Raw genomic sequence first — 64390 nt, forward strand, 5'->3', positions numbered from 1 at the left:
CTTTGCCTTTTCCGGTCGCCTTATCCGTCTGAACACGCACTGATGAGATCTTGCCTGTAACATCAGAAGAGCATGGTGCAAGAGAGGTCGTTTTAGTAATGAGACGTGGCAACGTATGCGCCATGTCATCCATTCCTGGAAATCAGCGACAATATTTACCGCAGCTCTCGAAATGCTTCTCCAGTTGTTCCTTGGTAATGTTAAATGGCAGGTTTCCTAGATAAATTGTGTAAAAGATATTTTTGTTTTTTAGTATCGTGGACTACTACTTCTTGTAAGTAATTGAAAGTCTAGCATGGATCGAGCGGTTGATCCAGAACACATACCGACAAAGACAATAAACTTCTGATTCTTGGGTGCTGTCTTTACAGCAGTCTTAGCCTCCTTTTCCTTATCCCCTTCACTGGTCTCCTTGGCAGACCCATCCTTGGCCTCCTCTTTGCTGGTTCCCTTGCCTCGTTTGCGCTTCTTCTTGTGCTCTAACGATGCCGTTTCCTCAGAATTGGACTCGCCCTTCGATTCCTTTTTGCTTTTGTCCTTGGTATCCTTCTTTGACGTTGATGACTTTTTATCCTTCGTCTCCTTGCTGTTATCGTTGCTAGTCTCAGGGGTGTCCTCCTCGGGCACGTCGGCGATGCTGTCGTCGAGCTTTCTCTTCTTGCCTCTAAATTCACTCGTCTTCTTTTGCTTCTTTGTCAGTTTTTCCCCCATGGTCGGTGTGGGATACGTGTGAATATGATTACAAGAGGGGGAGAGGTTGAGTGTAAAGGTCAAAGGAAAGGCAGACAAAAGGCCTTTGTTTATTTTTACTTTTTTCTTTTTTCTTTTGGTGACTGCCCAAAATAAAGCACGGTGTTATATGCTGCTCACAACGCGTAACAGTGCTCGTGGGCACATTCATTCAATTAGGCCTGCTTTAGTCTTTGAACAAAAAAACATAGCACAGTTCAGTAAGACAGCAACATGGCAATGCAAGAACGTTAAGAGAAGAACTCGTAATATGTTTATTGTTATGAGCGAGTGGGCTTGGATGTTTACTCGTCATCCTCCTCCTCAGCACCGTCGCCCTTGTTGGCGGCAGCAGCGGCGCGCTTTCTCTTGACACGGCCAGCACGTCCACCACCATAGGGAGAGGTAAGGGAGAAGTCAATGTGCTTCTGGGAGTCAAGACGGACGACGAACGAGGGAATGTCGACGACCTGCTTGCCGACGCGGATGTGGCGCTGACGGATCAGGACACGGGCGTGGTGGATGGACTTGGCAAGACCGAGCTTGAAGACCTGGGTCTGGAGGCGACGCTCCAAGAAGTCCTCAATCTTCAAGGCCAAGACGTAATCCAACTTCATCTTGTCCTCGTCCAAGACACCAATACGGACCAGGCGACGAATCAAGGCGTTACCCTCGAAGAGGCGGCGGGGATCCTTGTCCTCCAAAGTCAAGAGCTCACGGGCAGCACGACGGATGTTAGACAGGGTGTAACCAATGCGCCAGATCTCACGCTTGTTGCGGAGACCGTACTCTCCAACGAGCTTCAACTCCTGGTCGAGACGAGCGGCCTCGAAGGGACGACGGGGGACCTTGTAGGTCTTTGAGCAGTTCTTGGGAGCTCCGGAAGGCACTGGAGGCAAAAGATGAAAGAGGCAAGAAGGAACAGCAGCATGTTTAGTGATACTGCGGGAGACCCAGTTGACCCTGATTATTCAAGTTCACTGCGTCCTTCCAGTTCGGCTGAGTTGTCGCTGTTACTTATGGCCTCTGTGCTGGGTCAGTCCAGTGATGGTCTGCGACAGAGATGCATAGTAACCAGGTAGGATACTCCTGCTCGAACGATTCAGTGACAGCGAAAGCTGAAGTTGATGTCGATGATTGGTCGAAGTGGTGATGTTGATCCCCTTTGACTTACTGGCTAAAAACTGAGAGAAAGAGAAGGATCTCGCTTGGGATGCAACAGGGCAAGATCTCTTATGGTTTTGCGCCAGACTAAATGAATAATAAACAAGGCATTTCCTAATATGGTATAAATACCCGGTTTAAGCCAGGTATAACTGGCGAATCATTAACAAGGGCGTGGACTGGTAAGGTTCCACGTACGCAGTGACAGGAATAGGCCAATCAGAAGAGTCGAAGATTTTTTACGTGGTCCTCACAGCAAAAGAACACCCCGGTCGGGTTTGTTTTGATTCCCTCCTTTCTTTCTTGACCTCTTAGGGTATGGCCTAAAGATCTGGGTTATCTGCAATGGAGAGGGCAATCGAGCTGGAGCGGCGCCAGGAATCTGCTACACAGAATCAACTTCGCGCTTCCCAGCACCATCAGGATCTCATGCATCAACAGACATCAGCTATACCGAGATCCTGATTTACAAAAAAGACATGGCGAACTTATGCCCATTTTCTTACATCTCGGTTTTTTTCTTCCGTCAACAGAATTGATTCATCATGCCTCACTCCTATGGTATTCGCGCTCGCACCCGCCACATGTTCGCCCGTAACTTCAGGGAGCATGGTATGCCCATCAAGCTTACCACCTACCTGAAGACCTACAAGGTTGGCGACATTGTTGACATCAAGGCTAACGGTGCGATCCACAAGGGTATGCCCCACAAGTTCTACCATGGGTACGTCTCTCTTCAAGGCCCGGTTTTTGTTGGCTCAATTGGACAGGAAACAACCGGAAGGAAGCACATACAGAAAAAAACAACGCTGGCAGGATCAAGGAATCTCGACTTTTGTGACGAGGGTGCGCCAGTTTTACAGGAGGATCCCTTGATCTCCGATTCAGGATCGTGGGATCTGCTTGCAACCGATTCCAGGAGATGGTCGTCTGGTCCTGCGGAAACGGTTTTGGGGCATGAGGGGACTTTCACTTTGATTTCAACATTTGGGATTCAGGAGTGAATCAGCAGCTTTTTTTCCGCTTTCATGTACAGGACCTTCAAATCGACCACTGTGCTACCTATTCAGAGCTGTACAAGACCACACTTGTCTAGCATCCTACAGACTTCAAAACTCTCCAGCATTGACTCTTATCATGGACACCAACGGCACTTATATGGGATTGAGCACAGTATAAAAGTCGTAATTTTTCAGCTACCATATGCTTTTATGCACCAGCTCTTACGCCCCCGCCTTTCGCCACACCACAGGATCATGGACTGAGCAACTGGTTGCCAGGGGAAAAAAATAAGAACCTTATGAGCTTACGAAATGAACAATCATTAACTCATACTTTGCGCTTTTCTTTTTTTCTTTTCCCCTACTTCTACAGTCGCACTGGCATCATCTACAACGTGACCAAGTCCGCTGTTGGTATCATTATCAACAAGAAGGTCGGCAACCGTTACCTCGAGAAGCGTGTCAACATCCGCATCGAGCACATCAAGCACTCCAAGTGCCGTGACGACTTCTTGCGCCGCGTCAAGGAGAACGCCGCTGCCAAGTTGCAGGCCAAGACTGATGGCGTCAAGGTCAACTTGAAGAGACAGCCCGCCCAGCCCCGTGAGGCCCGCTTCGTCTCCGTTAAGTTCAACACCCCCACCACCTTGAACCCCATCCCCTACGACAGTAAGTTTTTTTTTTTTTTTTTTTGTTGTTATTGAACTTAATGGGATTTTCATGTGCCTGCTACTATTGATTGTGAAACAATTACGCTGAAAACTGATTTTAACACTGCATTCCTTTTGTTCTTCCCCTGTAGCCCTTGTCTAAATGTTGAACGGGATCGATTCTATCTGTGTGCGGAAGCGATGCGAAATAAAAATCAAGCAGACATGTTTCCATCATTTGAGCTGGGATTCAAATCATTGTGATATTGTTATGATGGTGTTGAATATGCTGGGTGGCTACCAAATACCTGTAGTTTGCTATGCATTCAAGTGAGCGTGTCATTTGGGGAGAGAGAGAGAGTGTGTGTGTGTGTGGTGTGTGGTTGGAGACACTTATATTCGTCCAGGAGTGGAGATCATCACAGTGTTGGGGAGTGAGGGACTGCAGACTTGGGCAATTCTTTCTCCAATCGAACCGAAAGGGGAGAGTGAAGAACTACTCTTACGCCATGGCTCAAGCTGAAAAGAGTATAACCAAAAAGAACGTAGCCTCACCTCTTGGTGGCGAAACATTCCTTTTCCGCTTTGCTGCCTCCTCTCTCGACCACATCTCTCTCTCTCTCTCTCTCTCTTTCCTTTCAGTCCTTCTCTTTTTTATTGAATTCATCCCAGACCTTTTCGCCTCTTGAACTAGCCCCCTAGCATCGGTAAGAGAGAAAGGAAGATCACATACATACTATAACAATGAAGCAGGCTTCCTTGAAGAGGAGCAAGCTTTTCTACGCTAAAGCCCCGCGACCATAGCAACTGCACTTGATAAACCAGCACCAGTCATCATAACCATTAAACCTCTCCCCCCTCCCTCCCCACGCCAGTATCACCAGAATCTAGATCCCGAACCGCATTTCAGAAGATAGCAGCAAGGTTGCAGTTCTTAGAGCAAAGGAACATGCGCCTGTAAAAAAAAGCATCAGCCGCGTGGTTGGGCTACATATTTGAGCCTCGGAACTGGCCCCGTGCTTGGGTTACTGACGCTCGCGGCACGGCCCAAAGATATCCTGGGGCATTTGCTTCTATTTGATTTGTTAGCAGTGTAAGTCTTTTTTTTTTTTTTTTTTTTTTTTTTTTTTTCATCGAAGGAGTAGCGCCTACGGATGGATGAGATATTTATGACACCGTTGCAGAGACGCTTCGTAATTGTGGGGTGTACATGAGCAACGTGGGGATCCAAATTCATACCAACCACAGCAGTTATATGCGGTGATGCAGACGATGAAGAAGAATAAACAGAAGAAAAAAAAGAGGAGGACAATGCGATATATGATGAGGAACGCGTCGAAACCGTGACGATCGAGAAATGAGTGAACTTGTATATACATCGGACTACTTTACATGCAAGAAGAAAAAAAAAAGAAAAAAAAAAGGAAAAGATATCATGAGATACAACCAATAAAACCCAAGATTACTACTGCTTGTCCTCGATCGTTAGTCTACTGGGCATCCTTCCCCTGTTGCTGTCGCTCTCTGACTATTGGTCAAGGCCGTGCCACCTCGCAGAAATAACATTGCCAGCCAGTTGATTATTTTGGGTGTCATTTGCAAGAACGCATGTTCTTCCAAAAGAAAGAAAGAAAGAGAGAGAAAAAAAAAGCTCTGTCAACTATCCTAAGCAAGCAAACAGTTTGCGGATCAAACTCCATTTAGAGTAAGGTATAGACTACATCGTATACTTTATTTCTTTTATCACCAAACGAATGACAATTGTATAGACATTGCTGGGTGTGCGGCAAAAGAAAGAGAGAGTTGGAATTTGAAAGCACGATCCAGGGATGCAGAGGGTTTTATTAGTAGAGGAGAAAGTAAATTATAATAGTATAGTTGGCAAAAACAAAAACAAAAATCAACACGTTCAAAAGACGTGCAAGAAAAGAAGCATATGGTACAATGGTAGGCATAGAGTATAAATCGCATTCTTAAATTGCCAAGAAAAAAAAATAAAAAAAAATAAAAAAAAATAGAACATTCGTCAAGTCATGCAACTGAACGCGCTCTGTCAAGGAAACAATATTAAAGTGTAGTAACTCGTTGTTCTTGGCAATAACAACAACAATCCTCCGACCCTCCTTCATTAGGCTGGTTTCGCCTAACTCAACTCAGCACAGGCACAAGCACGACTCCATTCAATGCTTTCGAAGTCTTGCAACTTCCTGTCGCAGCATGTCGATCTCCTTGGTCAAGTCGTCCTGATTCGCCTTCATGCTCGAGATGTAGTCAACAGCTACAAAAAAGACATGCAAAAAAGCACAAAAGAGAACACAAATCAACATTATACTTCCTCTGCCTTTGCACCCAAAACAACAACAACAGCAAAAACGACAAGGTCACGCCGTCTGCCTTACCTTTACTCAAGATCTCCCATTTGCTTGTCTTGAGACTACGGTCGACCGGCAAAGAATCGCGCAGCTCATCAAACAGCTCCTTCATCTCCTTTCTTCGCTTCCGCTCCGCCAGTTTATGTGATACCCGGAGCTCCGGCGATCGAGAATACGGCGTGTCGCCCTTGGCCCCACCCTCTGGCGGATATCCAGGGTACAGATGTCCTTGGCCCGGTGCTGGGGGTGCACCTCCTCCTCCAGAATACGACTGTTGCGAATCCGACCCATGGCCCGACAAATGCATCCGCTCCATATCTGCATTCATATTGTGGTCATAGTCTTGAGAACCATGGTGCTGTTGCTGCTGTTGAAAGTGGGAGGGATAATGATGTGCATCTGCAACCGATGACCGTCTAGAAAGACTCGCCTCCGAGAGGAGTGAGGGCCGACGCGGTTGGTGAAGCGGGAAAAGCGGTCGACCATGATCCGTCATTGACGGCCCATTCTGCAGCTTGATCTCTGCTGCCGGCTGAAGATTCAATGTTGGCACATGCCCGTGCGAAGCAATCGAGCCCCTCCTTGGCGGACTCGAGGGCGCCGAGAGCGAGCTGCGTGCATAGGGGTGATGTGAATATGGATGAGCAGCGTCCGGGATCGAATCTCTGCGTTTAGCTGGATGATCCATGTCGACAGAGTGCACCTGCGATAGAGGTGTCGAAGACGTCTTTCGCTTGACCGGTCCCATGTGATCTCCGTGAGCAATCGAGTGCCGTCTCTGGGGCTCTTGCGCAAGCAGCTGACCCAATGGTCCGGCACTGCTGTGAATCGATGGAAGGGACTCGCGTCTGCCCAGGCTGTGCTGCTCAGATTGTCGGAGTTGCATCGGCGAGGTCGAGGGGTGGGGATATGGCGAGTAATGGGGCTCTGCTGAGGGTGGCGGTGGTGGTGTGGTTGCATAGTGTCGAGTCTCGGGCCCTCCTCCGGGGGCTGTTCCGTTGTTGTAGCCATTGGAGGCGTCGATTGTAGTTGCGGAGGGTCTTCTGTGGGGGTTAGCGCCACCTCCTAGGGCCATTGAATGGTACTCGGGATCGGCGAGGGAACCTCGGCGGGAGTTGCTCATGTAGGAGTGGAGAGGGTGAGAGGGCTCGATAGGGGGCAAGGGTCTACCCTGGAAGCCATCGGGGGTTGGGAGTGGAGGTGAAGGAGTTGTTTGCGAAGATTGATGGGCAGGATGGTGGGGGTGTTTAGGATGATGGTGGTTGTAGTGCTGGTCGGGTGAGGCCAGGTGATGGTGGTCATGGTGGTGCTGAGAATAGGGACCAGGATGGTTCCCGTTGGTGTAGCGCGGATGGTGGTGTTCGGGAGGGTAGTCCACGGAGGACCGGGCGTGTGGACTGGGAGTGGGTGTCAGGGTTGCGGAGGAGCTATCGAGCGCCATGGACATGGACATGGATACGGATGCTCGTCTGCTGCTGCTGCTGTTGACGTTGTTGTCCGAGTGCTCACGGTCTGGTCCCTCGTGGACGGAGACAGCAGTAGCAGTGGCAGTGGCAGTACTCATGTCTGTGTCTATTATCAGTTGGAATGGATTCAATTGAGACCGAGTAAAGGGGACGTTGCAGGCACGAGTAAGTAAACAGGTAAGCAAGTAAGCGAGTAAGCAAGTAAGCAAGTCAGTAAGTGGGATGAAGAAAAAGGGGGATGGAATGCAAACGGAGTAATGGGATGAGAGAGGAACGGATGGAAGGGAAGAGGGATCCGTGATGGAAGAAGGAGGAACACGAGGGGCAGTGGGAGTGACAAGAAACGTGGTGAGAAAAAAGAAGGGGGGAAGAAGGGGACTCGGCCACCTTCATACTCTCACTTCCCCTCTCCCACTCTTTTTCCTTCTCTTTTCAGGCGCAAGAGATCTGATGCCCGTGTCCGAGGATTATCACCTCTTTCACACACCCACACACACTCTCTCTCTCTTACTCTCGCTTACACCCGCTTACTCGTCCTCTTTTCCTTCTTCCTCGCTCTCTACAAAGTATGATACGATATACGTGTGTTCGTGGTGCTCCCCTGCTCCCTTTCTTTGTTCAGTCTGCTCAACTGCAGGACCGCCTCCTGCACGGCGAATGACAATCTTCTAAAGCAAGTGCACGATGGGGAACGTGGTTGGGCACATTGTCTGTCTGGTTTGTGCGTAACGCCTCCCCCCATTGCTCTCTTTCTCGTCCTCTCTTTGTGGTCCTAACTCGGTCGCACCCACATGCATTACACAAACACACACGCGCACACACGGGAGTGAATGCATCCTCTACTCCAATGACACAACCACATTCACAGCACCCAGTCCAACCTAGCCTGCTCAGCGCCCTACATGTGTTGTTGTATACGTGTAACTGTACACTTCCTATCACCTAATGGCGCCACCCTATCCATACGATAGGATAAGATAGGCAAAATAAAATCTATTACTCACCTTCATGCGGGGAAGACCTGCCTGATGGAAGCGACGATCCGCCCTGAGAACACTCGCCCGGAACAGTATTGGTGTTGCCTTGACTATGGCGACCTTTTTGTTGAGTGCTGTGAGTGCTGTAATTCTGATAGCGGCCGATGTTACCCTTTTCTGCCGCTACATTTTCAGTCTCGCCTTGGTAGTCTGTTCGCCTGTCCTTATGCACCGTGGAAGATGACATCGCCGCGGCTGCTTCTGAGAGATAGGCCAGTGGTGGAATTGGTTCTCTGGAGATGTCTGTTGATCCAGTGCTGAAGGGGTGATGCAGATGGAAGGACTCCTGGATAGGATGTTGGTGTGGATAGGTCGGGCGAATGCTGTGGTGGTGCTCCATCCTTGAGGACGTGGTCATTTTGTGCAATCAACAGCACTAGGAAGCAAAAATGAAAACGGCGCGTTTTTTTTTCTTTTCTTTTTTCTATGAGGTAGGAGGAATGAAGACGACGCTGTAGAACCAGAATAGAAAAGAAGCAGTTGTTCAGTCAGCGAATTCAGGGGCAAGGGCTCTTACGATATGCATCATGAGTGCAGTTGACAGCTGAGCAGGGTATGCAGTAGATACCCATAATATCCGTCTATTCAAAAATACAGACGGGGCAAAGTAGGGCATGGCTCTCCATTATGCAAGCACACATGGAACACGCTAGCTCCCCTAATACAGTAGCTTGTCCCTTTACCAACCTTCTTTTGAGTTCTCCATGGTCTTAGCCATGCGACAAATTGAGAGCGCAAACAGAACCACCGCTCCCCCCTCAGTAGACCACCACACCAAACAGAACATCGAAGAGGAGACCACAAGGAACGTGGACGGGGAACAGACATAGTACAGTGGTAAACAAATTACAGAAGAATTGTCGCGGGCCTGTCGCGAATGGACAGCGGAAGGGGTGTTCAAAAGAAAGTAAAAAAGGGGAAAGGAAAGAGAAAGTGACAGGGGACATTGTGTGGTGTGTGTACATACACGGGTGGGTTGGAAAAAAAAAGACCCATTGCACTCGCCACTCGTCTATTTCTCCTACTTCTGTCGAGTGAAAGTTCCTGAACCAGCTAGTGGCGACATTGAAAACAACCACTCTAAAAGAACCAATCCAACAACTAGTCTACCGCTGCAGTCGCGCCTGTCCGCCGCGATTTTCGATGGCTCGCCCGTATGGGGTGACTAAAATTCGTTCCATGCCGATGATCCCACGAGGAGAAGAACAACAACATGTTCGAGGACAGCAACATCCAACCAAACAACACAAAGCCGACCGGAAAAAAAGGACGCCAAACAAGGGGGGGAAGTACACAGAAGGAGACTTTGGCTGGGGGAGGGAGGGGGGGGGGGGGGGAAACGGAAAACCGGGAAAATAAATGGGTATTGGACACGTAGCACAAAGCAAGAATGCAAGGGCTTTTTTTTTTCTGCTTGCTCGTGCACAAATAACAAACACGCATCGTGGTGTATACAGTTCAAGTTTGTTGCTTGCTCACCCTTCTCCATTCTTGTCACCCGTGTGGGCATTGCCACTAGCCACTTGTCACTCTTACTCGCTGAATCTTGAGTCATGTAAACATGTAAAAAAAAAACTCTTTGCTCTATCACCCCGTGGCTGTTACTTCTTGTTGTTAGGTACGATCTTTTTTGTCCTTGTTTATGTAGATCTTCAAGATAGACGCCATGTGGCACTATTGCATCCCAAAAGGGGGAGGGGAAAGGGAAGATACTAGTTAACTCATTACCTTTTCGTTGCGGTGTATTAGATGACGCGGAGAAAATACTCGTGTCCTGTTGGATAGATGGTCGATGCGAAGCGAAGAAAAAAAAGCAAGCCAAGGCGAAACGACGTTGTTGATGGTCGTTCGAATGGTTGTTGGTCGAGGAGGGACGAAGGACGAAGTCAAGGATGCAGTAGGATAGGAACCAAAAAAAAAAGAAAAGGCAAAAAAAGTATATTTAGAGGTGAGAAAGGAGGATTACAAGAGATGGGGCAAGAGGAAGAAGAGGCGGAATGGGATGAAGATGAAAGAGGGAAGAAAAGGAAGAAAGGGAGAAAAATGGTGGGGGAAAGAAAAAAAAAAAAAAGCAGAAGGGGGGGAAGAGATGGTGGCGGGAGAGTCTTTGGGTACGCACACATCCACATTCACTGTCCTCAAATCATTCCTTATTCGCCCACTTAAACAATTCTTTGCAGGCACAAGCAAGAAAGTATACTTCAGACCCTGCCATGGTATCTGTAGTCGTGTTTTCTATCATCCTTCTATTGTGCGACGATCCCCTGCAAAGCAGGGTTGACTAAACTATGTAATGTAATGGTCCCTTGCTTTTGCACCTTTCTCTCTCTCTCTCTCTCTGTTCCTCTCTCTCTTTTTCCCTCTCTCTCTTAGCATGCCTCGACGCTCGCTACCATGATCCCTGCATGCATAACAATACATCAGTACTCCTTCCCTTTCCCTGCTCTACTGCATCCTCCCAGTGGATCACGATTGTGCATCCCTCCCACACCGCCCGCACAATGATGTACATAAACAACAACAATAACACATGCATGCACCAATTACGCGACAGACTGGATGTAAGGATGCAGAATTCACATGCACCACATGTACATACAGCAGCAGACCTTACTGTACCTGTCCTTATACAGGTGTCTTCACTCTTTTCCCCCTCCCTCAAGGCATGTTTTTAACGCTAGGCTACTGTGCTAGGGATCATCGGATTGTTACACAGGTGCGCCATCGAAAGATCTTTAGGAACTGGTCCAGAAAGCACGGACAGATGTCAGTCAAGACCGCGGACAAAAATACCAAACGGTCTAGGACATTTATCGTTATGTTATGTGTGTGTGTGTGTAGGTTCGTTGTTACTATGTATTCTCTCCCCTTCATCCTCCCCCTAAATGTCCTCCGACAAAAGTTCGTCCTTATCGCGTCGCTTCGCGCTGCTCCTTTTAGCGACTCGATTGCTCGCATTGTCAATCGAAAATAGTTAACGACTCTGTCGAAAAGGAGCAAGACACATGTTCCTTCCCCCTACCCCGATTCGTTTGCTCAAACCTGCATACACATATTGGCATTCTTCCGACTCTCCCCCCTTCTCGGTGTTTCTTCTTGTCTCCTACGTTTTTGACAGTGTCAAAAAGAGTCCCCTTTGTCCCTTTGTTTTTTATTTCTTATTTTTTTTTGTTACGTTATTTACTCTTGAGAGCAGTTGAGTTCTAACGCGTTGTCCAGGAACACTTGAGGTATGTAGTCAACCAGCGATGATAATGCAGGTTGTCGGCCCGGGTTTGAACAATAAGGATCATCTCTTCTTGGGCCAACCTCCTCTATTCCCCTAGTCTATTTCATTCTACCTTCTCTGGATCCATCTGGCACAGGCTCCTTTATCCTCGAGCGGGGAAGGGTTGTTAAGCAGATGGCAAGGGACGTGATATACGAACTCCTGTCATTCTGTGGACAATGCACCGAATTACAAAAAGAAGAAGAAAGGGTATTTAAAAAGGAGGCAAAGTTGAGAAGGAAGGAGGGAGGTGGGTGAACTTCTGCGCGTTGGCAGAACAGGTAAACAGACATTTGAACGCGCGCCTTGAATTGTATAAAGACGTGCATTTTGGTCAACATACCACAGTGTGGATTGTCTTTTCATCCATTTATGCGCATTTTTGAGCTCTTTTATTCTCTCTCCATCATCAGATGAGTGAAGCATGCAAGACAAGAACGACTTCGCCATCTCATAAATATCTAACCGAATATGGATGAACAGTGACACTCGACCATGGCGTAGCATGGCATGGTGTGGAATAGAATTCGCAGTAGCAGGCGAATATAAGGGTAGAGTTGAGGAGCAGGGGGTGAAGGAAGGGAGATAGGGGAGGAGCGCGACTAAGTCAATGGGTCTATGGCCCATTGGATCACCGCTCAAACCATCGCCACGCGTCTGTGTATTCAGCACAGACGTGCGCTCTTAAGAACTATGGACGCGTTCGCTGTAGCCAATGGAGATCATTGGCGATATTTCTACTTGAGAGCGTTCATTCCTCAGCGCATTCTTTTCGCTGCAACCAGCGGCAATCTCGCTTTTTCACAAAGGGTCCGTTTTGTGAACTAGTTACATTTACCATCTACTCCCCTCCCTACTCTTCTAGACTCTTGATTTTCATGTGTTTGTAAGCTATCCTTCTGGATGGACATGGACCTCACCGCGTGGAGTCTATTGACATGTAGACCAGAATGTTCGACGGGTGAACAGGCGAGGCAGACAATGTGTGTCAGTCAGATCTTTGGCGCTGCTACACTTCCCGAGGATGTCAGAACCCTATTTTATGCTTCTACTGACGCATTGTTGACTGTCGGGATGCGCGGGAGTGGCCAAAAAGGAGGTATGGAGTAGATGGACCATTGGTGGCGGTGATGATGGTGGTGGTGGTTGCTGCTGTTTGCAATGGAGGCGCCGTTCGGTCTTTCCCGTCAGATCGAAATCTTTTGTGTCGCTGCATACAGATCCCCCCTCTTTTGCTGTGTCTCTTTGCAGAAGAAAGAATGCGCCTCGAAGGAGGTCAGGCGATGACTTTTTTTGGGTGATGACCAGCTGGAGAATGCAGCAATGACAACACATTCACATTCGCACATACACCCACCCACCCACCCACACAAACACACACACACAGCAGCAGCAGCAGCAGCAACAGTAGTCTAGCAGTAGCAACAAGATCAACAATAACAACAACAACAACAACAAGATCAGCAAACAGAATCAGCTTGCATCGACCACACCCTCCTTCATTCGTAGCATAACCTCTTTCCCTTTTAGACTACGTACTTGTACATAGACACAGCTACTTCCCCCGCAGCAGCAGCAGCACATTCACACTCCTTCTCCACACCCACCCACCACAGGCGACAGCTCTTCTTCCTTTCTTTCTTCCTTCTATTGAACATCCCCTCTTTCCCCCCTCCCTTCACGTTTCATTTCCTCTGACTTTCCCTTCTCCCCTCCTATCCTCCTGTGCTCCTGCAACCGCACGCATCAGTCGCCTCTGCTGCGTATTCACATCCGCATCCAGTGCTATCCTGGCTTCAGCACCACTACTCTGTCCCAGCACATCCGCACATCCGCATCTCTCTCTTCTCTCTTCTCTCTTCTCTCTTCCCACAGCAGCACACCCTTGAACGCACCGCACGCACCTGCTTCCAACCAGAACATACCCCCTCACGTCTTACTCTCTTTCACTCTACACATACACACCTACCTACCCCCCACCCCACTTTAAGGCACCTTACCGGCTGACAGGTCTCGCCGATCCAATCGCTACAGCCGTTGACATCATGGACCATCCCACCACCGCAGTCGGCGACGAGGATGCAGGACCGGGCGCAGAACTCCCTCCGTGGGCAATCTGGTCCGCAGGTGTCTTTGCCTTCAGTGCCACCTTGATCTCCTTGGTCGCTATATGGATGCAGCTCAAGAACTATAGGAAGCCGGTAAAGTCTTTAGCAGAACACACCCCTATGTGTCTTGCTTGCTTACTTGCTGCTGTTGTTGTTATTGTTATTTTTGCTTTTGCTTTTGCTTGATATATACATCATCGGAACACAAGATCAGCCTGGACAGATCTGCTCACGCGAACACTCTTGGTTCCCCCCTCTCTTTCTGTCTTGTCATCCCACCTTACATCTGTTGAATGACTGATTTATAGCTGCTGCAACGCTTTGTAGTCCGGATCCTGTGGATGTAAGTATTTTCCTCGCTCTGCGGATATCATCTGCTATTTTTTTTTTTCGAAAGCAAATGGTAACCAAATACGGCCATTTGGTGTCTGTCCTGTGAACGATTTAGGGTCCCGATTTTTGCAATCTCGTCCTGGATCTCACTGGTGTCTCATGACATTGCGTTCTATGTCGATGCCTTCCGCGATATCTACGAGGTAGGCATTTGTATATACCACCCCTAACTGTCTCTACCCATGCGCGCGTGTGCTACTGCTACTGCTACTGCTCTCCCATGCTTATGTTCTAACCACGCAGCATGTTTGTTCATTACTTTGTTGGTTTCCTTGAAAGGCGTTCGTGATCTACTGTTTCTTCAGTCTACTGGTCTGTTACCTCGGTGGTGAGCGCGCGTTGCTGGTAATGCTGCATGGACGACCCTATACGAGGCATCTCTGGCCTGTCAGTATGTGGTCCAAAGAAGTCGATGTAAGTTGTTGTTCACTCTCAATCTCACTCTCACTCTCACTCTCTTTTTCGTACGAGCGGTATTTATTTGATTCAGACCAGGATATCCTATCCCATGGAGTTATAGCTAACAGGGGTGTCTTTTTTTATTTCTTTTAGGTCGGTGATCCGTACACGTTCTTGTTCATCAAGCGCGGGATTCTACAATATGTCTATGTGAAGCCCGTGCTAGCGGCGGTGACGATGCTGCTGAAATCAAATGGGGCCTATAATGATGGATCGATCTCATTGACCTCGGGATACTTTTGGGTGTCGTTCGTGTACAACTTGAGCGTCTGTCTGAGTCTTTACTGTCTCGGCATGTTCTTTATGGCAACACAGGATGACCTCGAGGAGTTCAGGTATGGCAATGGAGCCGATGACTACGTCGCGGATGGGAAAAATAATAATAATTGACAAATAATTCTCATTTGCGACAGGATAATAGTGTTGGACATGAAGGAAAAAAGAAAAACCGGGGCTGTTACTAACCGCCTGAACGACTTTGGTGATGATGATTATGTTTTATTTCTTGTATAGACCTATCCCAAAGTTCTTGTGCGTCAAGGCGGTGATTTTCTTTTCGTTCTGGCAAGGATTTGCAATCTCGGTACTGATCTCCATGGGCGTCATGAGCAACAGTATGTTTTCTTTTTCTTTTTCTTTTTCTGTCGACACCTTTTAATCCGTTGTAGGATTGTACCGAGTTTGTATCTTTTATTTTAACCGCTCCTTTTACTTTCTGTAGCCACTCCGGACACTGCTGTTGCTATACAGGATTTCTTGATCTGCTTCGAGATGGTCTTTGCGTCTGTCGGACACTGGTATGTATAATCTTTTCCAAAAAAAAACAAATGACAGCTATCAAGCTGAGTCTGCTCAAATCTTCAACTCACCCATACTTTTTCCTCTTCTCCTTTCGTCGTCCACTTTGCGAAAAAAAATAAAAAAATAAATCTAGGTACGCGTTTTCACACAAGGACTATACAGAACTCGACATCCTTTCTGCACGGATGCCGATCTACTACGCCGTGCGTGACGCCAGCGGGATCAAGGACATTATCCAAGACTCACTCGAGACTCTCAAAGGCACGCGATTCAACTACCGGACTTTTGAACCCTCGGAAGGTGTGGCGACACAGGGCATGAGTCGTTCGGGACGGATCATGGCTGGACTTCGGTATACAGGTGGAGGAACCGCCAAATACTGGTTGCCGGATACGAATAAGATCGGAATCGGACGGACGACGAGTGATTTTTTTGTGTCGCCGCCGTCGCCGACGTCGACCACCGCAGCATCAGCATCAGCATCGGCGGCAACAGCAACAATCAATATACCAGGAGAGCAACCCCACTATTTGAATCGACCAGAGCCTCCCAGGAACCCGAATTCGTACAGTCAACAGGTCCTTGCATCGAGCTACGATGACTATGCACCGAGTCTGTATTTCAGAGATGTGGATGAGCAGGATGAGGACGGGATGGAGGAGTTGTATGATCAGTCGAAGCAGCTGAAATTTGGAGATTATAATTTCCCGGCAATTGATGTGATTGATCCAAAGAGGTCCAAGGAGAGCGATCGGAGGAAGATGGAGAGGAAGAATCGGAACAAGTCAAAGAAGGCTGCACGGAGGGAGGAGTTTGGTGAGAGGACTAGCTTGTTGGGTGCGGACGAGACAAGGCCGTTGATGACAGAGTCCGGAAGTACGGCGTTTGGGAAGTCTGGATGGTCAAAGTCCTTCGTACCAGTAGCAGCAACAACTGCAGCAACATCTGAAACAGCAACAGCATCGGCAACAACACCAGCAACAGCAACAACAGAATCAACAAAAGCTCTGACAGTCCAGGCAGGTACAGGACGCAGTAAGGAACTACGGAGTGGAGGAAAGACGACGGCGCCACGGGATGGTTGTGTCGATAATGTGAACGGATATGTCCCCGAAGGCAAGACCAAGAAAAAGAAAGGACCATCGTACCCTTCCTCCTCCTTCTCTTCACCACCAACGACAACAACAACGACGACGAATAGACCTTCATCCGCAGCAGTATGGTCTGGACAATCTCATCAGAACAGTAATCCATACAACACGAGCGAGAATAGTGATGGGTATGATACGTACGGTTATGGATACGGATACGGATACCAGTCGTATCAGCAGCCGGATAGTAGTGCGCATTATCTCGGTCACCAATATTATCCACAACAGCAGCAGAGAGGGGCATCGGACGATGACGAAGAGCGTCGTGGACCTATGTTTTTCTTTTTGTAACATCATCATCTTTAAATAAAAGGACCATGCATTATTATTTTATGGTTATCATCGTCATCATCATCATCATCACCATCATCATAGTTGTTCATCAAAATACCACTGCAATTCCAGTCCGCAATTGGGTGAAGCACAAAGCTAAAGAAGTACTGCACATCGTTCTTGACACATTGAACTGATCAGGCGAAACGAAGGGGGCCCCATTTATTATCGTTTAGAGGTCAATTTACGTGCCTGGGACTCGGTTTCAAAGATCAGCATCCTCCAGACCTTCATCACCAGGACTCCCGCATCATCATCCAACGCCTTGGTCAAATCATCCACCAGCTCCTGCGGCGGTTTCCTCTGCCGCACATGCTCCATCACAAACCCCGTCAGCTCCTCATCTTCCTCACCCAGCAGCTCCACCACCTTCTTTGACGCAAACGGCCGGATCTTCTCCTTCAAAATCAGTTCATTGTCCTCAAAGACATACTGCCACTGAATCGGCCAGTTCCACAGTCCCTGTGCATCCGCGGGAATCGACTGGAACAACGCCTTGATCTCCTGTTCCCGTTTCGCTTTCTCCACAGGGTCCAATCCACTGTTCACTTGCTGATTCTTCTCATCCGCCTCTCCCTCATCGTCGCTGTACTTCAGTGGCACGAGCACTCGACGCTTCTTCACCTCCTTTTCTTCATCGTCATCCCGCCCAAACTCAGACGCGACTACAAATCCTGAACCACTTGTTCCCGAAGTCGGTGTACCGCTCCCGCTGCTCGCCTCAGACCCACGCTTCAGTCCCCCGGCCGTTGTCGCAAGACTGAGCTTGAGTTTCGTAGGTTGATTGGGCAGTATTGTTGACGCCAATGCTGTCTCGGATGGGTTGGGCGTCGTCGATGAAGTTGGGGTCGACACAGATGTCTCCTCTACGGTAGCACTGCTTGACGCATCCTTCATTGCACTGTCACCGTCATGATCGACTGTTGGTATTTCTGAATTTGCAGCAGCGGCAGCAGCGGCATTGGCTTCTTGCGCTTTCTTGGCAGCCTGTTCCAGTTCCTCCTTCTCTTCTTCGCGATCCAAAGCATCATACCGCTCTTCTTTCTGCAGGAACGCTTGTCTCCTCTGCCACCACCGTGATCTATAACAGCAAAAAAAAAAAAAAAAAGTTGAAAAAGTTAGGTCAATCGCAAATAATACAACTTAAAAATTCCAAGGCAATACAGAGAGGAGCAAAGCATACCTGTCGCGGTAGTAGTCGTCATGCCGCTTCTCACGCTCAACATCATCATTCCATTGTGCGTATCGGTAGGCCATCGCCTCTTTAGCTGCTGCCTGCTCTGCCGCATAGTCCTCATCCCGCTGCTTATCCTTCTCGTAAAGCCGTGCTCTTTCAGCCTCACGCTGCTCCCACCGACGTTCACGCTCCTTATAACTGTGCTCCAATTCCCGATCCTTTCGCTCCTGCCGTGCCTTTTCTTCAGCATCAGAATCGACGCTGGTATCGTGCTCCGCTGCGGTTGCTGCAATAGTGGATGGTGCACTAGATGATCCTCCAGATCCAACTTCGATATGATTTGACCCACTGGCAGGGACAAAATCCATCAACCGTGTGCTGCCACTACTACTGCCACTGTTACCGCCCCATGCACGCTCTCGACCCATCCTGTGAGAAGACGACGTTGTTGATTGTGGAGCAGCCTCCTTATCACGGTTTTGCTGCTGTTGCTGCCTGTGCTGCTGATTTGCCCGTTGCCGTTCAGCCTTCTCCTCCTCCTCCCGCTTCTCCTTCTCCTTCAAGGCCGCTCGTTCTCTGAAAAAGTTCAGCTCACGAGCGATGAGTTCCTTTTGCTCCTCCGAGACTTCGGCTTCTGTTGATTCGCTATCTGGTTTGGATGTGGCTGCGTCCTCGGTCGTCGTGTCCTCCTTGACTTCAGATCCCTGCTCTGGTTCAGAGGTGTCAAGCGTGCCGTCCTTCATTTTCTGGATGATCTTCATTGCATTACCCAACGCTACCTTGTCCTTTTCTGTGTCATGCTACAGACAAGACAAAACATTAAGGAACAGTGTCAACAGCAAGGTCCTCTGCATTCCGATATTGTGCCAGGAAAGAAGAAAAAAGCATGAGCAGCGCCACTTACAATAGTTCGGGGCCGAGTCTCCTCGTATTGGTCAAGGAACTGTCGTGTCTTTTCGTCCGCCTTGACTAGAAGCGCCTTCACGACCCCGGACCCATCCATGGCAGTCAACTCAAGCCCGACAGGTTTTTCCCCTTTGGGTTGCTGACCATCCTGTCCCAAGACCCGAAGAGTCCTCAGTAAGCTGTCCGCGTCTGCGTACTCTGCGAATCCAAATGCCTTCCACTGCTGACTCGTCGGATCCTGCACACGCTTCCATTTCACAAGATTGCCCGTAGTCTATAGTGGTTAGTTAGATAGAGAAGATAGAGAGGATATAGAAGATATATAAGATATAGGAGGTATAGAAGATACAGAAGAACCAGCATTGTGAGACCAATGGCTCAAAGCGATTCCTGATCCAATTTTCGATGCAGCAGTATAAAACCCTCTTAGTATGCCTCTTAGTTACCTTGAGTAGCTTCTCCATGGCGACATTGTTGATTCCAGGTGCGATCGATCCAATAAAGAGCGTATTCATCTTGTCTGGGAGCGCTCCACCCACAACAAACGCACTAGCTGGGATAGCATTTCCACCACTCATGCCATTAGGCGGTCCAGTCATGAATCCCGGCCCAGAAGATGGTGGGGGAGCGTTGACAAATCCAGGTGGACCTCCCATACCCATTGGTGCCGATCCAGGCGGCGCCCCTAGTGCTGCTGGTGGTAATGATCCTGAACCATAAGGTGGCCTTGGCATACGATGGTGGTGTTGAGAGTGTGGAGGTGCGAGTCCTGGTGGCGGTCCATTGGGCGGTACAGCTCCGTAAGGTCCTCCGGGTCCTGGAGGAGGTGGACCCTGATGTTGCAGTGACGGATGTTGAGGTGGATAATGCTGATTGGGAGGAGGGCCGCCTACGCCGAGAGGTGGTCTTTGCGAGGGCATCGGTCCTCTTCCTTGAAAGGGTGGTGGCGGTCCTTGCATATGGGGAGGGGGGTATTGCTGCTGGAGATGGGATGGTGGTGGTGCTCCTTGATACATGGGGGGAGGTTGCATATGAGGCGGTCGCCCTTGCATATGCGGTGGAGGCGGTCCATAATGCGATCCTGGAGGAGGTGCACCATGTCGCAGGTGCGGTGGTGGTTGCTGTGGTGGTTGTCCTGAGTACGGTGCTAAAAGCAAGGGAGGGCAAAGGAGCGTTTGGTTAGATTAGACACAAGACAGACGCGTCTTGGTTGATCTGCCATGGAGACACACATACGGTATTGTTGGCGGTATGGATCCATGGCAAGCAGCCGGTAGCTTTTGTTACACTCCTGTCGGTCGGTATGGTTGAGTCCGGAGTTGTTGTTTGGTCCACAGTCGCGTCCAGTCCAGTGGCACAAGAAAAGGAGACAGGTCAGTAATGAAGAGAGGGAGGTGAAGAGGTGAATGTGATGAGGGGGATAGCAAAAAAATAATAAAGGGACCGATCCCACGTACGAAATCCGTTTTAGTGGACGTGGACGTGAAGAAATTGGGGTGGGGGCTAGTGATTGGGTGCAGACTACAGAGGAGGCGAGACGAGACGGGCTTTGCTTGATCGCCCGTTCTCCATCGTTCCATCTTTCCCTCCCTCCGCTCGAGACACCAACGTCTTTACTCCCATCCAGGACAACGGTTTTACAGGAACCACCGACGACGACCGAACGACAGCTGGACGACAACTGGACGACAACTGGACGACAACTGAGCGACAACTGAGCGACAAAGGATAAGACAGACAGACAGTAGGCACAGAACAGAACGATAACAGAGTCAACTTCACCTTCGAATCCTCATCACACAAATGCAACTTGCCATTGGAGTGCTGGCGGTGGTCCTGCTCACGGAGCTGATCAACCTTATCGGGAAGACCTACTTCACAGCCATGGTATGAATATGAATGAGCAAATCGTCTGTCTGCTTCTTCCTACCGTTGCGCGGTCCGGCCACGTTAAGCACCTTCTACTGAAATATACATACAAAAAAAATTGCGTATGATGGAATCATTTGCTTATTCGCCACAGACCTTATGGAAGGGCTCAAATTGCGCGATTCGATCGGCTCAATTGCTCGTGACAAAATACTGTTTCTAACGCACCGCTCTTAACGCACTGTTCACCTTTGTTCACTTCCCATGCCTACTCCTATCATCTCACTTCATTCATATTAAAAAATCACAAGGCATACGATGTCTACCTCAAAGTCATCAACAAGGACAAAGTCTTCAAGCAACGCCAGCTCAAACGAGAAGTCCTCACCCTCAAGAACGATCTCTCTCGGACATCCTCCCAAGACGAATTCGCCAAATGGGCCAAGCTCCGCCGTAAGATGGACTCCAAGATCGCAGAGCTCGAGAAGCTTACCTCCGAACTCCATGTCACCAAGGCCTCCTTCGAGATCAAGTTTAAGTCCTTCCTTTGGTTCATCACCAACGGACTCCAGTTCCTAATGGTCGCCTGGTTCAGGCGTGTGCCCGTCTTTTACCTTCCCTTCGGATGGTTTGGTCCCGCAGAACGCATTCTTTCTTTACCCTTTGCGGAGCGCGGAACCGTCAGCATCGCAATTTGGTTCTACGTTTGCAGAAAGTTCACTCTTCTCTTTGCCACCAACCTTGCGGAATTCGTCCCTGCGGTCAAGAAACTGAAGCCCGAACAGGCCGCGGAATCGTCGAGCAATCCCTTTGCAGCCTTTGCGAACATGGCGAGCATGGCCAGTGCTGCTGCAGGAAGTGCAGGATCCCCAGGTGGTATGGGCGGAAACCCCTTTGCGGCTGCTATGGGTGGCATGGGCAACGATTTTAGTGCCAACGGAATGGAGGGTATGGATACTGCCAATATGTTTGGACCTGGAAGTCCGTTTGCGGCCATGTTTGGACAGGCGCTTAACCCGGATACGATGGCAGGATCCGCTGGCGCCTCTTCGTCCTCGACACCTACAGCATCCAGATCTTCGTCCGTACGTGGAGCAGGGAACTTGGGTCGCGGAGAAGAGAGGAGGAGAAAAGTATAGAGATCAGGATCCACTGGGATCGACAACTCACAACATAATTGCATGGGATAATGGGCAAATAATGTAATAAAAAACTCGGTGATGCACATGAACAACCTTGGGTAGAGCAAATGGTGATTTTTGAATTGTGCTTACAGTAGCAAGCGCGTTGGGGAAGCGTTTAAGCATAGTATCTCTATGTAGGTAGTTATAACGCTGCTTTCACGTTGATCATGCTCGAGGGGTATAGCAACTATTTATGAGCCTCATAGTCTGTTAAACGTTTCTCTTAGAATTTTCCTCTGTCTCTCTGTCCTCGCAGCTGAGTCATAGGGGGGTGAAGCTTCAGTGGGATGCATTGCTAAAATAACATGCATGCCACGATGATTCACAACAAAGGCGCAGAGGGTATATGCACAGCAAACCCCCCCCCCCCCCCTTCTTGAGTAGGTGGTATAGTTGTAAATGGCGCACTTGCAGATAATATACATCCAAGGCTGAGATCGCTACACTCACTATGGCTAATCCTACTCATTTAAAAGCGGCGTGGCGGGAACAATCCGAACTCGACTCATTCTGTTCACAAGCGATGGGAGGTTTTTTTTATTTATTTTTTTATTCTTAATTATTGTTAGCAAGAGATAGCGCTGAAAGTATATCAGATATTTGATTTGGGCGAATAATTGAACAATATGAAAAACAAGGATGCAAAAGAAACAGTGCGTAAAAAAATGTATGCGGAGCCAATACGTTCGGTATGACTTAAGCGCTTCCAGCTCTCCTGATGCGGCGCTGGCGGACACCCTCACGAAGGTTGTTGAGCAATTCGACCGTGTTCTCCCAGGAGATGCACGCATCTGTGACAGATTGACCATAGACCAAACCCTGGGGACCACTTTCAGGGATATCCTGACGACCCTCCTTCAAATGCGACTCAATCATGACTCCTGTGATGGCGTCTCCAGAGATATCTGATGTTGCCAGCTGTTTAGCGATATCCTCGGCCACAATCATCTGTCTTGAGAAGACCTTGGAACTGTTACCGTGACTGCAGTCGATCATGATACGGGCTGACAACTTGGCAGCGACCAACTTATCAGCGACAGCCTTGACGTCGGCCTCCTCGTAATTGGGACCCTTGACGCCTCCACGCAAGATGACGTGGCAAGAGTCGTTGCCCTCTGTCGAGACAATGGCCGAAAGACCCTGCTTGGTGACGGAGAGGAAGTGGTGTCCAGAGGAAGCAGACTTGATGGCGTCGATGGCGACGCCAACGTTGCCGTCGGTGCCGTTCTTGAAACCTACTGGCACAGACAGACCTGAGGCCAACTCACGATGGATCTGAGACTCGGTGGTGCGTGCACCAATAGCTCCCCAGGAGACGAGATCTCCGACGTACTGAGGCGAGATGGTGTCGAGGAACTCGCATCCTGCAGGCACACCCATCTCGTTCTACATTTAATCAAAGGGAATGCAAGGCAAGGCAAAAAAAAAAAGAGTAAGTCAGTGAAAGTTCAGGTTCCTAAATGTCTCCCTCAGGCGTGGATGTATCCAGTCCTCTGAAAGACGAGAAAGGTTGCAGGATGTCGCAATGTTGCACACCGTGCCAGGTTGGTCAGTCCTTAGCATCGGTGCGGCGCGCATGAAAATGTTTGCGCGCCGTGTCATTTCCTGCGTATCTGACCCAGTTATATATTAGGCGCAATCGATCCATGTGCCTCCTTTCCATTCTCCGAGCAATGCCGTTCTTTCATTGTATTCCATCCGTTGCCGCTGTATTCGTTTCTTAACCTGGACAAAGCAACTCCCCGCCAGGATGAATTCCAGTTAAAGTTTGGCTCATGTTTCTGTCTCCTATACTTTTGTCTACAGCTGCTTGGGCGATTGATAAGATCGATCTCTGTGCTTTCATCGACTGCTCATTCATCCCTCGGCCTTGATTTCCGCTATTGCCGTTTGAGTCACCTCTCTCAGATAGCGAATCCGACTCCTCCTGAAGCGGTTTCCCTTGTGCAAAAAATACACCATAACGAGATAGAGGACCTACCAAATCGAGAAGAAGTGTGCGTGCAACACGGAGACCCTTGTTGATCTGGAAAGAGTTGTTGAGCTGAGGATCGTTGATCAGACCCTTCCAGCCAACAGTCGTCCTTGGCTTCTCAAAGTACACTCGCATGATAATGGCCAGATCCTCTTTAGCCTCGGCAGAGTAAGCCTTCAGCTTGTGGGCTAAGAGAAAGAAAAGGAAAATAAGATAAGCATACAAACTTTGTCTTTGTCTTTGTCTGTCTTTTTGTCTTTGTCTTTTCTTTTTTTTTTTTTTTTTTTAGATGAAAACTAAACGTACCGTATTCGATGGCGGCCTTGGTGTCGTGGATGGAGCAAGGTCCGACAATGACCAGGAGACGGTCATCTCTGCCCTTGATGATCTCCTCTGCAGCATGGCGTCCGACGATAATGGTCTGGGCGGCAGCGAGGGAGAGAGGCAAGTCCTCCATGAGGATCTGAGGAGGGATCAAGGGCTTGATCTCCTTGATGCGCTTGTCATCGAGCTCGTTGAGGGCTGTGGCGGGTAGGGAATTAGTGCGGGAGGGAGGGGTGGGTTTGAAAGATGCAGGGACAAAGGAGAGTGAGGTTTTGTCTACTGCTACTGGAGGCATCAAAGGGCATTGTTGTTCGTTTGCACAAATCAGTCTTCAAGAGGCGAGAGATACGCCATATCATGCCAATGCCAATGCCAATGCCAGTGCCATTGTCATTTGAAGAAAAAGAAAGCGAGGTAATTAGACTCACCGGACTTGAAGCCGATCTTTTGTTCGGAAGGCATCTTTGGTATATATGATGTATATGTAGATGAAGAGGGAGGTGTGTGGAGAAAAGACCGAGGTCGAAGTGAAGGTGGAGATAAAGAGGAAAAGGAAGTGAGAGGAGAGGCCGAGTAGCATGCTGAAACTGTTTATTTATGCACACCGCCTCGGACATGGAGCCAACAACAATAATGACTCCACTCAATTCCTCTTTTCCGCCCTGAGATACGATGATTCACATCATTTGCCGCTCCACGATTCAACGGCGGGGAGTGACTGTTGCTCAGATAACCCGCTGCCTATTGGCATCCACTCATTTCACATGTGGGTTGCACATACACACATGCACACACAGACACACATAGTCTATTTCCTATTCGCGACGCGCTTTTATTTTATTCAATGGTGTGCGCCTGAATCTATCACATTATTCCTCCATGGTGAATAAAAAACAAAAAGGAAGAAAGCGCCGTGCTACACTGGCGGGAACTGGTTAAACTCTCCTTGCTCCTCTATCGTTCGTCCCTCCACCGTGTACGACACATGGTAACGGATCCGCACGGGCTGTTGTTTGGTCGGGTTCTTGATACTCATCGACTGAGTCACCCCTCGCTTAGCAAACGCCGCAACCACCTGTGATGACTGAGGGTTTAATTGCAGCTGCAGACTCTTTGGCACTGCCACTCTGAACGTCAAATTCGACATCGGACTGTTCAACGAGTTCGAAAAGTGTGCCACAGCCTGGATCGAGCCCGCATCGTGCTCGGGATACTCCACATCCAGCTCAGCCAGCAGGCCATTCTTATTCAGCAACACCACTACAGTGATAAGGAAAGAACCATTAGATATTATGCACTTGCAAAGACATATCTTCATAAAACCTTACACGACCATACTGTAGTACCTGTTGTCGGCCCCGAAGGCGCTGTTCCTGTATTAGATACAAAATCAAAGTCGCCAAATGGAGGGTCCACTGTAGAGGAAGATAGTTGCTGCGATTGTGGCTGGTATCCTGGTGTTGTGGGACGAGAAGACGAGAGCAATGCATTCTGGTTCATCATTAGTGGACTGTTGGAGAAGGCTGGCGATCCCGCGCCCGAGCCAGATGAAGGACCTCCCATGGGCATAAATGCACTGTAACCTGGGGGTGCGGAGCTGAAGGACTGGTTAAAGTTGTTCCCTGATCCAATAGATGGAGTACTCTGGCCAAGACTGATACTTCCAGCAGCACCCCAAGCAGGTGGTGGACCGTCGTTGAAGCTGAGGTTCATGAGATCGTCCATCAAGTTTCCTATGTCCGAGGCAGCAACGAACGGAAAAATTCGTCAGCACACATATATTTCATGAAAGACAGAACCAAAAACAAAAAAAAAAAAAAAAAAAGCAAAGGGTTAATTTACCAGTAGTTGGTGGTGCAGGAGTCGTAGCTGTAGCTGGCTGAGAACTGCTGCTGTCTGATCCAAAGTCCACCAAGTCAATCAATGAAGATCCGGGCTGCACAGGTTCCGTGGTAGATCCATTGTTATTCTCGCCCTCGAGCGTAGGGATCGTCGACTTGACCAAGTTGCCACCCTTGACCTGACTGTATTGCTCGATGACATTGTTGATGATATCGTTGATCTGAAGAAGTTTCTCCATATTGTCGCCGTCCTCGTCCTCGCTAATGAACTTCTGAACCTTTGGTTGCGCCGTCTTGCACGTGCTGAGTAGCTCCTCAAAGATATCGCCCCGGCCAATGATCTCTCCTGGCTTGACATCGTTCAGCATTTCCGTCAGCAACACCGCTTTTTGCAAAATCTTGTCCAGCTCTGACGATGCCTCTTCAGCGTAGTCCGGTTTCTCTTCTTGTTCCTACATTTATAAAAATGCAACATCGCAGAAGGGTGAGAAATTGTGCTTCGATGACTTTTCTCTCCGCGCTGATGGCCGAGTGCCTTTCAGTACTAGGAGCAGACTTACATATCCTGTCATTTTCTTCACCAGCTCGTTGGCAGCAATCACATCCTCAGGTCTCCCTCGGCGGATAAGCTCTTGAAGTTTCTAATCAAGAGACATCAATATGAGGTCGGATTAGTTGGGTCCTCATCTGACGATCTGTCGAGCCATTGAAATCGAGTGCAACATAAACTCGACATACTGCTGCCTGTGCTGCTCGATCTTCTTCTTCCAGTTCGGCCGGTGATTTGAGAGACTATATGGAAATAAGACACACCAGCCTGTTAGAAGATAGGGCCACTGTATAATAACGAGGTATTCTTGATCGGCCTTAAAGTAAAACTCTTACGGCAACAGGATTCAGAACTGAGGCTGAATCGCCCTTGACCTGTGGGAACCTGTAGCCCTTGAAGGAGAGAAGCCGATGCATGTCCTTGATATGAACCAGATCCTCTTTGTACCGCGAGGATTTGCAGAGTGTCTGGAACCATTCCTGGATCATCTCCAGAATCCTGTTCTGAACAGGCGTGAGCACTGCCAAGGGTCGCTCTGGGAATTTGCGCACCAGTTCATTAAGAAACTCCTTTGTCGCGATCTGAAGGTGGAAGGGATATCCGCAGTTTTTGACGCAATTGTCCAGTAGCTATCAATGCCGTTCATTCGTTGGAAGAGGGTTAGGATGAGGAATGCATGACTAAGGTACGGTGTAATGCTGCTTTTTTTCTTGATAGTGCCTCTATATCCATTCGTATTCATTGGTATTCATTCTTACCGCCAAAGCCAACATGGCGACATGCATGTTTCGGTTGTTCACTAGGCGAACAATATACACTGCTGCCTCCCGTGGCCTATTATCCAAAAAAAAAAAAAAAAAAAAAAAAAAAAAAAAAGGGGAGGGACCGGAAAGGTACAGAAGGCCCAAGGGTCAGTCAAACATCCATCCTGATTCAAGATGAACAGGCAGGGGTAATCTGTCGACCTAGATTCACCTACGTGTTCTTTTGCTTCTCTTTGATGACATCGCAAATCTCGAGGTTGAGTGCTAAGTCGGGTTCAAAGCGTGATGGGTCGCAGGCGCGTTCTAGTTGCAAAAAATGAAAAACAGAAAAGTAAAAGGAGAAGAAAGGACGATGGGGAAACGGATGTCAGTAGGCGCTGTCGAGAAGTGTGGACTAGCAGTCGTAGCAGGTTTGCGTGATGAGGGATGCGTGCTTTTACCGATGTAGGTCTCGAGGACAGACTTTGGTTGGCCGTAGTTCATGTGGAATGCGGTGGGTGTGGTCTGCACTATGTTGCTGATGCGGGTGTGTTGTATTGGCGCTGGCGGTGGTTCCTGTGGGGCCGATGGCGCTGGGGCGAATGCGTTCGAGGAGGGAGGAGTAAATATGAAAGTATGAAGTGTGCACATCAATCGGCCACGTACCCTACTCTGTGATACACCCAGGCACACACAGCCCTGTCACAAACTTTATTAACTTTATTGCGGAAACGCGTACAAGCAACCAGTGCTGACTTCCACTTCTCGGCCTACTCCCGTTCCTGCCGTTGCGAGGCCCTCGCCATCTTTTTGATTACGAAACTAGCCACGGAAAACCCGTCCACGAACTGCCTGGGAGACAAGCATGGATCAGATGGACGGCATCTGTCCGAAGCCTGAAGCAGGAGTGCAGCAATACAAGTACAAGATCAGGACGAATTCTCCTTAGAGATATTACCGGCACATAGTCGCAGCATCTGTATCGCATTGTCCTTCCTATCCCAGCAACCCTTTCTTGTGTTATCTTTCTTTGTTTTCAATAGGAAAGGGCTGCTGGAGTTGGATAATGCATATGACTTCTTTTGTCGTCTTCATTAACCACACTTCAGCCAATAGCCGCAAAGTCCTTCCTCTTTCCTTCTCCATATGACCGATCTCTCCCTCCAACCCCAAACGCACGCAACCAAGACTAGCTCACCAAGAACATGGCGCTTTATTTGTCAACCATATTCACATGGCCTGGTTTCGCGCGCCAATCCATATACTTGGCCTGCACAGAAAGACAGAAAGAAGCGCATACAACTTCCTCATCAGTCATGGTGCACGTATACAAGTCAAGCCAGTCTTATGTATGGTCTGACTAAGACGAGGTTCCTACAGTTTAAATGTCGATTGCTGATGGAGAACCTGCCTCTGACGATAGTCAGCTGGTAGCTCGAGGTCCCGGTGGATCCGTTAATCCGAGCATCTTTATAGCAAAGATGACACAACAATCGGTGTCAATAGTATATCAGCAGACTGTATCGCCTGGAGGATGACTTTCACATGGCTAGGTTCTTACAATAAAAGTGGCCTTACTCTTTGCTGCAATTAAGTGCAAGCACGATGGCGATGGTTTCTCGCAGTATCAGCCGGTATATGATCGACCGAGATCTTTAATCACGACTGTGTTGGCCGCGTGTATGCTAGTGGGATGCTCGAGATTGGCGCCATCAATATGGGCCCAAGTACTCACACTTTGGCAGGCAAAGAGAATATGCATGAATCTGGTCTAATGTCATGAGTTCCCGTTCACTCTGGTATTCAAGCACCCCCATGGATCCAGCATTGACGGTACACCTGCATGTTTCCAGGTTTCTAATCGCGTTGGGCCTTACTTACTCTAGATCTTGGGTTTCAGCTTGAGCGCATTGTTAATCGAGATGGGCTTCCTTGGCAGTGCTGGTGAGGGTTCTGTTGGCGTTGGGGACAGGTTGTTAAGCTCAGATGCTTGGCGTTGTGGTTTGCAGTCAATGCGCCAAGTATTAGTTCATACCTTTACACGCTCTCAGGCTGAGCAACAATCGAGAAAGATTGCGTAAGGTTCTATTTGTAATCCGCCTCCTCAATGCTGAGAACCAATACTTGATGCTGGACGTTTTTGCCTTAATCAGAAATCAACCTCACAGAATGTCGGCTGTGGTACGAGCAGGCCACGCTTGACGGCTGCATACGTTAATAGATGCTGTCGAATGTTGAAAACAACAACGAGCTCATTCGCTCTGTGATGTCCTTGAAATAACCCACTATAACAGACAGGCGTCTGCATACAACTCTTCTGTCGGGCGGAGCTGTTTGGCTCTTTCAAAGCGGCTTCTATTTGGATTGATATGTTGTACCATTGAGGGTATATCGCTGTCTCCTTGCTGCGTCCTTGCAACAGTTCCTCTAAAGACTACTGATTCGCTTTTAAAGTGAACTCTATGCTCTTGAGGTACCGAATACCGTGTCGCGTGCTTTTCTCGATTTGTTATTCAGATGGCGAGATAAATAGGGAAAAATGATGATTAGGAAAATAGGCAAAGCAAAACCCAATTCTGTCAGTCCAAGAACGAAGGCCCGAAAAAAGTCGATCGGAAGGGTAAAGCCTCCAATTCAGTGTGCTGAGCACAGCAAACGATGCGGCACAGCCAGGGTATTTCTGTAGAGCATCTCTTGTGGCGCAAGGACGCCAGGACGCGGCCTACTATGCGGCTTTGGAGCCTAAAGGTCTAGGCGGTCTGCACTAGACCTACATAGCAGTTTATAGCATTTATTTGTTTTGCTATTGGCCCGTAGTCTGGGTGGCAACTCGATGAGCGAATACAGAGACCTAGAAACGAGTGCTAATCCAGATCGGTCGAAAAGGGCGATAATCGACTTGTCGCGTTGGCATCGTTGGTTTATTTCTGCCACCATTCAACACCATTATGACAAACAAGGGCCCTAAGGTTCCTAATGGTCTCTGGCGTGGTGGTGTACTTGCTTAAACAACAGGGTTTGCCACCAACTTCAGACACAGCCACCCCAGCGTGCACGTGCCCCAAATCTTTGTTGACTGCACAGCTCTTTTTTCTCTTCTCCTCTCTTTTCTTCTCTTTTCTTCTTCTCTTTTCTTCTCTTTCTTTCTCTTTTCTTCTCTTTTCTTCTCCACTCCTCACTCCTCACTCCTCCCGCTCTCCCTTCTGCACCCTTCACTCTCTTCTGCACCCCTTCACTCTCTTCTGCATTCTTCTCTCTCTTCTGCACTCTTCACTGTCTTGCGCGCAGCGGACAAGACCACCACGGTAAGTAGACCAGCGCGGTAAGCAAACAGAGCTACAAAGCTCTTCCTCTTTTCCTTCCCTGCCAGCTGGCAGCACATTCAAAGCCACAACCACAACCACAGCCACAGCTACTCCTGCTACCACTGCACCCGCTGCACCCACTTCTACTGCCACTGCACCTCCTGACACACACTCCACCTCTGCTTCTCGTCCACTGACCACTTGGCCTTGCTCGGTCACATCCTACCCTGCCCTTCCTCTCCTTCCTCTCCTTCCTTTTGTCCCTCAACAGAGCAGCACTTCTCTCGTCTCTACTCCCACAACGAACCCCCACAAGGTAGGCAAAACGCGTCCACTCCACCTTCCCTTGCACACAACCCACTCCCTGCTCACTTGTTGAGCTTTGTCATTAAGGCGGGGCACCCCAGAGCATTTTTATTTCCTTTCCGTGTCTACGTGGGTGTGCTTTATAAATGCATAGAGTATGGCAGCTAGTATCAGTGCCATTTCGTGTGTGTCGGTTTGAAGAAGATTTGCTGCAGCACAACGGCAGCCAGGCGCAGTGCGACGGGTCCTACCACTGACCTACATGTGGATTCCTCACGCTGTGGAGGATGAAGCATTAGGCATGTCGCACATCATTTAATGTGTGCGGGGTGAGGGTAGGGCCTTAGAGCCACGATCCAACAATGGCCCCCCGAGTGCTCCATTTAGTGACACAACGACACACGCCCACTCTGGTAATGCACTACCCCTTGTTGCTTCATGTACAGCATGCAAGCGCACCACTCCTTCTGCTCATGAGCATAGTGTGCTGGGGTCCTCTTTTGAGCCCATACGGCGCAGCACACTGGGTAGATGGCAAACGCAATACCGTTTGGGATATTTCACAGCGAGCAGCATCCTATATTTGCACAATTTCCTACACTGTTGTTCTTCTTTCCGTTTCCACATCATGTTCTTGTGTGCTCCTTGAGCGCCAAGATGGAGATACGGATGTTTGAAACCGGATGGGTAGCTCGCTGTCCTTTTCTATGTAGTTTGTTTTTCTTGTTTCTCTCTGTTCTGCTGGTTCTCAGTTCCCCAAGGCAAAACAAGAGGGATGGGTTGTGGAAGTTGGCATGTCTTCACAAGCTGTGTGATGTTGACAAGTTGCGTCTGCAGAGCTAACAAATTCTTTCCTCTTTTGCATGTTCTCTCTCTTTATGGTTGCAAACACAACACCGCGAGCACGATGCGCACCGGACCGCGTCGGATGAGAGTATGACGACACCAAAATGGAGTTGGGGTGGCACTGGGATGGCACTGGAACGGCACTGGAACGGCACTGGAACGGCACTGGAACGGTAGCGGGAATGTGCTCAGGGCGATCGAGCAGGGTGATCGAGCAGAGCAGGGCGAATGAACAATACAGTCGAGTAAGGACGACCTGAATGCAATAAACAATCATATCACACATAATATTATACATAACAAGCGTACAGACACTAGCATTGCTAACAAGAGTGGTGTGGAGCTTACTGATTTGAATGCATCACCATGTTATTTCTTTTGTCTTTATCTCTATCTTTGTCTTTGTCGTTACCTTCGTCTTCGTCTTTGCTCTCTTCTTCGTTTTCGTCTTTGTTTTCGTTTCCTTTTTCTTTTTTTTCTTTTGTTTTCATATCGCGAAAGCAGCTGCTACGAGCAGCATCTCATGGTCCTGCAGTCTAGCATGGCCTAGCATGGGAATGCTCCTTCGCTCTTTTCATAACAGCTGTCCTCACAACATAGATATCGCTCTGAAAAAGTCTTCTACTTCTCTCTTCACCCTAGACTCGCATGCCTTGGCCTGCATCGACAATCAACGGCTGTCCCCACTTCCATCCACGGACTGTGTATTCTTACTCAGCGGATACCTATCACTAGATGTGCCACATACGCATCCTGCAACCGCACCCTTAAACAGGTCTGCATCAGCATCGCCCAGCACTCCTCCAACATTCCACGTTTCCGTCATATTTGTGTATGCATACACAAGTCATTTCATAGTTCGATCCGGCGCACTTGATCGCTGCAGCGAGTACAACCTATTCAGACCAAGAACGACACTTGACACTCGGTAGGATGTCTCTTAATGGCGCCTGTAAGCGACGGGGATCGACATAAGGCAAGTCTAAGGTGAGCAAAAGGGCCTTGTCGGGGTAAACGCTCTTTGCCTGTTCCAGGTGTAGTTAGGGTCCTGATATGCTGGGAGGTTCAATGTCGGTAGTGCACTGGAGTGCTGTGGGGACTGAGCGAAGCCTGCTGACACCATGGCATATATATGCAGGGTCCCAAACCTTACATTTGTGTTCCGCTACAATTCCATCTGACGAGAGTGAAAATGGAACGGAAAGCCGTTGGAACGGTCGTTGAAGCGGTTCAAACCTTTCCATTTATGTTTCACTTGTGCTCCGCTTCAGGCACCACACAGCTTACTTCCTCCTGACATGCACAGAAACCCCTTTTACTTGCTCACATCCGCCATCATCCACCCTCGTTTTGACAATAGAGTCTCGCATGGAACCTCAATTGGCTCCTACCAAGCACTCTCTGGTGCAGCAGTCGTCTAACAGCGCTTCCAAAGAGGATGATGTGTGGCAAGGTACTCACTTTTAGGCGCCGTTCACTCGGCACCCCATCATATTCTAAACTTGATGTTCCCAGAGTTAAATATGGCCATTTTTTTTTTACTTTGAAAGGAGTCGGGAAGCCTCAAGACGATCGCAAAGGAAAAGCGGCGAAGGTTAAGGAGATAGCGGTGACGAACGACGCGCTATATGAAACAAAGGGAAGCTGACACTCTTTGATTTACTGACTTTGAGGTCGATATCTGTTCCAGATGGCTTGAAATCGAGGCGAATAGGGCAGTGATCTTTGGGGCAGGCAGTATAAACCGCATAGGTGGAACAACAAGTGCGAGAAATCCTTGGAAGGCGCTGGCTAGCTACTTCAATACAGTGTCCGATGGACCTTGCAACACTGCAGGAAAAGCAATGGGGAAAAGCAATGGGGAACGCACTTTGAGATATAGATACGGTTGCTTCCAAATCAAGGCAGCAATCGGCGGCACTGAGTTCGATGTTGTCATAGCTTATCTTGCTGGAAGAACCTAGATGATCGAACAGGACCAGGAGCATATGTGTCACGGCTACGATAGGATGGATGCTATGTTTGGACGAAAATTGAATGTCGATCCGGTATATGAAGGTAGTTTGATCAAGCAACAGCCTTTGGAAAGACTGCTCGAAGATGCGGTGCTAAGAAGTCTCGAGAGAAGGATGCAGGGGATGCGGAGGATTTTAACAGCGCTGGACATGCGGAAAATATTGAGGATACCACGCGCATCCTGGATTCCGAGGACACTCAGGGCAACAAAAAGGCCTAGAAGCGCGCACTGGCGCCTGAGACCCCTTTCGCAGGACCTGAGGACGTTGATCTTGAAGACCTGGATTCAATACGAGAAAACGCATTGTTGCGAATAGAAGGATGAGGGCCAGTGGTAATCCTGTCTCGGAAAGCAGCTGGGAGCAATCTTTATTAACGCTGGCTAGCCCAAGGTTCATCTCCACGCTCAAACGGCAGCTCTCTGATGGATAAAGCTCCCCGAGCAGAGTTTCTAAACAATCCGACGCACACAGAGCGCCTCCTAAACCGGATACTGGTTGCTTTCATTTCCGTTGACAGATCTTTACGTACTATGTACTTTTCGCTTAGCTTTGGAATCTATCGAAGAGAGGAACCTGCAGTTGGAAGAAGAGATGCTTCAGCCAACACAGAAGATCGCACCAGATACAAACAAGCGCCAGCTTATGAACAGCATTGTTGATCAAGAGCAGCCGTTGGACCAAATTCTGGGGTTTCTTGACGCGACGAAGAAACCCTGGCAAGTACTTTATTATCATGCCGATATCATATCGATATCACTCCAATAAATTACCCTTTGCGCGATTTGTTTCGAGCGTTGTTTCCTTCATGCTCTTTTCGTAGTGTTATAGCGGTCGCTGTCGTATCAGTTAGGCAGGTGTCGAAGGTGAGTGCATACTTCGCATACATCTTTTCCCAAGCATCGTCAAGGGGTGCTGGCGTGTTGAGCAGCGCACAACATGCCATTGCCCATTCAAACAATGACTGCAGATCTTCTTCGTTGCGGATCTATATCCTCATTTCCCTGAGTAAGCTCCACTGAGGTTTCAACACGCCGATACAATGTTCGTCGCGGACACGAGACATAGCCAAGCAATAGCTGAACGCGGTATTGCCAGGGTGGCTCGCTGCATGAGACTTAGTATGCAGGGGTGAAGTACTTTGCGAGTCCATGTGCAGAGTCAACAAGGAGGTTCTCGCTGGGTGAGAAGTGCAACTCCATATTCCGGTATACTTTCATCCGATTGTAGACCTTATAGTCCGCGCGAGATCCTGGGTAACCCGCATGCATCGTCACGATCTATCTATCCACATCGCAAATAGCCTGCATGGCAGCAGAATATCTATTAAAGACAACTGTTAGTAGAGATGAGTAATGAGCAGATCATATCTGGCCATGATGCAAAATTCCGTACCTTTTTTCCTATCAAAGTATACTTCCCCATCCATGGCGGGCTCCTGGGATAGAAGTATAGAAATCCTATCAATGAATCTAGCGCAGTTGGGAAAGCCTTCCTCTTGCATTACTCGACCAATTCCCTCCCTTCATCTCTCGTTCGGCCATGCCGCTCACTCATGCACGATGGATAGCAACGCTGTTATCATCTGCTTTCTGCACAGCTTCATTGTAACCTGTTTCATTCTAAGCTCAAAGGTCGGCTCGAAAACACTTACTTGTTTCCACAGTGTCCAAATCGAGACAAAACGACAGCCAGGTGCTGCTGGGGATGTACTTGGGAGTACGCTGTATTGTTGTGGAACACTGGCAAGCTCGATTAAGATCCATACGGCAGAAAAATCCTCTTTCGTAGTCATAAAAGTCGTGCGACACTGGTCGCTTGAAGATTGAAAAAGACGTTCAGAAGGAAATAATTTTGTCGATTGCATGGTCGTAGTTAATGGATGAATTGAGAATTCGCGGCCATGGCGTAAAGAAGGACTGCATCTTCTTCCTCTTCCTCCTCGCCATCGGCACTTACAAGGGCAATACAAATGTCCAGGTCGGCGATGAGCTGCATACGGTCAGGCACGCGAGGACAAAAACAAAGACGATGACAAAAACGAAGACAAAGATAAAAACAAAGACAAAGACGAAAGAAACAACATGGCGATGCGTCCAAAGCAACAAGCTCCACACCACTCTTGTTAGCAATGCTAGTGTCTGTACGCTTGTTATGTATAATATTATGTGTGATATGATTGTTTATTGCATTCAGGTCGTCCTTACTCGACTGTATTGTTCATTCGCCCTGCTCTGCTCGATCACCCTGCTCGATCGCCCTGAGCACATTCCCGCTACCGTTCCAGTGCCGTTCCAGTGCCGTTCCAGTGCCGTTCCAGTGCCGTTCCAGTGCCATCCCAGTGCCACCCCAACTCCATTTTGGTGTCGTCATACTCTCATCCGACGCGGTCCGGTGCGCATCGTGCTCGCGGTGTTGTGTTTGCAACCATAAAGAGAGAGAACATGCAAAAGAGGAAAGAATTTGTTAGCTCTGCAGACGCAACTTGTCAACATCACACAGCTTGTGAAGACATGCCAACTTCCACAACCCATCCCTCTTGTTTTGCCTTGGGGAACTGAGAACCAGCAGAACAGAGAGAAACAAGAAAAACAAACTACATAGAAAAGGACAGCGAGCTACCCATCCGGTTTCAAACATCCGTATCTCCATCTTGGCGCTCAAGGAGCACACAAGAACATGATGTGGAAACGGAAAGAAGAACAACAGTGTAGGAAATTGTGCAAATATAGGATGCTGCTCGCTGTGAAATATCCCAAACGGTATTGCGTTTGCCATCTACCCAGTGTGCTGCGCCGTATGGGCTCAAAAGAGGACCCCAGCACACTATGCTCATGAGCAGAAGGAGTGGTGCGCTTGCATGCTGTACATGAAGCAACAAGGGGTAGTGCATTACCAGAGTGGGCGTGTGTCGTTGTGTCACTAAATGGAGCACTCGGGGGGCCATTGTTGGATCGTGGCTCTAAGGCCCTACCCTCACCCCGCACACATTAAATGATGTGCGACATGCCTAATGCTTCATCCTCCACAGCGTGAGGAATCCACATGTAGGTCAGTGGTAGGACCCGTCGCACTGCGCCTGGCTGCCGTTGTGCTGCAGCAAATCTTCTTCAAACCGACACACACGAAATGGCACTGATACTAGCTGCCATACTCTATGCATTTATAAAGCACACCCACGTAGACACGGAAAGGAAATAAAAATGCTCTGGGGTGCCCCGCCTTAATGACAAAGCTCAACAAGTGAGCAGGGAGTGGGTTGTGTGCAAGGGAAGGTGGAGTGGACGCGTTTTGCCTACCTTGTGGGGGTTCGTTGTGGGAGTAGAGACGAGAGAAGTGCTGCTCTGTTGAGGGACAAAAGGAAGGAGAGGAAGGAGAGGAAGGGCAGGGTAGGATGTGACCGAGCAAGGCCAAGTGGTCAGTGGACGAGAAGCAGAGGTGGAGTGTGTGTCAGGAGGTGCAGTGGCAGTAGAAGTGGGTGCAGCGGGTGCAGTGGTAGCAGGAGTAGCTGTGGCTGTGGTTGTGGTTGTGGCTTTGAATGTGCTGCCAGCTGGCAGGGAAGGAAAAGAGGAAGAGCTTTGTAGCTCTGTTTGCTTACCGCGCTGGTCTACTTACCGTGGTGGTCTTGTCCGCTGCGCGCAAGACAGTGAAGAGTGCAGAAGAGAGAGAAGAATGCAGAAGAGAGTGAAGGGGTGCAGAAGAGAGTGAAGGGTGCAGAAGGGAGAGCGGGAGGAGTGAGGAGTGAGGAGTGGAGAAGAAAAGAGAAGAAAAGAGAAAGAAAGAGAAGAAAAGAGAAGAAGAAAAGAGAAGAAAAGAGAGGAGAAGAGAAAAAAGAGCTGTGCAGTCAACAAAGATTTGGGGCACGTGCACGCTGGGGTGGCTGTGTCTGAAGTTGGTGGCAAACCCTGCAGGTATCCCACGCTCTTATTCCCTCTACCACTAAGCGGCTCGGTAAAGGTAACGTGAGAGTGCTAATCACAATCGCGCGGAGGACCCTCAGCCGAAGGCATGGGGACACCTGGAGGGCCATTTCATCTGTGGGTTGGGGCCTAAGCAATGCCAGCGTGTGGTCACGAGGTAATAGGGGGTGCCAGCCAGCGCATGCCAGAACGTCAAACCCTGCGCAATGTACGCTGTGTGCTCATGTCTGGTGCATAAATGGGAACAGAGTCAGCTGGCCTGAACCTTTCTGTCTTCCGGTGACGCGTGTTTTGTTTAAGCATTTATCTCTGCAGGGGGGTTTTTTTAGGGCCATAGGAGGATCGCAAATGGCGAACATGCTGTTCGTTCGGACCTCTTTCCCTATGTATCCAAGATTGGAACCAATGGAAGTGATGAAAGTTGAAATGATGGTAACAAGGATCTTCCAGTCCGAACGGGCAGAGTGGCCTTGCAGGCGAGTAAGCAACATCCCACACATCGCGTTATCTGGGCTTGCTGCACGCATGCTTCATTGTGCTGGATGCTGGACTGGACCTGCCCGAGGGAGGACAACTGTAGACCTCAGAGCGAGCCCCTGCAGCGTAGCCTCACCAGGTCAAAGCATTGGAGTGTTGCATGCCGTTCTCCTTTTCTGGCCTCCATACCACTTGCAGGGAAGCGAAGATTAGGATCTACGCTTTCAGAAACATGAAAACGCCTAGATGCTCTTGTTTATGCATCTCGATTTTCTTTTCTATTTTCCGGCGCAAAAGTTTCGACAAAGGAACCAATTGCGGAGACGCGGTTCGCGTGCAAGTTAGAATATTAGAGTACTTTTCAGCCCAAGAACAGCGGTTGAGCTGTTCGAGGGAGAGGAAAAAGGCAAGCAGCAGTCTTTTGGTTATTTGCTGTGTTAGTAACCAAGGGCCTTGGCTTTGTCTGTGTATGACCATACATGTCCACATAGCAAATCCACTAGCTGTTATACTATAGATCGAGATTTATGAACGGGATAGACTAGGCTTTCCTCCCAAACTTCTACCTATCATTTGAAATGGGTCTAATATACAGGGAACACTATATCGATTATGCCTTCTTTTGAAGAGGCCTCCTTTCACCCTCCTGCGGGAGCACCTTTACAGCGCCACGGTTCTCCGCCAGGGGTAACCAAGCAATCTGAGGACGATATTCGAATGTCTTTATGAAGCTCCATTGCGTGATGAAATTGGGCACGTAGTTCAGCACCACGTTGCGGAGTATCCGCTCTGACCAGGTCTATTCGATACAAAAAAGATGCATGTGCAGTTGTCAGTTGCCTAGATGAGGACTCACGATGCATTTCTCCGCGGTCTGTAATCCTTGTCCGCTTACCTGGCCACCGAGAGTCTTGGACATGCTGCTGCTGCGCTCAAACTGCAGCTCTGTGTGACTGAAGCGTTGCTTATAGTACTCTTCAAACGCGTCCGTGATACTGCTCGCGCTTGCATCGGGCATGTTGTATATGCAGTTTGCAAGCACGACGGCATCAAACATCGCATTCACCGCTCCTATAAAGATATAGAGTATTTCGTGCCATCAGTACCTCTGCTATACAGTTGAAAGGAGGTGCACTTTTTTTCATTCCTATTATGTACCTTGACCGGCACCCGGAAGCATCTGTTTCAGCAATCAATGAAAATAAAAGGTGTTAGCAACAACCCGGTAGAATCAAGGCATAAAAAATATTCTTGTAGTATTTACCTTGTGGCAGGCTGAAGGGTATTCCCATGCGATGGAGATAAGAAATAGATTGTTCAGCGTTTGACTGCATACCGCACAGATATAGAGCAACATAGACTCTCAAAACCACTTACCATCACCAATAAGAACCGTCCGTGAGTGGTACCACGTCTTGAAGAGCTTTTCCTCGAGGAACACCTTTGAAATCAACTCCTTGGGTGTTGCATCGAAGATATCGCCCATCTTGCCGCCCCAGGGACAAGGTTCCTCATAGAACTCCTTGAGCATGGCGTCGTTCGCTTCAGGACCCCACTCGGAATTGCGGAATGCATGGTCCTTGGCCTCTGCAGCTGAGAGCTGGTAGCTGAGCATGAAGCAGATCTGATTGCCGGGCACACTGAATACACCCCACTAAAGGAATAAAGGGAGAAGAAAATCAGTCCTTCATGTCGACGCAAACATAGCTGGCCTACAAACATTTGGTACTATCCAGTGATGGAATGCTGTCCACCTACACTACGAGCATCAGGTCCATGAACAATTGAGTAATGTGAAATGTCGTCCTTCAGCTGCGGGTACTTTTCTGGATTCGACGGGTTGGCGACACCGACCATGCTCACATATCCAACCGAAAGTTTTTCAAGATCTTTTTTGGGAAGGATACCCTTCTCATCCATCTGCTTATACAGACTGTGGCGCACGCCGCTGTAGGCACCGTCTGCTCCGACAAGGATATCTCCCTCATAACTGGTGTTGTCGGAGCAATGAATGATAATCCTGCCTTCTTTTTCTTCGAAGCAAAGGAACTTCTTGTTGAGGCTCATCTTGCTGGTGGGAACCTGCTTCAGCATGAGGTCATAAAGCTGTGGTCTTGTAAACAGCAAGTTCTCGTTCCCGGCACTAGCGTAAAAAAAAAAAAAAAAAGAACGACAGGGTATGGTTGGTGGAATGCTGCAAAGCGTGCAAATGTTTGTGATCAAGCCAATGGACGTTCTGAACTTACACTGCTTTATGCGACGACAGATCGATTGCACCAATCTTCTTCATGTCACTGCTGTACATATCTAGGGACTGACAGGGCAGCGAGAACTTATTGATCTCCTCCATCAGACCCAGTTGCTCAAAGACAGGAATGATGTTCGGACCAATAGTCATAACAGATCTTTTGATAAAAATTGAGGATCGAGTAAGCTTTCGCCACTGGAATGAATTGTTCCTGCACACAGCAGACAAATAGGAAAGAAATGTCTTGTTACCCAAGAGCGCGCAGCTCGGTGGCCCGTTCGAGGATATGGTAAGGAACACCGATTTGTTCCAACAGGTTGCCTAGCATGAGGCCGCCGAGACCGCCTCCGACGATCAACACGCTTGGAACACGTTTTGGCTCAGGGGCCGCTTCGGACATTTTCTTTTCTTTTTCTTGGAGATTTGCGAACTATGGGACAACGGAGGACAGAGAGAAAGAGGGAAAGAGGGAAAGAGGGAAAGAGAGAGGAGAGGAAGAGTGAATGAGAGAGAAATGAGAGAGATAGGATCTCGAGCAGTAGATGAGGAAGGAGCTGCAGCTCATTCCAACAAGTCTAAACCATGGTTCAATGTTCCACAGGTCTCACAGCATTCCTTTCGATTTTTTCGATCGGGAGTCAACTTAAATATGCATGTGCTGGAGTAATGGCAGAGGGAAAAGCCGTTGATCTTTCACATAGCTGCAAATCATGGCCCATGGTCACCACCATAGCAAATACTCAGAGGGCTGCTGACCACCTTCCTCCTCTCTCTCGAACAGCTCGACACCGCTGTACTTGGCCTGAAAGTTGCTCTGGTATTCTAACTTGCACGCGAGCTGCGTTTCCACAATTGATTCCTTTGTCGGATCTTTTGTGCCAGAACAAAGAAAAAAGAAAAACAAGGTGCATAAGCAAGAACATCTGGGCGTTTTCATATTTGTGAAAGTGTAGATCCTAATCTTCGCTTCCCTGCAAGTGGTATGGAGGCCAGAAAAGGAGAATGGCATGCAACACTCCAATGCTCTGACCTGGTGAGGCTACGCTGCAGGGGCTCGCTCTGAGGTCTACAGTTGTCCTCCCTCGGGCAGGTCCAGTCCAGCATCCAGCACAATGAAGCATGCGTGCAGCAAGCCCAGATAACGCGATGTGTGGGATGTTGCTTACTCGCCTGCAAGGCCACTCTGCCCGTTCGGACTGGAAAATCCTTATTGCCATCATTTCAGCTCGCTATATGCTATCTTCCTTCTATCGGCCTGAAAAAATTATAAAAACAGAAAACTAAGTTCTCGTCATTTATTTTCACAGCGAACCAAGGCTGCTCCATGGACAGAGATCGCAGATTGGAGCAGTTGGTCTGTTCTTGCAGATACCCAATAACCACTGCGCCCTCTATGAATCAGCAGAAGGGAGCAAATTGGGGGGCTATTTACTAGATGGACTATATCCCTTTCAGAATGACAGGAACAGTTCAACAAGGAGCTCGCATTGATGATGCCCGAAATGGTGAAGAGCCGCGACAATAAAGCTTACTCCTCGTGGAATTGTTCTATATACGCCGAGCGTGGGCGTTCCTCGTTGGATGTACTTGATTGCGTACGAGAAGGTCGATGTAGATATATGCACAGACATGTGCATGGTCATCGTCTGTATATAAAATGAGAAGCCCTTCTTTCTTTTTCCCATATTCTCCCACACGCCTGCCTCGAATCCTAGGAATTCGTGCTTGGGTCTGAACAATATGCCACCATGAAGGACGCGATCCCACGCGCTCAAGTTTGCAAGGAGTGGGAAACTCCGACTTTGCCTCCCCTATATGGTTATACCATCACACTTGATCCATACAAAACTACACGGCCTTGGCCAGGACACCATCGCAAAGTACGGGTATTACATCCGCGTCTGTCAAGAATACCAAGGGAGCAATCACATCTGGATGTCGCTCAAATGGGCTAGGCTGCCCAGCGTATGGTAACCTCACCATCCACATGAACTATATATTTGACCCTTGAGCACAGTGCTACAGCATCATTCGTTAGCACATTAGGATCCTTGAGCATCTGGAAATCAACTATAGTACATGCTCCAGGCACGGTGCTTTACATCGACGACCTGTTTCTTTCTTCGACCATGGAGTCGTAATTGCAACTATCGTACATCATATATCGAATTCAGGAACTGTAAAATCCTATGCAAGGTTTCAGTACTTCTGATCAACATCCTATATATCCTCTTAATTTGACGCCCCCAGTCTCACAACTTTTCAAATTGGTTCAGTAAACATCCAATGTGCCGATATTTTTGCCTCACCTTCCAAACCTCTTAATGCGGACACAAGGCTCAGTACTGCGGTGGATCTGTTGGTCCACGTCCTCAAGGACTCGAAAGAGGTCTGTGTTGAATACAATCCAAATAACTCCGGATATGCTCATAACACTACTCTCTTCACTGCGATACGCTTGGATATTTTGACACGTCGTTAGCGCAGTTTATTGGGGGAAAATAGGATGGGCCCTTCCGCATTTGACGCCTCCAATCTATATGACCTACCGCCTACTGCCACTTCCGCTTGCTGTGCTGCTCATGGTCCCACTCCGAACACGACCTATTGGCCTAGATATCGTCTCTGCAATCAACGCCGTCGTCTCATCATCGCTCTCCGTTGTTTCCTGCGCTACTCCTGAGGCTCCAGTGGTACGAGAAGACACAGTGACGCTCGTATAATGTGGTGGTGCCTGACCCTGTCCCTGCGGTGCCGAAAAGTTTGACAGCGAGATATGCTGCTGCTGTTGTACTGAAGCGACCATCTTGCCATATTCTGAACCGCTCTCGCCTGCCCCATCGCCTTCCTCAATCTGGACCAGCACTCCTGCTGCCTCGATCCTCGCCCTGGACTGACTTGACTGCAAAACAGGTCGCCTGATTGGTGGGGCTGGTGACATGGCCGATCCGGCCTCCAATAGAATAGACCCCCGCTCACTGCCGTATGCGGGCGGTGGCACCAGTGAGCCATTCGCAGGCGCAAGTCCCCACTTTTTCACATTGGCCTCGACAAAGACAAAGCCTGATTGACCCAGATTGACATGTAAGACACACGGTCCCGTTGCGCCGACGGTCGGAAATAAATTGAACCTTAGTCCAGTATACGCATCCTCCATTCGTTTGCCGTTCCGTGTGAAAAAAATGGTTCCTGTCCGTGGACGGTACCCACAGCCGATGACATCGCCCTCAAAATAGACAGGTCCGTATGGATATCCACTGAAAGGCGAGTTGCAGTACTTTTGTCCGTCCTTTGAGCAGTAGGCGACCGAATGGCGAGTCCATCCTACGTGGTTGACATTATCAGCAGGAGAAAGAGCAGGTCAAAATCCTTTCTTTTTTACTATTGTCCATAAAATGGTCCGATCATCGTGTCACGTCCGCACACGCCAGCCAAGGGCCAGAGTTGAGCAGAACAGATGCACAAACAAAAAGTTGCATAATCCTTGTGGGCAAGTTGTGCTCTCAAATGCATTAGCCCCCCATCCATCTAAACAAAACCCTTGTATTGTTGTGTTTTTTTTCAGATTCAGCCCGCAGCAACTTGGGCAATTGCTCGGCATCAGTCGAAACTTACCAGGCAACCTCGTATTGGGATATGGCTTTGTCGAGACTCCGACAGAGACGACGGTGTCGAGATTCTTTTCAAACATCTTGACTTCCCAGTAGTAGACTTCCTGTTGCTTGGGCATGGGCAGATTGGTCTGGACCGAGGCCTCGAGTTGGTTCATGAGCGGAAATGAGAGCTCTGTCCTGTCATGGACCTGCACCCTGTGGTTGTCATACGAAGCCTCGAACTCCCATGCAGAGACGCCCTTTTCCTGGATAGACAGATGCTGTGAGAGCGAAATGTCTGTTGGAACACTCAGCGGCGGGTGGACGGCTTGGAAGGCTACATTGAGCCGGTTATGTCATTGGCATCATAGAGTTTGGGAGCAGAAAAAAAAAAAGGGTCAGATTGGGTGGGGTTAATTGCGCGGTCTGAGTAGAAGGCGTACAGTGCTCTAGTCGACTTTTGTGTTGTCCTGGTTGCTATTCCATATCCCATGAGTAATAAAGAAAGAGGTCGGCTGACGAACAGGGGAGAGATCTCCAGGCTGCTCCTGTCGCCCTGATCATCCAGAGCGCCCTCCTTGCATGGTGCTGACCCGTTTGTAGATACTATCGTAATAACCAAGCACAGCAGAAGCAGCTCCTTTCCGCTCCCCTTCAGGAGAGGTCTCTGAGTCAAATGGTCGTTATTCTCTCCTATCCCGGGAATAATCCATGCCATTCATTCCTGCCCTTTTTTTTTTTTTTTTTTTTTTTTTTTTTTCCCGCGGAGCAACGCCTGTTTTGTGCTGCTAATCCGCTGTGTGTTGCGTACACAGTAGATAGAGAGGAATGTCCATGTTCTACTCTCAAGGTAATCCTGCTACCAGGCTACTGTGCTCCGTGGAGTAGACGTTGTTGTCCTGTTGTCTTGTTGGTGTTATGAACGCAGTCCATGGCATCGTATTGAATTCCAATAATAGACTGCGGTGAATGTTAAAGACGGGAGGAATGCATTACCTCTGGTGGAATCGAATGCCTGCCGCTGGGCTTCTGTCATGAGTGCCCAGCGTTCGTCATTCTCGTTCAGTCCCTGGTCTGGATCAGGATCGTCTTCACCAGGGACCTGGTGTGGGCCTGAGCCAGGATAGCGAGATGGTCCTCTGCCTGGTCCATGTCCATGTCCGTGGTTTCTGTGGGCTCCTCCATGACCGCTATTGCTGCTGGAGGCAGAAAGCCAGTTGACCTTCTGGCCGCAGGTGCGGATAATGGATGCAAGCGAGATCAGGAGGGCTGATGTCAGTACAACAGCGAGCAGCCAGGTGATGTCCTCGTCTTCTCCATTTTGGGATAGATTCTGAGGATCGTCAGAGGCGGGGGAGGAGAATGGAGAGGGTATTGAGGAGAGCGATTGTGGTGCAGTAACTGGATCGAGGTAGGAGGGCGGCCGTTCTGGCTGTTTCCGCAGTTGCTGGTTCCGGCCCTGAAGGAGATCGGCGGCATCGAGCTGTCGCTGCCAGCGGTCGAAAGTGCCCTGGGTGTCGTAATTCTGGTGGCTGTCTCTCCTCAGGTGACGACGAGTTCGTGAGGGGTGTGGCATGTTCGATAGGTGAAATGAGAATATGGGGATGAGTGATAAAGACAGAAAAGAGAGAGAGAGAGAGAGAGAGAGAGAGAGAGAGAGAGAGAGAGAGAGAGAGAGAGAAAGAAAGACGACGATGACGGCAAGAGAGCGGGAGTGTTGCGGACTCGAGAGGGAGTGAGGAGCGGAAGAGGTGGGGAGGGAGGGAGGGAGGGCGGGAGGAAGGTAGGAAGGTAGGAAGGTAGAAAGGTAGGAAGGTAGGAAGGAAAGAAGGAAAGAAGGAAGGACGCCCTCTTTTCAGCTATGCAGGACGACGTCAGTTGGCAGTATGGAGAGACTGAAAGGAGTGAAGAGCGAGCTGGGAAATAAGGTCGGTGTTGCCAATGGTCGGGTGTGAGGATGGTCAAGGGCCAAGTCCCAAGCCAGGCCAGGCCAGGCCAGGCCAAGGAAGGCTCAGTCGGCCCTCTCAGCTGAGAGGTCACTCCTCCCGTTTTTGCCTGGTTGGTCCAAGCGACTTGGCTTCCTTTTCCCGGTCTGTGTTCCGTGGACATGCAGATCCAATCGAGCGATTGGTGCAGGTGCAAGGATGTGCAGCACCTTGACCTTGCTTACTAAGGCCGCCCCCTCTCTTTTCAGGTCATTCCCTGGTGCAGCAGTGCCGAACATAGGGAACATGCCCTTCTCTATATCCCCTCTTTCACCCTCGACTCGCGCTTCGTTGTCCATGGTCCATACCACGTGTAAGCACACACGACTGTGTAGACTATATTTATAGGCCTTGCCATTGCCATTGTCATTGTCATTGTCACTACATGATGTACGTAGATGTATATATATATCTATGTCTATAATGGCTATAATGGTATTGCAATTGCTTTTCCCAAATGAAAATGTGGAGTATGGACCCTTTTTTTATTCTCTCTCTGATGGCTGCAATCCAATTGGGCAATTTCATTTCGGCAATGGGATTGGGCAATTGGGAGATGCGTTGTAAATGCGATGGCGATAAGATTCTGTGAGATAATCATCAATTGAAAAAAAAAAAAAAAAAAAGAGCGAGAAATAAAATGGCAACACGCCCTCGCGGTGCTTGTTTTGCTTCTTTCACTTTGTGTCTGTAAGTTTCGTCCCTGTTTGGTTTTATGTCATTCGATCTTGTGTCAAACGAGATCAACGATCGCCTGAGGATCATCCATAAACCACCATCACGCTCATCATCAACAACAAAGACAACGAGAAATGAACCCGAGAGAGGATGGACATCGCACCGAGGGAGCTTCCCCATCGACAACCACAACAGTCTGAAGTGCTTAACGATCTCTTCAACGGATCAGGAGTCAATCCATCCGAGGAATGATTGTCTCTCCTCGATCCGCGTTGTTCCCACATATACACCCATATACACATCCTTTCAGCCTCACGTTCTCTCTCGATCAACACCTCATCCCACACGCAGATCCAATCCCTGGACTTGTTGATCAACTCCTCAGATCGATCCTTCAAAGATCAAAGGATCAACCGCGTCTAACCCCTCTATGCGTCTCCCTGTCTGTCTGCCTCTCTTGTCATAGCTTACCCCCTCACACACCAATAATCAACCATGTCTGATGCTCCTATTGAAGTCGAGGTCGCCGCCGACACCACCGCCCGCGGCCAGATGTCCGTCGAGGAGGCTCTCCAGGACGTTTTGAAGCGTGCCCTTGTCCACGACGGTCTTGCCCGTGGTCTCCGTGAGTGCGCCAAGGCTCTTGATAGGTAATGACTCCTTTGTCTATCGCACCCTTTGCTTTTCAATTGCTCTGTCGCAGATGATATCCCTTATCGACCACGATGGCAATCGAAAAGAATGAAAAAAAAAAGTTTCTCAAGAGCAATTGCTAACATTCTTTTAATTTTCCAATTGCTTCCTTCGTTGTAAACAGACGCCAGGCCCACATGGCCGTCCTTGTCGAGACCTGCACTGAGAAGGAGTACATCAAGCTCGTCGAGGCTCTCTGCGCCGAGCACAACATCAACTTGATCAAGGTCTCTGATGCCAAGAAGCTCGGAGAGTGGGCTGGTCTCTGCAAGATTGACCGTGAGGGTAACGCCCGCAAGGTCGTCGGCTGCTCCTGCGTCGTCGTCAAGGACTTCGGTGAGGAGTCCGAGGCCATGAACGTCCTCCTCGAGTACTTCAAGACCCGTTAAAGAGCTTATCTATTTCTATCTTTTTGCAAAAATCAAAAAATACAAAGCTCCTTTGTTCTTTTGTTCATTGATGCTGTACTTTTGTTTTTGTTTTTTTGCATGAAAAACGCGTCTTTCGCTATCAACGGTTGGATGGATCTCTTTTAAAAGGAGTAGTTAGAGGAAAGGCGAAGGAAGAAGAGGGAAAAATGACGCTGCCGAGTGAGTTTGACCTGTTTATGCCCACTTTGTTCGACAATCCGCATCCTCGTACCACATATCACTCATCCAGACAGTGTGTGATCAGAACGGGGGACGGACTACATCGGCCTTACCGTCACTTTCATATAACGGACATGAAAAAGCCTTTTGTAGTGTATGGTTGACTGGCGCCAGGCCTCTATTTATTCGTGGGTGCTCCCTCCTTCTCCCTTCCTCCCTCTCTTCCGTTTCCTCAGTACTCCCTCCTACCAGCAGCCGTCTTCCTTCATCCAGACTCATCATCGCGCTCCTATCACCATCAGCACTTGCGTTTACATTGCACAGATATGCCCAAAGTCTTTTCTGATCACTACTTTCTCCACGGACTCCGTCTTGACCGTCGGTACGAGTTCAGGGTCGTCTACATCTCGGACATCGACTACCAGTGGGTTGAACTCAACATCCTTTGCCCCTACCGCTCCTCTTACCTCCACCATATCCTCAACGCCTTACTTTATCTCCGTCTCTCCTCGCTCGAACGCCGCCAACAGGACATTACCGAACATGAACAAGCTACGGTCCTGGAACGAGTCTCGATTCTGAATATCTCTATGCCCTCCAACTCGCTCAACCGCCCATCCCACTCCCTCACGCTAGATCAACAATACCAACGCGAGATCGCCCGCCAGAAGCGTGTCCAATGCCTGGTCCATGGCGATGACACCAACATTGATCAGGACATGTGGCGACTGTATCATCTGTGTCACGAAGTGCGCGCTGAGGAAAACAACTGGATCAACCAATACGGTCATGATCGAAATCTGATCCGAAGGGCCTTCCCCGTGAACAACCCACGGTTGCAACTGATGCTGCGAAGCGACGGGCATTATCTGAGGATTCGACCGGACGTGGAGCTCTTTTCAGAGTACCACGAGGTGCCCGAGGGTGAGGCCAGTCCGCCATCACCGATTCTGTCGTTGATGCCTCCACAATACAACTCTTCCGGACCTGAGCAGGCGTCGACGTCGTCGTCTTCACCGTGCTTGGCGTCTTCGTTGTTGTGTCTTTCACAGACCCCGGAGGATGAGGATATGATGGCGCTGGACGAGGCCTGTCTTCGGTGGAGCGAGCAGACTCAGCGGCAGCAGGAGGAGGAAAAACCTCAGCTGCAACAGGGGCAGATGGGGGGGGCCATGGTCGCTGAGCTTACGGAGGCGACTACCATAACGGTCGAAAACGGATCTGAATACACGCTCGTGGAACTACCAAATATCGAAGGCTTGAGGATTCAAGAATAGGTCCACTCAAAAGGCGTGCTCGCGTCTTGTTTGCTTGATTCGGACTACATTTGCACAGCAATATTTTTTCATTTGAAATAAATACGCCACTAACTTTGCATTATATATATATATATATATATATATATATTTTTGGATATTACAAATGTGATGTGATTTCTACAGAACACGCGCCCACTTTTTTTTTCTTTTTTCGTGTTCGCGTCCCATCTCAAAGCTCATCCAATGCTTCCTCATACGTGAATTCCTCCCCTTTGATCGTGTCTGGGTACAACCGCATCCTGACATAAAACCGCCAGACCACGAAATACATGTATCCGTTCAGCACCCAATCTACCGCCAGGCCTACAATGAACGCCAGGACGAACGAATCGATCGGCGTGTTACAAAAAAACGAGTTCGGGGTCCCCTGTGCCGGGCGCTCGTTACTGTCGAGCCCATTAAGACATTCGTCCGCGATACGACCTCGGTTCCGTTCCAAGGTGAAGGCCACGAGTCCGATCCTTGCTGCAGAGACGAACGTGAACAGCCATTGTGTGTAGACAAACATCCTTGCCAGCATGTATGAATACTATATTGTTTTTTTTTTGTTGTTGTTGTTGTGTATTGGACGCGTGAGACAAGAAAGCTGTTAGTGCAGTGCTTTGTTTCATCTTGAAATGCCTTCTTGAAATAGATGACGGCTATCTTTTCAGACGAACGGCTTCTTTTCTTTTCTTTTTTTTTTCAGGAGAAGGAGGAGGAAGGGAGGGAGGGGAGGGATACCCTCTCATCAGTATAGCTTACATCCCAGAAGGCAAAGAACGCGATCAGCGCGGCGCCACCTTGAAGAACCGAGAAGCCTCCCAGGAAGATCACCAGGATGGACGAGAAAAAGAAAAACGAGCCCCAAAGGAAGAGGAAGGCGGCCCCGATGACACTGAGCAGGAGACAGAGTCCTGACAGCCACATGCCACCACCCCGTAACGGCAGGCAGAAACAGCAGTTGCTGAAATGCATGTTTTTTTTTTTAGCTGAGCTGAGCTGAGCTGAGCTGAGTTGAATAATAATGCGGTGGAGACGTAAAACGAAATGCGTGTTGACAACCAACTATCGTGGATAAAAAGTGTTGGTTTTATAACTAGGAGGTCCTGTCAAAGAAAAAATAGTCGCATAGTGAAACAAAGAGGAGGAGGAGGGATTGAGGAACACGGTATTATTGAAAGCTTTTTTTTTTTTTTTTTTTTTTTCAGAAAAGCAGCGTTTGGTGCCGTGCAATGTTCAAAGGCTGGAATAGATACAAGGGTTTATCAAGGAGTTCGGATGGCTGTGTGGGGTATGGATGTATAGGGAGTGGATAAAAAAAAAAAAAAAAAGCTGGAATGACTTAAAAGACTAGAAAGACGCGAAGTGAGCTGGAAGTGGAGGTGGTATAATAAGAGGGAGGAAACCCTTCGTTGAAGAAAAGGTGACGAGACATAGAGCATCATTTTTATACACCCTTGTGCAGTAAAATGTTGATGCGTGTAACCAACAATGAGCGATCGCTTGTAAATGCCTCAGTGGGTTCTTTGGACCTTCTTTCAGGAACATGACATAAAAGAGGGGGGAGGGGCCGCTTGGACGGTTGGACAACCGTGGTTCTCGCGGTGCTGCTTTCTGGATAAAGAAATCGCGCATCACAATGTTCGGTCTGCAAGAAAATAGGGGGGAGAGGAAGTATATTGGCGGTGGCCTGACGGTCTATATACAGATTGCATGCAAAGCGCCTTAGCCTGCAGACAGGTCGGCCAGACCGAACGCGCGTGATGTGACCGTAAATCGCGCATCCAAGAGCACTCACCATCCTCAGCTCTTTATACTTTTGTCCTATGCCAAAATGGACATTGTTTTATTTTTTTCTGTACAGTAAAGAAGGCTATTTGGTATATGGTTTGGACTAATTCAGACTTAGGCTGTCCAAGTGGTAGTTCCTAGCCAAACCTTCCGTAGGTTCCTAAACCTCAAAAGATGTCTCACGACGCGTTCCTCAATTGGCTCGCTCTCCTTCGAAAACGCGCGTATCTGAGTACCCCAACCGTTGATTTGAACACGTCCTTGACTCGAATCTGTATCTCCTACAGCGCTTGGGATCAACTTGCGTCTCTCGACCCACATCTGCAGTGTGTGATTGATCTTTTCCGGAGTATCGAGACTCATGAACCTCATGTGAAGTTCCTCTAATCCCGCGCACCCCCAGGGTAACACCTCCGGACCTCTGATATCCGCAATGTGCAATGGCATGTCCAGCACCTTCAGGCCATGACATCTATAGGCCATCACATGGACCATCGCACCTTCTTCCGCACGTATATCTTCAAGATCAAAATAGCTATCTCTCTCATAGCAATCCTCCGACTTCTTGTACATCCTGACGACCTGTAAGGTCTCATAGTGGTGGAAAATGTCGGGGAAGTAGACGTTCTCATAGGATACACAAATTTCTGTTAGGTCCTTGAAGACCTCCATCAGCAACCCATGAGAGGCCGTCGACAGAGCTCGGAGGGACATGACCTGCGGAGAAAACTTGTCGACGTAGTACTGCATCATTTCATAGGTCGTAAACGGTTCCAGGTGCTCAAAGGATCCTGTGTCGTACTTTTTGAGGTTCGGAAAATGTGCCAGGAGCGGGACCTGGGTGACATCATCCGGGTCCATGTAAAAGACTTGACGCAGGTCTGCACAAAGAGTCTTGACGGAGGGGGTTTGATGGATGTGTGAAATGACGCCATCGATCATGATCGTGTCGTGGATCTCCAAGTGCTCCAGGACCGGACAGTCCGCAAGCATGCATGAGAAGGTCTCCCGCACCATGCCTAGGCCGTGGAGCTGCATATGCGTTAACCGTGAGAATATGGGCACTCCGAGACCAAGTCCGACGATGTGTGAGAATGAGTAAGCAATCATCCGCTCGCCTGCCTGGAAGCTTCCGATGATCCCGACCGACTTTAAGCAGGCGTGGTTGTGGGCAAGCACAAAACTGGCGTACCTTGCACAGTCCTCTGAGGAGTCCATGATCAGATCTAGGCTCTCGAGATTAGAGACACTAGAGGACTGTAGGAGCGACATTTTAAAGGCTGTTTGAAGGTGTTTGACGACTCGGATGTGGTGGCCGTATTTGTTGAAGACCTTGACGTCTGGAGCATCTTTGTTGTCAAACATTTGGAAATCGAGGGTGTGCCATACTTGAGGCGCAAAGTCCTTGGACCAGTCCTTGCTCACACGCGCACAGATCGATGCTGTCGAAGGGGAGATGTATCGACTAATATGAGCTCGTAGTTCTGGCAGCTCTAGAGGGTTCATGGTTGGTGAAATTACGAGGATGAGGATGTGGGATGGTGCAAAGATGAGAATGACCAGGAATGATCAGGACGAATCATATTCTAATTCTGTCATCTTTCAGAGCCAGGGTGAGGGTGAGGTTAAATTTTGACCAATCAGGGCCAAGATTATGGCATAAACGGTGTATACTGGCAAAGATACGCCGTCGGGCTTTTTAGAGGACGGAGCATTCCAGGAAAAAGACAAAGAAGCAGACCATGCGGAGCAGGAGATTATATAGAAGCGACTCCTTATCCGGAACGGAGGTAGTAACCGTTGAGATCGGAACGAAGCTGATGCTTTGGCTCAACAGCAAGAGGAGGGAGACCGGGCCAATGCTTACGTAAGTTTCATATTTCAGGGAACAACAATAGCCCTCTGGGCATCAGCGTAACGGCAATCTTGAGCCAGGAAAGCAAGAGATCATATGTAGGCGATTCTGTACCCGGAACAGACGACATCAAACAAGCGGGATCGGGGGCAGGGGCAGCATATTGGATCAGTACCGCTGCTTACGGCATTCTACATTTGCAGAAATAGCTACTGCAGTATGTTCCATAGACCATTCGGTATTATTAAAAGTCGAACCGCGTTGCTTCCATGATTGAGAACGCCTAATTAACTGTTAACGCCCACAATTGCTTCGCCATCCATCCCGTACGTCATGGCGCACGTTGGTGTTGCCAATTAGCGGTTTAAAACTCAGAACCGAGTACTCTCTTAACCGGACAAGGTGTGGAATACCGATCTATATAAGGGAGGCACTCCCCCTCCCAAAGAAAAGGATAAAAAAACCCTTCTCTTTCTCTCCTCATAGCCTACAGCACTTTATGGTCTTCCGCCACTGATGCTCATTAATCCTTCTTTTCATACTTTTCATTACTAAGAAATGGAGGATTGGTACCTCGATGAAAGCCACAGGTGTACAGAGGAATGGGAAGACTTGGAGATCGAGCAATACATCAACTGGGACCACACCTCGGTCGACGGTCTAACAACCATGCAAGTCGAGCGCCCGAGCAACAATGGAGTCTCCGCTGAAACAGCCCGTCATCCGATAGAGGTAGCTGTGCCGGTCTGCTATTTTAATGGAACTGGCTTTGAACAAACACTTCCGTTCGGGTCTGCTGAAGGTCTCCCTATGGATGCACAGGTGGTGGGCATAGCCGGCGCCGGCGGCTTTTCGAACATCACCGGGCTTTCCCTTACAACTGACGCCTGGTTCGTGGATGGTGCACCGTCGCCCTACACTCCACCCACCTATGACGCTCAATCACAGCTATCATCACATCTGCAGGCTCAAAGCATTTTTACGCCTGATTTACAGTGGCAGACGCAAGAACAGCAGCAGCCTGGATCGACAATTCAGGTTTTGCATGGACAGGGAATACAACCACAAAATCATCCACAGGTTTACCAACAGACGGTCACACCGATTACACAGGAGATTTGTTCACCACCGCAGCAAGCTCAGTTCGAGCTGACCGAGCAAGAGCTGCAAAAGGCCCATTATCAGTTACTACAAGTTCACCCATCCCTGTTCGCATCTTACGCCACTCCATTGTCACCCCAGCAGGTAAGCTATAGAGGTTCCCGTTTTTGTGCCTGATATATATCCTTATGGGAGTGTACTAACCACGGTTGAGCTTGTCGTGTATCGATCGTAGAACGAAGTGTTGAAACCGACATCAGATCCCGCCCTTCCAGAACAATATGATGCGGCCCCCTCCTCGGCGTCATCTCTAGGTTCCGACGCGCAGATACCAACTCCTCCCGAGCATCAGATTGAGAGCGCACAAAGACGAAGGCACCACGCTTTGAAGCTGCATGAAAAGCTCGATGTTATCCACTACTGGGAGCAAAGTCGTTCCAAGAGTGTTAAGGAAATTACCAACCGCTTCAACATCCCACACTCGACTGTCTATGACATTATCAATGACAAAGAGCGGCTTCTTGCTCACGAGAGGATGGCAAAATCAGATCTTTCTGTTTTGAACAAGAAACGCCTAAAACACAGCTTTTCTGATGTGCTCAGGGATCTTATGGTGGTGTGGTCCAACGATCTACGGTCTCGGTGCATCCCGATCACCCGCAAAAAATTAGTTGCCCAAGCGTTCGAGACCCAGCGGATGCTCTCCTGCCTGCTGCGACAACCAGTGAAGGCATACAAGTTCACGTCCGGATGGATCACGAGCTTCAAGAAGCGCCATCCCTTCGATTCCGTACTCATCGACCAGATTCCGATAGAGGACATTGCTATGGACCGCGCTCTGCTGCAGTCAACACTTCGCCCATACGACTACAACGACATTTACACGTGCGAGATGACCAGTATGCACTTGAACATGATGCCGCCGAAAATCTTCCAGAATGATAAGGACGACATGGCGGAAAACTGGGAATCCTTATGCGCGTCTGTACTTCTCTGCTGCAATGCAAGTGGCACAGACAAGCGAGGCCCATTTGCACTTGGTAAGAATACAGTGTCTTTTAATGACAATTCTTGGCTGATTTATTTTTATGGTCTCTCTAATACACCTTTTTATCTCTATCAATATTTTAGTCCGACAGAGTGGAGCCAGCGAATCGGTACAGGAGGCCTGTGCTCATGATCCGACAGGCTCATTCTCTGAGTGGTTATTGGACTTTTATCGCTCTTTTAATCGCGACGTCTTGCTCTTAGTGGACAAGCCAACGTGGCGCTTTCTGAGTCAGGACAGCAGCAGCCCTCACATGAATCTTCGCCATGTCAAGGTGGTTCATCTGCCGGAGCATCTCACCCAATTTCTGCCAGTCAGTGCCGGAGTCGCCATGGAGCTCAAGAACAACTATTACACGCGTTTGTTTGAGTCGTGGGCGAACAAAAAAAGTGCGCCAATAGATCAGCAGCAGGATATCGACGAACACCTGCATCTCCTCCAATTGTCCTGGCATGATGTCTCCAGTTTGAATATCCAGCGGTGTTTTCAAGTGTTGGAGGCGCAAATCAATGATCCCGTATCCATTGCCACTCTGGTCAAGAACCCGACGCCGTCGAACACATCGTTGTGGCAGGATCGCAATGCAACAGCCCGACTCTCATCTGCGCTGAGGGCTGTGTACCCCAACGCTCCAGATACTGTTGTCACGTACTTCCAGAATCTCGATAAGGATACAGGTCCGACCAAGTTGCTGCGTGAAGCGCTTCAGGGGATGCAGCAGGGTAATCGGGGTCTGGCAAACCGTTTTCGAGAGTCCGGACTTGTTCTTGTGAGGATCGCGAGACTTCATCCGGTACCCATGCAGTCTAACGTGCAGTGAAATGGGTCTTTAGCAGGTGCCTATTTATTTATTTTCCCTCACCAGACAGACGCCGTGTTCGGGCGGATGTTGGTGCGAGCGAACGCCACAGTCTGAGACGCGGGTCGTCTCAGAAGTGTATATGCAACGCGGATTGACGCGCTTTTAGGGACTTTGCTATTCACCAGAACGGGACGCGACCATCGCTCAGCGCGGTATGGACATCAACCACAACACACACGCCGGCGTGTGCATATATATGATCTAATAAAAATATAAAAATATATAAACTATCTCCAATACGAAAACTATCGCCTTCAAAAATTTTACATCCTCCACAATCGCAGGCATCCTTCAGAATCAAAGGACTCCGACACCAGTCTCCCAGGCGTAATCACGCGGCGCACCTTGGGCATGTCACGAGGAACGATGTGCGGATGCAATGTCGAGGCACGATTTTTGACGCATAGACTAAAAGATGATGTAGCCTTCTCTCAGGTCACGCTCGTTTTGCGCTTTTTGCGTTTACTCAGAATAAAGAGTAAGAAGAAAAAAAGGATCCTCATCCCGAGACACTACGAAAAAGACTCTGCGCGTCCGACCACGGTGAGGAAGATATCTATATATATGAGACTACCAGTATGTTTTTGACCATAATGCCCTCGCAGACCTTTCGAAAGGATGTTTCAGCCAACGCCACTGAATATCTTCACTGGATGAGTCCCGCGGTATTGCTTTGCTTCAATGCGTCGGGCACAGAACGGAGAGCGCCACTCACGCTTGGTAGGTTGGAAAGGCATCGCAGCACATTGAACACGGAGACCCTCAACGACTGTATTCTTAGTATTTTCTTCTTGTCTATTATTTTAGTCCGACAAAGCGCGCCCAGCATCTTTGCAATGAGCAACTATTATGAAATAGTTCTTGATGCAAGCTTTAAGGGTTTGAAAAGTCAAACGTTCCTCGGCTAGCTGGGTGGATTTCGATAGGTCTTTATCCCGTAAGATCTTGCTCCTCGTCGGCGACGCCGTGTGGCGCCTCTTTGACCACAAGATGGTACGATCACGGAGAATTCTCAAGCGCGCGCTGAAATGATCAAAGTACCCAAAGAGAAGATCTGGTTGCTGCCGCTGAGCATGGAGATAGGAAGGGACTTGAAGATCAAATATGCGCTGGGAATGGTTGAAAACTGAGCCAGGGGGACAGTCAACCCTAGTGCATATCCTAATGATCTCGAAGATTATTTAGATCTCATACAACGATCCGGGGATAACATTGCAGGCCCCAGTATTGCTTCCGCCTCTAGGCAATTCATCGATTACATCAAAAAGGAGAAGGACCTTGCAGCGCTGAAAACGACATGCTGCTCGCTTGATCCACCTAGAGACTCTTATGAAATCTTTATTCGAGACCGCATTTCCAAATATTCAGAAACTGTGATCCGATACTTTCTCAACCTCGACAAGGATACAGGACCTTCCGACTTGTTACGGGATACGATCCGAGAGATAGGGCGATAAGGAGCAGATTCAGGGCTGCAGCTTCTGTCCTCACGGTTTGGGTTTCTGAGAAAGATAAATACCAGCCAGTATTTGGACGATGGCTATCAACCTTGGAACGAGCAGTTACATATCCAACCTTGGAGCGCGCCTGGAGTGTACGGATTGCTATCGATCGGCAGAAACGAGCGCTCGCTGTGACTTCTTCAATCTCCCAGTGCGCCAGCAGCAATGATCACACGATCCCAAAGTACACTTGAGCTAGTGTTGTCTCAGGAGATCGTAAGCGGTACTAGTGCAGGAACATTCTCAATTATGAAGCAGTTCACAAGCATGCAGAGACTGGAGCAAGGGAAGTTTAGGCAATGAAGAGTCAGACGACTGATAATATATCTTATAATAAACATAATAATGCTGAAAATGAAAAGGTAATATAATGACTTACATCTCGTTGTTAGTTTGCGATCGAAATTGGTCAATGCTTTCAATCTTCGCGAGGTTCGAGGAAGGGCTAGATTACTTACAGTTTTGTAGATTGCTAATTTTTTTTTTTTTTTAATGAGGTTTCGCTCTTATTTACATTTCGCACAGTACCGAGATGAAGCATAATTGGTGGAATAAAAAAAAAAGCGCGCTGCACAGCTCCAAAATCAGCCAATCAGCGCTTTGGTTCTTTAAAAAGAAACTCCACTCCGCTCGACACCATTCCACTGAACAGTACGCGGCTTCTTACTATTCGTTCAATCAAGCATTTGTCTGCTCAGTCCGTCAAGAGATCGAGGCCTCGGTAAACAGGTCCAAAAAGAAAGCCATGGCCCATGGTGTCCATGTATAGCCATCACATTGTAATAGAAGTTACGGCTTTAACAAAACTCATGTCTTTGTGCTCTTTCATCCCACCTGGCCCTCCTTTTTTCGCCAACGCTTTATTCTCTCCTTATGCAACCCTTACTGGAAACGCATCACCCCACAGTGGCGACTTATTCCGCGCGAATATCGATCTCTCCCAAACACATACGCACTCGATCCCACGTGCACACGGACTCACGATACCATGTCGGAAGCTTCCACGACAGCTGCATACCTGATTTCAGGAAGAACAGCAGCTTTACAGCATCCGATCCCTACTGAACTCAGAGCCGATACACTACCGATGAAAAAACGGAAGGCGACCAAGCAGAGGACAGCAGCCGCTGCTGCAACTACAGACAATGAGCTTACTCAGGTAATGTTGTTTAAAGAGATGAGGAGCGCTTTCTATCGGCCCACAGTATAAAACCGTATGTGCTAATCATCCTATCTCAGTAAACAAAATAATAATAACACCGCAGATGATGGAAGTGGACAGGAACCAAGATATGAAGCACAAACAACTTCACGGACAGTCTCAGGAAGGTCCCAGCATCAAGGTAGCCACAGAATCGATAGACCTGGCTCAACAAGGACCTTCTCAGACTGCACTCGCGTTATTGTTGCAGCATTATCGCCCTGCGGTTTCATCAGATCCATGTGCTCTCTTCCTCACAGAGGACTGGGAGTAAGTATTTCCTGGCTGCGCTCTCCCAGGTCGTTAGGTCCTCGAAAGTGTTCAAGGCGCGGCTAGACGGTGCACGCTCTTTTCTTCTTTAGAAATCAGTGCGTAAACAGTTGCATCTGGGAGAGCCCAAGCGAAAGTACCGAACCCGTATGGCACTAATTTGTTCTCAATCATTTTGGATCTGCGATGCACTCAAAGGGAGAGATAAACGCCTCGGATATCCCACTATCAGTCGCAGACGAAGACGACCAAGCATTCCGTTTGGCAGCTCTGTTACAAGTGTCGTCAAGGATACTACGCTCGGCACCCTGAACCGCTCCGAGTAATTCCTGATGATTATAAATGGTAGAGGATTACTGAGAAGGACGCCTGTCGCTTGCTCCATCTCTCACGACAGGATCTTATCGGCCTTCCTTACGATATACGTCCGAATCCATACTATGGTTGCAGGAACCCTGTACTGGTCTACGACAGTCCGCAAATCCAAAGGCGTGCCTTAGCAATGTATGCTGAATGGGTAGGTGTCGATGCCCTCTCCAGGAGCGAGCTAAGGAAACGAAACAGAGCATTCATGACAAGGTATAGGGAGCTTAAGGCCATTCGGATGACAAAATGAAAGTAAAGAGGCAGTATCAACCATCGCGTGGATATTCAGGACAACACTGAGCTGGAGTGTGGGGATCAAGAAAGCATCCTGATTTCGAGCCATTGTAACAGGCAGATATAGCATAAGAGTGAGCGAGGATGTTATTCAGCGATCGGGACAGCGATTTTCAACCAAATTGTCGAAGAGTCGCTTAAACACGGACCTTTTTTGTTTCCTTTCTTCCTACTAGCGCAATAAAAGTATGGCTGTTTTTTTTACCCTGTACATGCACAGCAACGTATCGAAACTTTTCCTCCACCATAGAAGATATTGGTTGTGCACAGCTAACAGCAGCATGAGTCGTTGCGACCGACCTATGAATCCAAGAACGGCTTCACCGGTTGCAATCATGCAATCATTCACTTTTTCTTGCCTTACAAGGTGTAGTCATCGTCCGGCAACCTGAAGATTAACGGCGGAAGTACCCCAGCCCTCAAGTATTCAGTCCAACTGAAACATAATAATATAGGAGTTTAGAGTGGCATACTTCATTCTTAATCACTGTCGCTTTCGTTGATTTGATAAGTGGGCACGTGGAAAGCTATATATTTTTTTCAATTGGACTGAATACTTGAAGGCACGTCAGGTAAAAACATTCCAGAATAAATCCTTCACGACTGGCAGAAGCCTATGCCGCATCTTTTCTTCCTTCTTCTTCTCCATGACTAAAGCACCCCAGAATCCACTCCAGATACCAGAGCTACGTGCTCGGATTGCACTGTACGTCTCCGTCAAGGATGCCATCGCCTGCACTCAGGTTTGCAAGGCCTGGACAGACCACTTTGTGTATCCCATATGGCACACCATCGACTTTTACAAGCAAATGGATCTTTACCATCTCGGTCAAGACGCTCTTCGAAAATATGGACAGTACATCCGCATCGTCAAGAACCTCACAGAAGAGTCCGACCTGAGCATCATCCTCTGGTCACAGGCGTCCCAGCCGGAGCATCTCACAGTGGTTGTGCAAGATACGGCACGCTTCTATAGAAGTTTCTACGACATCCTCCGCCTGACCAACTCGACTTTGAGGACCCTAAATATCTCGTGCTCGTCATTTCCAAGCTCCAACATGTTTTTCTCGGTCGATGCACTGTTTCCCACTGGTGGTGCCAAAGTGACTTCAAAGCTTTCATCTCTCACTATCCATGGTCTGCAAATCACACGCAATGGATTCTCAGCACTGTTGCGTCTATGTCCTCTTCTCACCATGTTGGACATGAGCAACACTGTCATTCGCAACAACAACACCTTCAACCCCTTTCAGCATCATAAATTACATGAACTAACCGCCTCGCTCGAACAAGTATTTCAGCCGGATCCCAGTTCGCCCAACGCGCCGTCGCTTCTTGTTCACTTCCCGGCACTCAAAGATTGGGAAATACCACAGTCAAGATTGCCGACAACCACCTCCATTGATGCCATCGTAAAAGACGTTGAACAACACTGCCCCTCGGTAACGGCCTTCTTTACCGAAGCTCTTAGTGACATCACGAGAAAGCTGCTGCTGGGAGCCTTCAGGCCCCTGACGGAGATCTTCATCGATCACAAACAAGTTCTTTTGATGTGATCATGGCGATGACTTTTCACAAAGATAAGCTAGAAGTGGCCGGATCCTATTATCCACTTAATCTTTTCGAATCAGACGAAGTTCCTCAGTTGGAGGTCCAGTTCCAGGAACACAGCTGGGCCATTCTGGCGCTGCCTCAGAACTGTGCCCTATTAACGACTCTCCTTTCTCCTTTACATCATATTGATATCGATGCTATTGAAAAGGTGAGATGGACCTGCATGGACCTGAAGTTACTCTATATCAGAATCAGTGGTCTTGACACCGAAGAGAAGATCGATCGTACGGTCCAGTTGTGGCTGGATGGAAGGGAGCTCCTCGAAAAGATGGGGTCTGGAGAGGGTGGCTCGTTTATTGCCGAGGACACTTCAATCGAGGCACGAGTTGCGCGCCATCTTTTGCAGTTCAAGAAGCTGCATAGACTCTGGTTGAGACACCAGATCATAGAGGTAGAGCTGTAATCGCAACCGCAGCTGCAATACATTAACAACAGCACAACTAGCACAGCAGATATACGCTGGACTTGTTTTCGAATAAACATTGGCATAACTCAATTCAGCTCAATTCACACAGCGTCTCGAAGATGAAAGCAGCATGCTTTTTCGACACAGCATAATCTAGTTAATAAATTTTCTGTGTTTGCAGTTATGGAGGCTGGCACAAAATCTATGCAAAACTTTTACGAGTTAATGCAACACCAACAGCGAATGGTCATCTCTTATTTTATGCGTGGGACTCTGGAATAAAATCCTTCGCGACTGACAGATACCCACGCCGCATCTCTTCTTCCTTCTCCTTCCCCATGACCAAAGCACCCCAGAATCCACTCCAGATACCAGAACTACGTGCCCAGGTTGCACGATTTCTTGCCTTAGGGGACACTGTTGCATGCGCGCAGGTTTGCAAGGCCTGGACAGACCACTTTGTGTACCCCATATGGCACACCATCGATTTTGCCGGCAATACATGGCCCAAGAAACTTGGCTCGGCCGTCATCGCTAAATACGGACATCATATTCGCATCGTCAAGAACCTCAAGGATATGGCAAATGTCAATGTCATACTCTGGTCTAGGGCATCCAAGCTGAAGGAACTCTCCATTGCCGTTCAGGACAAGTCCGACTTCCAGGCTTATTGCTACGACATTATCCGCCGCAGCAGCACCACTCTCCTATCCCTGGATATCTCCTGTCTGGCATCCTCACGGTCGTACTTATGGCTCGCGGCATTCTATCAGCGTCCCGGAACTGCAACAACCTCGAAATTGTCCTCACTCACCATCAGTAGGCTGCAACTTACACGAGATGCATTTTCGGCGCTACTGCAACAATGTCCCCTCCTCAACACTTTGGAAATGAAAGATATAGTCATCCATTGTAGTTTCGAGTCCGACATGTTTCAGCATTGCGGTTTGAAGGAGCTCTACGCCTCGATCAACCAGGTCTTCACAATGGATCCCAGCTTTCCTGGCGCGCCTTCGCTCTTTATCCACTTTCCGAACCTCGAAGATTGGAACACAGAGTATCGGACACCAACACCCACCATCTCCATGGATGTCATCGCCAAAGACGTAGCTCGATACTGTCCGCTACTGAAAGGACTCCATACCGGAACCGGAGGCGACATTACGAAGGACCTTCTGCTACAAGTCTTCCGAAATCTGAGTACTATCGTCGTTTCCTATAAGATACTTTCCGCAGATATAGTCACGGCAATACTCTCTCATCATAATACGCTGGAACATCTAATGACATTCATCCCACATGATGGTTTTCTCGAATCCGACAATGTGCCAGCGCTAACGGATCAACTACAGCATTCTAGACGGGCCATCGATCTTTTACCGCAGCTCTGTACAAAGCTAAAGTTACTCTGTCTTTCGTTACATGAGATGCATATCGATGAGATTGAACAGGTGACTTGGGGTTGCAAGGGTCTGGAAGCATTGCATATCAGGATCCATGGACTGAACACCAAAGAGAAGATTGATCGGACTATCCAACTGTGGAGGGACGGAAGGGCCAAGAGCACCGCGTTGAAGGACGGCGCCGGAGCTCTTCAGTGCGACACATCCATCGAGGCGCGAGTGGCCCGACATCTTTTACGATTCGAAAAGCTGCGGAAAATTTGGCTTGGGCATAAGATCAGGACAATCAATGGGCCCCTATAGGGTCACCAGCATTAGAACAATAAAACATGTCTCTCTGTAACTTTAGGTTTTTGAAGAAAAGCGGGTGAAAGTGCATGCTAGACTGCGGTTGTGTCAATCATACAGACATATAGCATGGCTATCTTTGAACTTCTGGATCCAGCTATCGACAGAATGAGCAATTGCTGAATCGAATACATTTTTATTGCTGATATCAACCCTTTCAGAAGCATGGCATAGTATGAGCATGCAAAATGAGTGGTAAGGGCAAAGGAAGTTATGCGCAAGACTGTAAAAGTACAATATCATGGGTCACAGGCTAGTTAAACCTGGACCTGGATCGCATTCTGGACCTCGTTCTCAATAGCGAGGGGACCCGCAATATCACCAGCAATAGCGTTTAAAGCTGCGCATCTATTTGTTCCCGCAATGCTGTTGTCGACATTGCTACCGTCCTCGAGCTGTTCCCGACTGGTGCCTTGCCCTTGTCTGTTGGTTTCATCCTGATTCGCACGACTAGTCTCGTCTTGATTCTGGTTGCCTTCCGCAACACCAGCATTGTCAACTCCTTGTTTGTTCTTGTTATCGTCCTTGCCCTTGCCCTTGCCCTTTGCCGCGCTTGGGTCTCTGCCTTTTTCTCTGATCGTAAACGCCCTGTTTCGGCTCCTCGCCACCTTATTCTTGCAGCAGTCGACCCCGATCCACCCTCCATGCAGTTCCAGAGCGCGCTTCTGAAGCTCATAGGTACGGTACAATCGCATCGGGGTGCCTAAACGCTTGTAGGGATTCCGTCGTACATCGCAGTGAAGGTCTCTGAGATCCGTCTCGGTGAAAGAATAGTTGTAAAAGGCATCTGTTTTTGGCATCTTATGCATCCGAAACTCATACGCGCCAGCATCGTTCTCTCGGAGGGGCTCAGGATGCTTCTTGTAGTATT

General features: G+C 48.7%; 26 protein-coding genes across 26 annotated transcripts in view; 13 read left to right on the forward strand and 13 right to left on the reverse strand.

Annotated features, from left to right (window-relative positions):
* BC939DRAFT_429778 (uncharacterized protein) overlaps positions 1-783 on the reverse strand; it is a 1497-nt gene extending 714 nt beyond the window's left edge. Inside the window, exons 1-3 of the mRNA XM_051553226.1 lie at positions 327-783; positions 160-216; positions 1-54 (exon numbers count right to left, since the gene is read on the reverse strand). The exon at positions 1-54 is cut by the window's left edge and continues 41 nt beyond it. Of these exons, the coding sequence (XP_051406511.1) occupies positions 1-54; positions 160-216; positions 327-711 (496 nt within the window). The 5' untranslated portion in view covers positions 712-783. The remainder of the gene's footprint in view (positions 55-159; positions 217-326) is intronic.
* Positions 784-980: 197 nt separating this feature from the next.
* BC939DRAFT_469052 (S-9) lies at positions 981-1943 on the reverse strand. The gene is made up of 2 exons (XM_051557972.1): positions 1904-1943; positions 981-1618 (listed from the first exon to the last, which is right to left on the reverse strand). Coding segments are annotated over exons 1-2 (585 nt in total). The 5' UTR covers positions 1905-1943; the 3' UTR covers positions 981-1034.
* Positions 1944-2425: 482 nt separating this feature from the next.
* Positions 2426-3792, forward strand: BC939DRAFT_469054 (60S ribosomal protein L21-A). The gene is made up of 3 exons (XM_051557973.1): positions 2426-2617; positions 3268-3563; positions 3697-3792. Exons 1-3 carry the CDS (start codon positions 2439-2441, stop codon positions 3705-3707), a joined length of 486 nt encoding a protein of 161 aa, XP_051406513.1. The 5' UTR covers positions 2426-2438; the 3' UTR covers positions 3708-3792.
* A 2152-nt stretch (positions 3793-5944) lies between these two features.
* On the reverse strand, positions 5945-6103 carry BC939DRAFT_381865 (bHLH transcription factor-like protein; the record flags this gene model as incomplete). Its single annotated transcript, XM_051551765.1, has 1 exon — positions 5945-6103. A coding segment is annotated over one exon (159 nt), but the record flags the coding sequence as incomplete, so codon positions are not given.
* A 1695-nt stretch (positions 6104-7798) lies between these two features.
* Positions 7799-8407, forward strand: BC939DRAFT_469060 (uncharacterized protein). Its single transcript, XM_051557974.1, has one exon. The coding sequence runs from the start codon at positions 7833-7835 to the stop codon at positions 8052-8054; it is 222 nt and encodes a 73-aa protein (XP_051406515.1). The 5' UTR covers positions 7799-7832; the 3' UTR covers positions 8055-8407.
* A 1345-nt stretch (positions 8408-9752) lies between these two features.
* BC939DRAFT_469063 (uncharacterized protein) lies at positions 9753-10458 on the forward strand. The gene has a single exon (XM_051557975.1). It carries the CDS (start codon positions 9779-9781, stop codon positions 10133-10135), a length of 357 nt encoding a protein of 118 aa, XP_051406516.1. The 5' UTR covers positions 9753-9778; the 3' UTR covers positions 10136-10458.
* A 3274-nt stretch (positions 10459-13732) lies between these two features.
* Positions 13733-15852, forward strand: BC939DRAFT_403802 (organic solute transporter Ostalpha-domain-containing protein; the record flags this gene model as incomplete). Its single annotated transcript, XM_051552768.1, has 8 exons — positions 13733-13888; positions 14104-14138; positions 14244-14331; positions 14468-14602; positions 14741-14982; positions 15161-15261; positions 15369-15444; positions 15582-15852. Coding segments are annotated over 8 exons (1104 nt in total), but the record flags the coding sequence as incomplete, so codon positions are not given.
* A 293-nt stretch (positions 15853-16145) lies between these two features.
* Positions 16146-16843, reverse strand: BC939DRAFT_482004 (uncharacterized protein; the record flags this gene model as incomplete). Its single annotated transcript, XM_051559077.1, has 2 exons — positions 16146-16672; positions 16741-16843. The coding sequence occupies 2 exons, from the start codon at positions 16841-16843 to the stop codon at positions 16146-16148; spliced, it is 630 nt and encodes a 209-aa protein (XP_051406518.1).
* A 254-nt stretch (positions 16844-17097) lies between these two features.
* On the reverse strand, positions 17098-19935 carry BC939DRAFT_482005 (uncharacterized protein; the record flags this gene model as incomplete). The annotated part of the gene is made up of 4 exons (XM_051559078.1): positions 17098-18013; positions 18116-18909; positions 19014-19289; positions 19462-19935. 4 exons carry the CDS (start codon positions 19933-19935, stop codon positions 17098-17100), a joined length of 2460 nt encoding a protein of 819 aa, XP_051406519.1.
* Positions 19936-20818: 883 nt separating this feature from the next.
* Positions 20819-21612, forward strand: BC939DRAFT_378011 (WRB/Get1 family; the record flags this gene model as incomplete). The annotated part of the gene is made up of 2 exons (XM_051551706.1): positions 20819-20902; positions 21196-21612. Coding segments are annotated over 2 exons (501 nt in total), but the record flags the coding sequence as incomplete, so codon positions are not given.
* A 967-nt stretch (positions 21613-22579) lies between these two features.
* On the reverse strand, positions 22580-25003 carry BC939DRAFT_469077 (3-deoxy-7-phosphoheptulonate synthase). Its single transcript, XM_051557976.1, has 3 exons — positions 24350-25003; positions 24050-24231; positions 22580-23454 (listed from the first exon to the last, which is right to left on the reverse strand). The coding sequence occupies exons 1-3, from the start codon at positions 24660-24662 to the stop codon at positions 22765-22767; spliced, it is 1185 nt and encodes a 394-aa protein (XP_051406521.1). The 5' UTR covers positions 24663-25003; the 3' UTR covers positions 22580-22764.
* Positions 25004-25177: 174 nt separating this feature from the next.
* BC939DRAFT_429802 (VHS domain-containing protein) lies at positions 25178-28137 on the reverse strand. Its single transcript, XM_051553227.1, has 9 exons — positions 27963-28137; positions 27738-27825; positions 27517-27592; positions 27094-27387; positions 26947-27000; positions 26769-26849; positions 26210-26660; positions 25714-26100; positions 25178-25627 (listed from the first exon to the last, which is right to left on the reverse strand). Exons 1-9 carry the CDS (start codon positions 28003-28005, stop codon positions 25284-25286), a joined length of 1818 nt encoding a protein of 605 aa, XP_051406522.1. The 5' UTR covers positions 28006-28137; the 3' UTR covers positions 25178-25283.
* A 2945-nt stretch (positions 28138-31082) lies between these two features.
* Positions 31083-32186, forward strand: BC939DRAFT_469083 (uncharacterized protein). The gene is made up of 3 exons (XM_051557977.1): positions 31083-31441; positions 31679-32032; positions 32143-32186. Exons 1-2 carry the CDS (start codon positions 31431-31433, stop codon positions 31953-31955), a joined length of 288 nt encoding a protein of 95 aa, XP_051406523.1. The 5' UTR covers positions 31083-31430; the 3' UTR covers positions 31956-32032; positions 32143-32186.
* Positions 32063-34194, forward strand: BC939DRAFT_508287 (uncharacterized protein; the record flags this gene model as incomplete). The annotated part of the gene is made up of 2 exons (XM_051560978.1): positions 32063-32131; positions 34021-34194. 2 exons carry the CDS (start codon positions 32063-32065, stop codon positions 34192-34194), a joined length of 243 nt encoding a protein of 80 aa, XP_051406524.1.
* A 5072-nt stretch (positions 34195-39266) lies between these two features.
* On the reverse strand, positions 39267-41056 carry BC939DRAFT_469098 (uncharacterized protein; the record flags this gene model as incomplete). Its single annotated transcript, XM_051557978.1, is given in 9 exon segments — positions 39267-39441; positions 39529-39550; positions 39635-39645; positions 39748-40024; positions 40129-40511; positions 40592-40595; positions 40619-40775; positions 40870-41020; positions 41039-41056. Coding segments are annotated over 8 exon segments (1178 nt in total), but the record flags the coding sequence as incomplete, so codon positions are not given.
* A 2503-nt stretch (positions 41057-43559) lies between these two features.
* BC939DRAFT_386920 (concanavalin A-like lectin/glucanase domain-containing protein) lies at positions 43560-44546 on the reverse strand (the record flags this gene model as incomplete). The annotated part of the gene is made up of 2 exons (XM_051551829.1): positions 43560-43942; positions 44234-44546. Coding segments are annotated over 2 exons (696 nt in total), but the record flags the coding sequence as incomplete, so codon positions are not given.
* Positions 44547-44985: 439 nt separating this feature from the next.
* Positions 44986-46277, reverse strand: BC939DRAFT_44147 (uncharacterized protein). Its single transcript, XM_051554241.1, has one exon. The coding sequence runs from the start codon at positions 45785-45787 to the stop codon at positions 45128-45130; it is 660 nt and encodes a 219-aa protein (XP_051406527.1). The 5' UTR covers positions 45788-46277; the 3' UTR covers positions 44986-45127.
* Positions 46278-47369: 1092 nt separating this feature from the next.
* Positions 47370-47956, forward strand: BC939DRAFT_508290 (50S ribosomal protein L30e-like protein; the record flags this gene model as incomplete). Its single annotated transcript, XM_051560979.1, has 2 exons — positions 47370-47524; positions 47692-47956. 2 exons carry the CDS (start codon positions 47370-47372, stop codon positions 47954-47956), a joined length of 420 nt encoding a protein of 139 aa, XP_051406528.1.
* A 239-nt stretch (positions 47957-48195) lies between these two features.
* Positions 48196-49552, forward strand: BC939DRAFT_469109 (uncharacterized protein). Its single transcript, XM_051557979.1, has one exon. It carries the CDS (start codon positions 48484-48486, stop codon positions 49432-49434), a length of 951 nt encoding a protein of 316 aa, XP_051406529.1. The 5' UTR covers positions 48196-48483; the 3' UTR covers positions 49435-49552.
* BC939DRAFT_469112 (uncharacterized protein) lies at positions 49542-50683 on the reverse strand. The gene is made up of 2 exons (XM_051557980.1): positions 50221-50683; positions 49542-50005 (listed from the first exon to the last, which is right to left on the reverse strand). Exons 1-2 carry the CDS (start codon positions 50431-50433, stop codon positions 49646-49648), a joined length of 573 nt encoding a protein of 190 aa, XP_051406530.1. The 5' UTR covers positions 50434-50683; the 3' UTR covers positions 49542-49645.
* A 545-nt stretch (positions 50684-51228) lies between these two features.
* BC939DRAFT_469114 (uncharacterized protein) lies at positions 51229-53216 on the reverse strand. Its single transcript, XM_051557981.1, has one exon. The coding sequence runs from the start codon at positions 52753-52755 to the stop codon at positions 51364-51366; it is 1392 nt and encodes a 463-aa protein (XP_051406531.1). The 5' UTR covers positions 52756-53216; the 3' UTR covers positions 51229-51363.
* Positions 53217-53423: 207 nt separating this feature from the next.
* Positions 53424-54561, forward strand: BC939DRAFT_44218 (uncharacterized protein). Its single transcript, XM_051554345.1, has one exon. It carries the CDS (start codon positions 53663-53665, stop codon positions 54380-54382), a length of 720 nt encoding a protein of 239 aa, XP_051406532.1. The 5' UTR covers positions 53424-53662; the 3' UTR covers positions 54383-54561.
* Positions 54562-58605: 4044 nt separating this feature from the next.
* Positions 58606-59400, forward strand: BC939DRAFT_508296 (uncharacterized protein; the record flags this gene model as incomplete). Its single annotated transcript, XM_051560980.1, has 4 exons — positions 58606-58776; positions 58883-59088; positions 59181-59190; positions 59287-59400. The coding sequence occupies 4 exons, from the start codon at positions 58606-58608 to the stop codon at positions 59398-59400; spliced, it is 501 nt and encodes a 166-aa protein (XP_051406533.1).
* A 995-nt stretch (positions 59401-60395) lies between these two features.
* BC939DRAFT_508297 (uncharacterized protein) lies at positions 60396-61765 on the forward strand (the record flags this gene model as incomplete). Its single annotated transcript, XM_051560981.1, has 2 exons — positions 60396-61160; positions 61256-61765. 2 exons carry the CDS (start codon positions 60396-60398, stop codon positions 61763-61765), a joined length of 1275 nt encoding a protein of 424 aa, XP_051406534.1.
* Positions 61766-62152: 387 nt separating this feature from the next.
* Positions 62153-63502, forward strand: BC939DRAFT_469118 (uncharacterized protein). Its single transcript, XM_051557982.1, has one exon. It carries the CDS (start codon positions 62347-62349, stop codon positions 63472-63474), a length of 1128 nt encoding a protein of 375 aa, XP_051406535.1. The 5' UTR covers positions 62153-62346; the 3' UTR covers positions 63475-63502.
* Positions 63503-63628: 126 nt separating this feature from the next.
* Positions 63629-64390, reverse strand: part of BC939DRAFT_44251 (uncharacterized protein) — a 1320-nt gene continuing 558 nt past the window's right edge. Inside the window, exon 2 of the mRNA XM_051554404.1 lies at positions 63629-64306. Coding sequence (XP_051406536.1) covers positions 63777-64306 — 530 coding nt within the window. The 3' untranslated portion in view covers positions 63629-63776. The remainder of the gene's footprint in view (positions 64307-64390) is intronic.

This window comes from Gamsiella multidivaricata (assembly GCF_025024155.1).
Source record: "Gamsiella multidivaricata strain RSA 2152 chromosome Unknown BC939scaffold_125, whole genome shotgun sequence".
Lineage (NCBI taxonomy): Eukaryota > Fungi > Mortierellomycota > Mortierellomycetes > Mortierellales > Mortierellaceae > Gamsiella > Gamsiella multidivaricata.

What these genes read in the sequence shown, in the direction of transcription:
- BC939DRAFT_469112 (XM_051557980.1), bottom strand. Translation starts at nt 50,433, where the DNA reads ATGCATTTCAGCAACTGCTGTTTCTGCCTGCCGTTACGGGGTGGTGGC. An exon ending in CGTTCTTTGCCTTCTGGGAT is followed by an intron (nt 50,006 to 50,220) that starts GTAAGCTATACT and finishes AAAACAATATAG; the next exon opens with TATTCATACATGCTGGCAAG.
- BC939DRAFT_429802 (XM_051553227.1), bottom strand. Translation starts at nt 28,005, where the DNA reads ATGAACTACGGCCAACCAAAGTCTGTCCTCGAGACCTACATCG. An exon ending in AAAGAGAAGCAAAAGAACAC is followed by an intron (nt 27,593 to 27,737) that starts GTAGGTGAATCT and finishes TTTGGATAATAG; the next exon opens with GCCACGGGAGGCAGCAGTGT. An exon ending in TCCTGCACCACCAACTACTG is followed by an intron (nt 26,101 to 26,209) that starts GTAAATTAACCC and finishes CCTCGGACATAG; the next exon opens with GAAACTTGATGGACGATCTC.
- BC939DRAFT_44218 (XM_051554345.1), top strand. Translation starts at nt 53,663, where the DNA reads ATGGAGGATTGGTACCTCGATGAAAGCCACAGGTGTACAGAGGAATGG.
- BC939DRAFT_469063 (XM_051557975.1), top strand. Translation starts at nt 9,779, where the DNA reads ATGGGTATTGGACACGTAGCACAAAGCAAGAATGCAAGGGCTTTTTTT.
- BC939DRAFT_469109 (XM_051557979.1), top strand. Translation starts at nt 48,484, where the DNA reads ATGCCCAAAGTCTTTTCTGATCACTACTTTCTCCACGGACTCCGTCTT.
- BC939DRAFT_44147 (XM_051554241.1), bottom strand. Translation starts at nt 45,787, where the DNA reads ATGCCACACCCCTCACGAACTCGTCGTCACCTGAGGAGAGACAGCCAC.
- BC939DRAFT_469054 (XM_051557973.1), top strand. Translation starts at nt 2,439, where the DNA reads ATGCCTCACTCCTATGGTATTCGCGCTCGCACCCGCCACATGTTCGCC. An exon ending in CCCCACAAGTTCTACCATGG is followed by an intron (nt 2,618 to 3,267) that starts GTACGTCTCTCT and finishes CTACTTCTACAG; the next exon opens with TCGCACTGGCATCATCTACA.
- BC939DRAFT_469114 (XM_051557981.1), bottom strand. Translation starts at nt 52,755, where the DNA reads ATGAACCCTCTAGAGCTGCCAGAACTACGAGCTCATATTAGTCGATAC.
- BC939DRAFT_469118 (XM_051557982.1), top strand. Translation starts at nt 62,347, where the DNA reads ATGGCAAATGTCAATGTCATACTCTGGTCTAGGGCATCCAAGCTGAAG.
- BC939DRAFT_469077 (XM_051557976.1), bottom strand. Translation starts at nt 24,662, where the DNA reads ATGCCTCCAGTAGCAGTAGACAAAACCTCACTCTCCTTTGTCCCTGCA. An exon ending in CAAGGCCGCCATCGAATACG is followed by an intron (nt 24,232 to 24,349) that starts GTACGTTTAGTT and finishes TCTTTCTCTTAG; the next exon opens with CCCACAAGCTGAAGGCTTAC. An exon ending in GCACACTTCTTCTCGATTTG is followed by an intron (nt 23,455 to 24,049) that starts GTAGGTCCTCTA and finishes GATTAAATGTAG; the next exon opens with AACGAGATGGGTGTGCCTGC.
- BC939DRAFT_469060 (XM_051557974.1), top strand. Translation starts at nt 7,833, where the DNA reads ATGCCCGTGTCCGAGGATTATCACCTCTTTCACACACCCACACACACT.